This window comes from Eschscholzia californica, unplaced genomic scaffold (assembly GCF_041429995.1).
Source record: "Eschscholzia californica isolate CP2 unplaced genomic scaffold, dmEscCali1.0.p SCAF_1, whole genome shotgun sequence".
In the NCBI taxonomy this organism is placed as follows: domain Eukaryota; kingdom Viridiplantae; phylum Streptophyta; class Magnoliopsida; order Ranunculales; family Papaveraceae; genus Eschscholzia; species Eschscholzia californica.
This window is the reverse complement of record NW_028238198.1, coordinates 7,129,695-7,186,681: the sequence shown is the minus strand read 5'-3', so window position 1 is coordinate 7,186,681 and position 56,987 is coordinate 7,129,695. Positions and strand designations below refer to the sequence as shown.

The following is a 56,987-nucleotide window of genomic DNA, read 5'->3' as shown; positions in this document are numbered from 1 at the left end:
AATGGAGGGTGGACTGGAATAAAGAATCCTCCTCTGCTTACGGGCGAAATGCAGTTAAAGAAGGCAACCCAAAACCAACTCCTACTAAAACCTAATCCTGTATTTTCCATCTTAATTATGGTTATCTTAATAATATTTTAGTTATGGTTATCTTAAATAAGGAGTATTGTGTTGAATGAATTGAGAGAAATTTATTTATTTTATTTTGATACTGTTTTCTCTATTATAATTTAAAGTTTGTTTTAGTATTTGGGTAATACAGTTAAGTTAAAATTTACGGTTATTTCGCGATTGACCTCCTAGAGTGTGAGATATAAAATAGAAAGAGATGAAGATGAGTATGAAGATGGAAACTTAAAAAATAAACTTATAAAGGGCTAAAGCAGAGAAAAGAAAAGAAAAACACAAAAAGAAATTATCTTGGTAGTTATATAAATTTAGGAGGCTACACGTAAAGTTGTTCACACTTCAAAGAATCAATCGAAAAATAACCCTAACATTTATATTTGTCCGTGGAATCTGACAACAAAGTTATTGTATGTTGTATTTTGTTTTCTGGATGGATTTTTCTTTTTTGTTGAGGAGTTTTCTGGATGGATTTGGTAAATGAGAGGATATCTTTAGAAAAGACTGAGAGGTTGTTCTCCCACATGGTAATGACTATTTTGGGCTTTAATAGGATTGCTAGGGTTGGTCTAGCCGGGTTTGGACATGTTGTCTTCTTTGTTGGGGTCCCTCCTTATATAAAAAGGATTCCTAGTTAGAATAGGATTTCCCTTATTCCTTATTTAGGGAAAAATAGAAATTTTTATTTCTAGCCTAAAAAAGAATCCTAATTCTAGTAGAATACCTCCTTATTTATCATTATAAATAGGGAATGAAAGGGAAGAAATTATTCATACTTTCAAGTCAGAAAGTATCCTCCCAGTTTGGAGATTTACCAGTGAATCCTTTCAGATCATGTCTTCTCAGATTAGAGAGAGAGAGATAGAGATCAGAGAGATGAGAACAGAGAGAGGTCAGAGAAAGAGATATTTCTGAAGCGGTTCTTTCAAGAGAGATTGAAAGAGAAGAATATTGGTTTGAAGAAAAGAAGATTATTAATCTTGTGAAGCAATTTAGTTTGTAGTTATCTTCTTCAACCTTTGGTGATCTAGAATTTGTTCAACTTTGCAGAGCCTTGCGAACACCTTGCATGACTTTTGCAAATTCCTTTCACAACTTTGCGAACACCTTGCAGAGCCTTGCAAAGCCTTGCAAACACCTTGCAGAGCCTTGCAAACACCTTGCAATGCCATGCAAATGGTTTGCAAATTAGTTTTTTAATTGATTTAACATTAAATTTGTTACAAATTATTATATATTGTCTAATAGAATGTTGTATCGAAAAACTAGCTAAACCCCCTCCAAATTCATAATAGTCATTTTATAAGCTCTAGCACCATCATTTTACATTTCTTCGAAAAACTTCCAAAGCTTTCATGAAATTCTCAATTTGAACATAAATACCAATCATGATTGTCCAAGAAAAAATATTTCTCACAGACATTTCATCTAACAACTTTATAGCTATTTCAACCAACCTAAGTCTTGTATAACCAACTAACGTTGCATTCCAAGCAACAACATCTCTTTCAAGCATTTTATCAAACACATTGCTTGCATCAACTATACTTTCACAACTTCTATATAAATCCAACAAATAAGTTTGAACATAAAACATCAAAAGTAACAAATTGTCATCCATCATTCATAACTCAATGAAAATAAAGCAATGAAGAAGTTGGATTATACCTTGAAGCACTATCAAATTCTCCTTCCATTGAAAGTATATAAAACTTTCTCTCTCTAGAATTTAGAACCAAAAACTAAATCAAACCCCTTAAAAGCCTCTTCAAACAACAAACAAATAGATTAAATCACCAAAACCTAAAAACATCAACCTATCTTATAGCCAAAATCGATTCAAACCCCAGAAATTCTAATCGGCGTCGACAATCCAACTCGGTTCGTTCATGAGAAAAACTCAAGTTCCTGATTTATTAGTTAGATTATTACTAGGTATTTCTAATTGAATGAAGGGTATTTTTGACTCTTAAAAAGTTGGTGCTTTTAAAAATGTCCTTCAAGCCTATTTTTATAACTTACTTGGGACCTAGCTAGTTAAAAAGATGGGTTGTCTTTTTAACAAAACAATACAAGAAATTGGGCCTCCGACCCAATTTCCTGTTGGAGATATCCGTGGTGATGACGTTTTGGTTTTGGTTAGGATTTTGGTTTCTGATTGATTCGGATAATAGGAAAGAGAAAATTTGATTTCCAAATCTGTTTAGAGGAGAGAGAAATTATGATTTATTTCTATCCATTTTTTTCTAATAAATCTCCATATTTTTGGCTAATAAATCTCCATATTAAATCTGTAAAGAAGAGAGAGAAAATTGATTTGGAAAAGTTTGGGTTTTGTTTCTAAACAGATTATAGAAGAGAGAGAAATTTTTGTGAGAATCTATCCGTTTTTTCCTAAATTTATCCAAAAATCAAGGTACATTAAACCGTTTGAAATTTTTTTCTGGCCCCACATATTAAAATCCCGCGAAAAACGACTGGGACATGGAAGGAATTATGTAATATATATTAAGGGTTTTTAGTCCCAAGAGCAAAAGGACTAAAAATCCATTTTTTGGGAAGATTGGACCCTAAACCCTTTTTGAACATTCTTTTGGGTTATATACCCACGGACTATATTATCTACAAGCTAGGAAAATTCCATAGGCGTCTCATTTTGGCTATAGGACGTCAATTTTCTATCACCTCAGTCACCTCTAACGTCCAAGTAAAGGACCATAATTTGTTTATTAGGACCGATCGTGAATTTTTTGCAACTGAAGCGGGCACCCACCTCACTTGGGTGCCTCATGGTCGAAGTGGAACCTGCCTGGGGTTCCATAAACATATCCGGGGTGTCTAGTTTCCTTACAACACACACCCTGAGTACACACGTAATACACCTAAAGACACTGATAATTTCTTGCTAAAGCTAAATTTCATGAACACTTTAAGGGCGGGCTTCATTAACTGAGATTTTCTTGTGACGCAAATGGGTCTAAGTCTAACTAGGGTCGGGAAAACGGTTCGAGAATCCGAAACCCGACCCTAATCGCCCGATCCGAGGCGACCCGGAGACCGAAGGAGATCAGGTGCGGGTTTACTCGGCCCGAAATTTCGTGCGGGCGTGGGCAGACATCGGGTAGGGGGTCTTACCCGAGGTCCGACCCATACAGACCGCCCGAAATTCAAGCCCGATCCGCCCGACCGAAATTCAAACCTGACCGCCCAAAATTTTTACCCGCCCACGACTTAAACCCGTTACCCGCGACCAATGGCCGCAGCCAATACCCGCGCACGATACTCGCGACCGCTACCCGAGACACATTTCTTTAATCCCTTTATGATCCAACGGTTGAGAATCATCAACCGTTGGATCAAAATATCTAACCTATATATACCCTCTCAAAAGACCACTCTCCCTAAACTTAAACTAAAACCGCCTCACTCACACTGACAGTCACTCACCGCCGACGACCACCACTCCCGAACAACCGATCCACCATATACCACCACCACTACACCTGTAATAGTAACACAACCACTCCATAACCACCAAATATAATAGATGAAATTTAGTTCAATTTTTGATATTTTTTATTTTTTATGTATATTATTTTTAATTTAGTTTAATATAAACGGAACCTGAAGCCCGACCCGCCCGAGCCCGTTAGAGCCCGAACGGGCACTCGGGCATAATCGGGTCGCGGGCTCCCACATGCTCATATTTACCCGCCCGATATCCCGATCGGGTGGCTTGCTATCCCGATCGGGTGGCTTGCTATCCCGCCCGTGCCCGAAAATCGTGAGCCCGAACCCGCCCGATTCCCACCCCTAAGTCTAACTATCCAATAACATGCTTAAATGATTACTCATAAAAACCAGTTTTCTGGGTTGAAACCATAAAACCCAGTTGAAAAAACAAATAAAGAATCTATATATGAGACAAATAATCGAGATAATTATGTTGAATAGTACATGTAGAAACGGTTGTCTCTCTGCAAACATAAACCGTTCACGTGAAAGATAACGAATGTGTTGAGCTGAAACCAACACAATGTTGGAATTTTGGACAAGTTATTAAGTAATATATTCTATAAAATCAGAAATCAATTTTTATAATATTTGAATTTGAAATTTATGTCTAATAGTTATATCTTTTGATAAATTATATGGAGAGATATCTCTTTTTGTGAAAAGATTTTCTACTTGAAAAATGTCTCTTTGTTTTCTATAAATAAAGTTTTCTCTAAACAAACTAAATGTATGATGAACCAACATGTAGAAACAATGTCGGAAAACCTTTGCCATCTTCATTATGTTCTAATGCTCCTTAAGTGAAATCTCCACAAGTTACTTGGTGTAGTTTCACAAAGGCTTGTCATATCTTGGGAAGCAATTTGCCTTGTACCCTTCAAGTAATCTCTTGTGAGAGGGGGCAAATAATGCTTTAAGGAAAGTGTACCTAGTACACGTTTCAAGCCTCTAATCTCCATCCCTCTTCTATCCCTCTTATTTGTGTTTCCAAAGACAAATTGTCTAACAATCTTAAAGCATTATATTATTATATTGTGGAGATTGAGGCTACTATGATAAGAATCAAATTGATTAAGTTTGTGCAATGGGTCAACTTCAGTTTTCTGTGGGGTTCAAAACTTAATCCATGAGATAGATAGCATTGGTTAGTTCCACACGGGAATTGGCATTAAACGATATTTATTGTTTTGGACAAATGAAGTAGTTGATTCTATTCATGCATGAAGGTAACATTGTATAAGAAAAGAAAGAAAGAAAAAATCATAGTTTTAGATTCAGTCATTCAGAGTATTCATGGAAGTGGCTCGTCAACACCAAATTCTTGATGATGATGATGATGATATGATGCAAAGAAGTAAATATTCGAAGTCGTTAAAATTCATCCATTGGGAGCGATTCCTTTGGAATTGTACTAGTCTACTAGATAAAGGACTTACAGACTAAAAGATAGAAGGACAAACATTAATCAGATAAGTTTTATTTTCTCTTTTATTTATCTTTACGAAATTTGTGTTTTATCTAATGTTGGTGGAGGTGACCTTTAGAATCAGAATATGGACAATTTGTCCATGCATAAGTTACATAGTTATGGAAAAAATGGCATCATCCGTTTGAACTTCTTGTTGTTTCTTTACCCTTGACATGGGTCATAAAGGTTGAGGGTAAATTAATGAATATTTGGGGTGTATCAACAAGGAAGGTTCAAACTTTATCTGGAACACAATTTGGAGTGCAAGTACATTTGTTAATGAGAACCGAAAGAGGGCAATGAAATGAGTGTAGTATTATCTAACAATCTAACATGATGCATCTAACTAACCATAATAATTAGAAAGCATCATATGGTTACTATGATTTGAATAGAGGTGACTATTCATAAGGCAACTTGGGTTTTTTCCAATGTCCTTGGAATGATCAATGGTTGTAGGAAATATTGGGCAATAAATGTGAACGACAGAAAATTAATTAATAAATGAAGTAATACAATTTCTCGAATACAAAAGTTTGTATGGACTCAACAACAAGGTATGTGTCAACCCTTCATTAATCTTACTGATTTGTCTAAATAAATTATGACTGTGATGCCACCATATGTTTACATATTAATGAGTTATAAGAGACACTGAACTATAGATTGTATTGAAGTCTTATGACACCAAACAGTGATATATATTCTTTATGACATGGGCACATAATTAGTGTTTTTTGATTTTTTATATTATACACTGATATTGTTAGTCAATGGCAATAATAATACATATTTAAAATAGTGGGGGTGTTGGTGAGAGTTAGATGAAAGAATACCATAGATAAACATTGGAACCTTTCAGGATTGTAATTGTGTGATGAAGACATACTTGCAGGTAAATTGTGAAATTTCAATCTATGCACTCTATTTTGTCTGTTAATAACTTCTACTTACCCGAAAATATAATAATTGTTGTCCTTATACATACTGTACATGCTAAAGATAATTAGTAATGCTAGAGAGATTTTGATAAGTGAGATGGAGTTGAGGACATCAACCCAATATTGATGTTAGTTCATGTGTGTTGCTAAAGTAGTGTGCATAAGATAATATTATGAATAAATGAATTAATATTGATCGTCACAATACCAATGCGAAATGTTGATTAGTTAATGTGGTTTTTGTATACATAATTCTAGTCTCAAAATTTATATACCAATGTTGTTTTCTTTTCAAAAACTGGTTATGCATGAGTTTTATTTCTTATGATGAGAATAAATCCCACTAACCTATGGGAATATTAAGGTATTTTGCATCCTAGGTTCCAAAGACGATGACAGTTTTATCTCTTCAAAAGTGAACTTGGGAATAGTAGGGGAGAGCAAGTAAGGAGCAACTAAAGCTTGATAATTTCTTGATCCCATAAGACATGTTTGTGGCTCGATATGGATCCCATAAGATATATCAATACACAACAGAAATAGTGGGGTAAGCCGATAAGGATGGCATAAAATCAATGAGGGACCCAAATATACCAATTGTGTGGTTATTGATGATTATCGTAATTTTGAGAAGAAATTTCATTATACATTGTAACAATCTTGACACTAAGGCGGCCGACTTATTGTCAAGTGGAGAATGTTACTGTTTTGCTTTAGTATATGATGCTCTCATAAATATGCATGAAATTTACAAGATAATCAATTGTTGGATATTTGAAATTGTGGGGGTTCCCAATGTCAAACTATTGGATTCAAATCTAATATTTATTCAAAGTAAATATTTATTCAAAGTAAATATATGAGAAAGTTAATTCTCTATTTCTTAGTCTTGTTGATCTAAATGTGTATGGGGATATAGTGAACACAGTGAGAAGTTTAGACATGGTCTATACTGAATGTGAAATACAAAATTCATGATGGAATTATAGTTTCTTATATTTGAAAGAATTTAGTACACAAATTTACTAAACCTCTAACGAGAGGTACGTTAAATTCTACATCTAGAGAGATAGGGTTGAAACTCTTTACATAAAAGTCACCATTGACGGCAACCCAATCTAACACTAGGAAACGACTAGTCTTAGATTCAATGGGTAACAACAAGTCATTGATAAGTGGCTAGTTTCAACACTTAAGTTTTATATCTAACCCTATCTAGGATGATAAGTGTTGGTTGCTACGGTTTGAGGTTGAGTTTAAAACTCTTAATGAAGTTCAGTCAAAGACAAGTATCTCTAAAGTAGCAAAGATACTGGAAGAACTTCAACTATGTGAACTTAGAGGTGGTGCCGCCTGTCATTAGATTTAGAGTTTATCTAAGGAGAGTTCATGAAACCAAGAAGCACATGGCCATATAAGTGCTAAGCGAGAAAAGTGTGGAGCAAAAGAACAAATGTATTGTGTGTGTGGTGTTACCGGTTTTATCACAAGGAATAACTGGTTCAAAGCTACAAGCTACCTGGGATTTCGATAAAACTTTGTGCACTTACACTAAGGTATGGTTCAAATCGAAAGATACCATACTTTATGCACTAATACTAATATATTTAGTTTGGCAAAGGAATTTTATTAATAATTGTCCAAGTGGGGGATTGTTGGAATTTTGGACAAGTTATTAAGTAATATATTCTATAAAATCAGAAATCAATTTTTATAATATTTGAATTTGAAATTTATGTCTAATAGTTATATCTTTTGATAAATTATATGGAGAGATATCTCTTTTTGTGAAAAGATTTTCTACTTGAAAAATGTCTCTTTGTTTTTTATAAATAAAGTTTTCTTTAAACAAACTAAATGTATGATGAACCAACATGTAGAAACAATGTCGGAAAACCTTTGCCATCTTCATTATGTTCTAATGCTCCTTAAGTGAAATCTCCACAAGTTACTTGGTGTAGTTTCACAAAGGCTTGTCATATCTTGGGAAGCAATTTGCCTTGTACCCTTCAAGTAATCTCTTGTGAGAGGGGGCAAATAATGCTTTAAGGAAAGTGTACCTAGTACACGTTTCAAGCCTCTAATCTCCATCCCTCTTCTATCCCTCTTATTTGTGTTTCCAAAGACAAATTGTCTAACACACAATACAATCCACACAATCAACTGTTCTGGCTGACATGTAAACATATAATTCACCAACTAATTTTTGGGTTTTTAGTAAAAAAATCTACATCTAAACAAATATTTAGTCCACCCTAATATTAGTATAGGATTTTAAACCAAAATAATAATTATAATAGGTATTTAGTCCAAATTGATCCATCTCTACAGAAAAAATAGGTCTCTTTTGTTTATACTTAATCATAATACCCATTATAACCTTTTGGAGTATAAGAAAAACCCCACTTTTGATCAATCCCCAAAATTCTCTTTCTTGTTTTTCTCAGATTTTTCAGATAGATTTCAAACTTACTATCTGTTTTGCAATACACACGTTATTTAGTAATACAAATTACGTATATTTCTACAACAAAACATATTTAATATAGTTAAATCATGTCTAAATGTTAAAGTTACAGTGTTTTTCTGTTTATTGATTCTTGTTTTTCTTATACATAATGTGTTATTTATTCTTAAAGTTTCATACTTTATTTCATTTTTTTTTTATATGTTTCATACATAACATATTATGTATCTTCAATGTTTCTTCAAAAAAGGAAAAGGACTAAAATCCTTTTTTCTTAGAAGATTGGACCTTAATCTATTTTTTAAGTTTATTTTAGACTTAAAATCCGTGGACCCTTTAGAACATCTCCAATGCAAGACTCAATCTTAAAATCTTAAGTGCCACCTAGGACTTTAGAGTTTTTTTTGATAAAAAACTTCTCTAATGCAAAACTCAATTGAGATTTTAAGATGTGGAAGCATTAAATTTTAAGATGTCTAAACTAGAAACTCTATTTTTGAGATCTCTTTTGAGAGTCTAAAGTGTCATAGTGATCAAATTTAATTTTTGGACCAATAGAAAACCTTTCTTTCTCAACCACTTTTTCCTATTAAATGTATGTGTGACATGTGTATATATTAAAGTTTTTTAGAGTGTTGCATTAGAGAAGGATTTGAAATAGAGACACACAAGTTAGTCACATAGGAAAGGAAATCTGAGACTCAACACATAAGTCAATTAGAAATTTTTTTGAATTTTGCATCAGAGATGCTCTTACCAACAAATATGGTGTCAAAAAAGTTGGTCAAATAATGTAGGAAATATGAAACATCAATCATTTTTGTGGTCATTATTTGCATTTAATAAGTTTCAACTATAAAGATAAGTATTGGGTGGACATAATTGAATGAGTATACTTTTTTTTTGTTGAGAGGTTGAATGAGTGAACCTAGAAATAAATGATGAAGATTTAAAAAACTATTGAAAAATTATATACTCCGTCCATTTTGAGTCATTGACCTGATTATTGTGAGTGTGACCTTCATTGATGGCCAAATACGACATTTACTTGCTTTTTGTTTTAGCCACCACATTTACTTTCTTGTCTCACAAGGACCAAAAGAGGAGGATAATATATATATAGAGAGAGAGTCAAAACTTTATGTCTTACGAAATTTGCAGTGAATCAGTGATATATCGTGGCAAAATAGTTCAGCTAAATTACCATCAACAAAAGAAATTGAACTTTAAGTATTTTATTTTATGATTATTGTGAGTTTTAACAACACACGTGTTACGTTTTTCATAATTAGTTATCTAAAGAAGACCAAAAAAATTTATCTTCTTGAAGCTAAAAAATAGAGATAAACATTGACCAAATAAAATGTTATATCTTCTGTTAGATCTAATATTATGATGTTGTAGTAGTACAGAGAGACAGGAAAGAGGATGGTGGTGTGGGTAACGATTTTCTCGACATTGATCGATCATCAATAATTTTTTCGGCCTTCATCTCTTACCACGACTAGTTTCTTCATCATCAATATCCATAACACTTACAGGGTTCTTCTCGGCTTAAAGATGATGGATTCATCATAACAATTTCATTGTCGGCGTGTTCGTCATCAGAGAGAAGGAGAAATTTGTGCTTGGACTTGATGGTCTGAGACTCATAGAGATCTTTGAAGGATGATGGTCATGTTTGTGCGGTTTCTTAAGAGGGACTAAGAGGAACTTGCCTCGGGGTATCAACTTCTTAAGCACTAACTTACGACATTTGACGTCACATTAGACATCGAGAAGATGAAAAGAAAAGACTGAAATATCTTCGTTCAAGAAGATAAAGTTATGAAATAACTCAATCTCCATCTTTGAAACCAAAGGTCAATGTCTCCGGAGACATTCATGATTCTCCTCCGAAAAATTTGGTGGTGTTCTTGATGTAACCATTATGCGTCTCTACTTGGTTCATTCTTCTTCATTAAGTATAATAACGTTCACGACCCTTAGAGTCCCCTTCGCGATGTTTAAGATTTTTTATTTATAATCTTTAGAGTCTTTTTATTTTTATTTTTGTAATATTGTACTCCTTTCTCTTCATGTTGTCTTTACTTTTGCAAGCTTCATGTTGTTATTTTCTTCAGTAAATTCATGTTGTACTCAAAGGAGTCAAAACTCTAAAAACCATGTAATGTGTTTGATTGTATTCCTAAGGGCAGAGCCAGGATCCACACCTAGCCCTGGCTAGCCTCTAAATGAAAAATCTGGAAAAGAAAGGTAAAAGAAAAGAAAAATAGAGAACAAAATAATGAGGATGGAGAGTTTCGAACTCGTGACCTAGTACACGTGCAACCAAGGCCAATACCAACTGAACCGCACTGCTTACTCTGTCAAATATTGCCTTCTAATATAGTTATTTGAGAACTAACCCTGGTTGTTTCATCCGCAACACTACCTCCTAATATAGATATTCGAAAACTAACCCTGACTGCAGACAGGGTTAGTCTCCATGTAAACGCCTTTGTGTATTCCTTCGTATGAATGAAATTCTTTAAATCAAGAAAAAGTAATTATAATTTTTTTATAATTTAAAAGAAGAAGTTTCATTGTTATTTTGTTGGCGCAACCGGGTTGTATCGGAAACATTTTGTTTTAACATTGTTAAAGGTCTTTCGGGTCCCTTCATACTAAAATGTCTGTTTCTCTTTTTGTTCTTCTTATAAATAGGGTAAAGATAAGAACAATATGTTCAACTTGAGGAGGTGCAGTTCAGGATTTCTAGTGGGGTTCTTATCCAAGATTTCAAGTTTGGTAGACAAATTTCATCAAAAAAAAAAAGTTTGGTAGACAAAAAATGGGTTCTAAGAAGTTCTATGGTTTACTTGTCCTGTTATTTGTTGCCTCTCTTCTCATCATTTCTTCACCTAACATCTCTGCCCAAAATGGTGGTAAGTTTTGCTCCTTCACACAGGGTCCTTTTCTCTCTTTTAGCTCTCTTTAGAAAGCACTACTTATAGATTATATTGTATGTCTAAGTATTATTTATTTATTTTAGGGTTGTTTAGATGAAAAAGGGAGTAATCTTTAGGAGTATCAATATTAAGATTCATAATTCCATGTGATTTTCCATGATTTATTTGACAAACGATAACAAATTCCCACGAATTCTAAGATTTTTGTTGAGGAAATGCTTTTATCATTTATCAATTTATCAAGTTAATATTATTAAAATAAAATTAATAAAAGAAGTGAATGAACAGTGGAACTAAAAGTCTTTTATTTTGTTGAAACATGGAACTCAAAGTTTTAAATTATGTGATCTTGTGAAATTGCATCCAATTAGTAGCTCATACTAATTATTCCTACCTAACGAAACATGATATCTATTATTTCACTTTTAACAAATAATATATTCCTACCTTTTTCTTTCGCAACCCAGAGGGGGACTATAATTTCGTTGTTCTTTACCATACTTGGTAAAATTTTTTTTACGAGTTAGAGCACTAAAATATTTCCAAAATTTCTAAGTACCCAACACGATATACTGGTGCCCTGACTTTTGAGGGATTTTAGGCGAACGTATCGACGAGGGCCCTTACACTTTACGTCGAAAAAATATAAAATTTGATATTTTTTTTATTAAATTTATAGTTGTTAAAATTATACATGAAGCAAATACTACTTAAACACCACTATTGTTGCATTTTCGATGTAAAATCACTAATTACATTTGTGTAGTCAATATTCTAAGGTAATTAATGTTCAATAAATAACAATGCTAATCCATTTACTCTTTCTTGAGACATGGTATAGCGTAAGTAAGACTTGATTAACTTCAACTTTGAAAAACTTCTCTCCGCAGGAGTCATAGTAACCGGAATGGTCAAAAGAATTCTATGAGCGAGTCACGCATTCAGGAACCCTTCCATCAATTTCAAATACTCTAACACTTCAATTGGTCTTTTAGAATTCTCTGGCAAACCCTCTTTAAAACTTTATGTTCCTAATACAAATCATCTCCATGAATGTCCTTGTTGTTCATCCTTAAGAGAGCTTTCTAAATTGGTTCAACAAATCTTTAAACTCTAATTGTCTAACTTCTTTGAATCAAATAAAATCTCAAAACGTTTCTATATACTTGAAACTGTTCAAACCTAATTTTAATAGATGAAATAACTTTATCAACAATATGCATAAAGTAGTTGATTCGAAATAATTCTTCGGGTGTAGATGTGTAATAAACTCTTGTAGAGATTCTAGAGAATGAAATAGAAATGTGGGATTTTATAGAAATTAGAAAAGATATTCTTTTATTAAGGTGTCTTTTAGGCTTCCATGAGTAGTTAATTAAGTTTAAATGTTTTTTTTTTTTGATGAGAAAAGTTTAAATGTTATGTCGTTGTCTTTTAAATTTCATATTAATAGGTTGTTTTTAACAATCTAACTTTAATCAATTTTAGTAAGAAAAATTATCTAAAAAATAATGTTTGTTGTGAGATTCAAATCCTTGGCCTTGGGTTCATTAATCAACTACTCTACCAACTCTACTACCCAAACAAACTTGATGTATATGTGCATAAAATAATACATATAATAATACTATATATATACATTATTTTATGAATTGGAGCCCTCTAAATTTGGAGCCCCTAGGTCGCCTAGGACCAGGGCCGGCCCTGACAACACAAAACCAACGGATGTGAACTATGAAGAGAGATGGACCTTACTCCTTTTTTTTTGTTGAAAGAGGGGCCTTAATCATTAGCTATCCGTTCATATATTTGAGCAGGACAATTATCTTTGTCCATGTTAGATAATTTACAAGATATACGATAATGAACATAAAATTTCGTAGATATTTAGTGACATGAACTGGAGACGGAAAGAAATCAAAGACTTGAAACGTGTATAACAGACTCAGAATTAATGTCCAGTGGAGGCTAAATTAGAAAGAAGATAATGTTTTTACTGTCGTTTGTCGATAACTTGAACTCTTCTATACTGTCTATTTTATATAACTTAGAAACAAACATTTATAGTTGTTATATTTACTTAGGGACAAATATTCAGTAGTTATTTTTAATTAGTAGAACATATTTTTGTCCTTTATAATTTGTAATCTATTTATAACTAGTTTACATCAAACATTAGATAAAACTGTGAGGTTCTTTAAGTGTGGGGAAATGCTAAATGTACAAAGAATCTTTGACAAGATTCTTGACAAAATGTCATTTGAACGGTCCCTATCAAAGTCAAATTTTGAAAAGCTTTGATCAATTTTTATCTTTTAGTGAAAAAGAGTCGTTAAGTCACAAATTTTGTCAAGGATCTTGTACATGTAGCACTCTCAGTAAGTGAGAGAGGAAAGGGGCCGCAGAACAACTTTTCACTTTGGATTTTCTTCCAAATTTTTTGTCACATATCTTACATTCTTTCATGTTTTCTTGAAGTGTATAATTAGTGGTCCTTTCTTTGAATAAAAACTGAAAAAAAAAACTTCAAAAGACCCAAATTTTTACCAAATTAATTTATAGATCTAACTTTTTTATGATGGTATCTTTTAATCTTGCGTTCGAGAAATTTTTGAAGTGGTTAAATAATTCCTTAAAAGATATTTATCATCAATATTAGGTTGTTTTCGAGTGGTTTGTAAGTAGTAATATAGTTTATGAGATCTGAAATATTTTGAATGGTCTCAAATTGGGCAGTCAGAGATCGTAAGAAAACCTTCGAATAGTTCAGTCCAAGACCTTCAAACTAAACAGTCTGGGACCACTTGGATTAGACAGTCTAATATTATCTTGGATGTCTCGTACTCGACAAACCGAAAGAAAAACGCGTACAAAATGCGCATTAATGAATCCAACCATACGCTAGAACCAAAAAGTGGAGCGCCAGCAAATGTATCGAAATTAACCCATTTATTTTTCCTCGGAGAGTCTAATTATTTTCTTTTTCTTATTGTGGCTGCAGGTCCTGGCAATGCATATCCTGGCACTGCATATCCAGACCCGAGCAACGGCAACCCATCATATGAAGGGTGGACTGGAAGAAGGTGTCCCCCTCGTGGTTGCCGGCCAAATGCAGTTAAACAAGGCAACTCGAAACCTACTCCGACTAAAACCTAAACCCATATTCTCCTTAATTATGGTTATCTTTAATAATGTTGTCTTGGTAGTTATAATTCCTCGGGCTTCAATCTACGGGTGAATTAATCGTTTGTCTATCGAACTTGACAACAAAACTATTGTATGTTTTATTTTGTTTTCTGGATGGATTTGATAAATGAGAGTATATCTTTACTTAAGAAAAGACTGATCGGTTGTTCTCCCACACGGTGATGACTTTTTTGGGTTTTAGTGGTACTTTTCCATGTTGGTCTAGCCGAGTTTGGACCTGTTCTCTTCTTTGCCACCGAAAAGACCCGTCCCGTTTTTTAGTTTGTCGTGAAGAGTGCAACACTGTGATGTAGAAGAAAACATCATCAACAACTCAAATCCGTTGTGTATCATTTGGTTCAAACCCGCAATAAACACTAATTAAGTCTTTACTAGTTAGTAATTGTGTTTCTATGACATTATATAGTGATTTTTTTGTTATCCATCATTATGTATGACGTGAGGTCAAATATTTAAAACCTATGGATTATTGGTAAAATAGAAGTAGACGGAAACGGGTTGTTAATCTACAGAAATAATATGGGGGTTAACAAGTTGGTAAGAACAACTCCAATAGAAGAATTTGGGAGCCTATTAACCCTAGGGGAGCCCTCATCTGAAAGTTTTTGTTGGGTTTGCTGTAAGATTTTTCATTAGAGGAGCTCAAGAGGATTGAGCATAGGGGTTCCTATAGGTGTCCCTTAGTACTTTTTTTTTTTTTGGAAATTGGGTACGATCAACCATAGTCATTTCATTTGGCATTGATACATCAAAGAAGTGATAAGCTGGATACCCGCCCATCCAAACCTCTTACAAGACCGGGCCTATAGCCCAACTAAACAATGGCCTAAAACCCAACTACATTATTTATACCTTAATAATCTCAATTCAAATAACCAAAGATTCCACCTTCTCTGCGATTCGAACCTGGGACCTCCAGGACTTTCTAGAGTTTATGTCAACACTTTTGAACCACTTGGGCTACCAACTGTTGACATAGTATCCCTCAGTACTACCAAGGCCTTCTTCTTACAAAACTTTATGTGTTAATGTGGGGAAAGAGCAGTCTTTAGCAAAAATAAAACCCCCCTTAATGCTTGAGGGTGTCTGGCTCTATAACCTTAAGATTGGGCTTTATTTTGGCACTTTACACATCTACGATTATATCATGTGAAAGTCCTAAAGGCACTCACACTTATTTTCTTTTTCACTACTCAATCATTAGGGCAAATCAAATGTATGGGGCTGGGCTCCCAAAATTCAAATTTTGGGAGCCCAGCCCTCATGCTCCAATCCGGGAGCCCCGGAGCTGGGCTCCCGGTGGGACTAGGAGCCCCTAATTTTTTGTTTTTTTTTGTTTATCTTTTTGAAATTATCTCTCTCGAATACTATCACATTTTAATTCATAGTCGAAATCTAATGACTCATAGTCGAAATCTAAAATAAAAATTTCGCACACGTTCTTCGCACACGTACATTATTTTGATTTGGGAGCCCCGGTTGGTAGCCCGACTTTAGAATTGAGAAAGGCTCCGGGACTCCCAAAATCCAGGGGCTCCCAAAATTGGGATCCCGAGCGCCACAGTGGTTTTGCCCTTAACTTCTTTGGCAATTTGAGGTGGGGATCGGTGCAGTTTGAGTGACCGTGGGCTTAGTCACCATCGAATTGCTGGACCATGCTCTGGAATTTTATGTTTATTAGGATTATTAGGCGGACTCGGCTGAGTAATTTTTAAAATCTTATTTTTTTTTTGATGAGATAATTTTTAAAATCTTATTTCAAATGCAGTCAAAGTCTATCAAATTTTTCGGATTTGTCACACCTGGGAGGGTTTGAGCCTCGCAATTCACTATCCAAAAAGAGGGCAACCTTTTATTCTACTCAAAACTGGCCAACTCCCCAGATTGTACTTCCAAACATATATGTGCACATAATAAACATATCCTCTTATAGCTTTAATTTGTTATGACTTTATATTTCAAGACGATATAAAAATAGCTTTAATTTGTTATGACTTTATATTTCAAGACGATATAAAAATATTTATGTGCACGTTTACTATTTTAACATCAACATGTTTATTTCATCGGATTGATTGTTGAACTCACTTTTGGATTCAGGTGTTCATGGACTCTAACGGACTCGTGTGTCCATAATAGGTTTCTGATTCTCTAACTTTTTTTTCAACACTTCAAATTTGGGAGATTTTATAGGCAATGCCCTTTGTTGTTAAAGGCAATGTATTTTGCAAGCTTGACTTGGTCAATTCATAATGACCAATTTTTGTTAAAGGCAATGCTACCTTTCTGGGTTAATTTCAACCACCAAGGCAAAAAATCGTTGGCCATCCAAAAAAAATTTCTTTCCTTTAAAATTCTTCATCATCAGTGTGAAGATTAGTATAGTAATGATACTTGATTTGAGAAGATGATAATAACAGAAGATGATGATTCTCTAATGAAGAAGATGAAGATTATCAGAGTAAGAAGAGAGAGAAATCACTGTTTTATTAAGCTTGAAATTCTATCAAACTTATTACAACTAATCAGCTCTATTTAAAGATTTTCGAGAGAGAAAGAGAAAGTTAGTTAGAGAGTTGTTAATCTTAACAACTTCTTAACTAATGTTTAACAACTTTAAGTATTTAGGCAGACATTACATTTTACTTAGGCACTCATTTGTCTTAGCTAGTCACCCACACTTTTGTTTTAATGATTTGTTATTCTTGCACTTTAAGAACACCACCATCATCACAAGCTCTTCTCTAACATGCCCCCTCAAACTGATGAACTAGGCAGAGACATCAGTTTGTCACGAAGAGGAACAAAGAGAGCTCGAGCTAAACCCTTAGTTAGCAGATCAGCTGGCTGCTCATTAGTAGGGATATGTCTAATGATAATAGAGCCAGAAGATACCAAATCTCGAATAAAGTGATAATCAACCTCTATGTGATTGGTTCGAGCATGGCAAATAGGATTAGCAGCAATATTTTTAACACCAAGATTATCATAGTAGATGACAAAAGGCTTAGCAATGCAGATTTTTAGCTCTGTGAGAACATAGGTAATCCATTGCATTTCAGTAGCAGCAATGGACAGAGCTTTGTATTCAGCCTCAGTTGAGGATTTAGCAAAAGTTGGTTGCTTCTTGGAACACAAAGAGACAAGGGCATTGCCTAGCACAACACAATAGCCAGTGGTGGAGCGTCTAGTATCAGGGCATCCAACCCAATCAGAGTCTGAATAGCCCACCAACTTGGTTAAATTTTCTTTAGTGATAGAGATCCCATACCCAATTGTACCATTTACATATCTCAGGAGTTTCTTAACCCATTGAAGATGAAGAGAGCTAGGATTTTGCATGAATTGGGCAGCATAGTTGACCCCAAAGGAAATATCAGGTCTTGTCATAGTAAGATACTGAAGACCACCAACTAAAATACGATAGAAAGTTGGATCAGAAAGAGGCTCACCATCATATTTGGATAATCTATTGCCCCCTGAAACTGGAGTAATACTAGGATTTGAATCCAACAAGTCTGCCTTTTGTAGTAACTCAAGAGCATACTTTCTTTGAGTGAGAAGAAGCACATTAAGAGAATTGCTAGTAACCTCAATACCCAAGAAAAAATGGAGAGAGCCAAGTGAAGGAGTTGAAGGAGATGTCCTTCGACCAAGGTGACAATGCGAACAATTTTTCGGATAGGACAATTGATGTGGAAGATCATCAAGTCCGATTGATTTAGGGATCGTAGAGTTGTAGCTAGAGACCAACTACGATCGTCGAATTACGGAGTAATTCGCGGCTAACTTCGATCGGATCCTACAACGGGTTACACATAAGAGTGACAAATTGATCTAGGATATGACTAGTGGGAGTGAGATATAATCATGGGAGTGTCCCATAAACATATCTCATAGGCCTAAAAAGGAATTAGGCAAAGATAGTACAAAAGGGCCAAAAACAGGGTTTTTGGGCCTAGACCGGTTCGGGTACTTCTAGGACTCGGATTGGGCTGAATTTTGGAGGGTTAGTTGCTGATATAATAAACATTATATCTGCCAATTTTCGTGGTGTTTGGGCACCTCCTCCTTAGGTAATTGAGAAAATACCAATAGTTGCTATTTTCGACTATTTCCCTAAATTTTATTCTAAAGGGTGTTTTAGGAAACCTAAAAGGAGGTGGATTCTTATTAGGGTTCTATATAAACACTCTTAGGGCAGAGAATAAGGTGTGGAATTTCTCTCTAAGCTTTCTTACTCTACCACATCAAGTAGAGAGGAGAAAGTGAGCTAATTCCCATTAACTATCTATCTAGTCAAGAAGAAAGGAGTTCTTCTTTTCCAACCACCATTGGTGTGCTAGCTATACAACAAGGTGGGAGATCAAATTTGTTTGCTCGTATCCCAAGTAGAGGAGCTACACTTGAAGCTCTTGGTCTTCTCATAAGCAATTGGAAAGGTTCGAGGGAAAACTAGCGAACAAGGTATTTATCTTTCTAGTTTTAATTAATGATTATCATAGGCTTATGCATGTGATCCTGGGAATACTAGTGTAGATATTAGATGTCTTAATTCCGCTATAAACACTAGTAGAAGGGTGTAAAACCCAACAGTGACGTCAGAGCCTCTTGCAATTAGCCTATCTTATCTAAGTTTTGGACCAATTTCATGCTTTCCTAGATAGATTATTGTGTCAAAAGATTTCAAAATTTGTTCTTGAAAAAGTTTCAAAACCTAAAATTTTGATCCTAATTGGTTTGATTAAAAGAGTTATTTTTAAGTTTTTGGAAACTTGTGAAAAACAAAATTTGGAAACTTAGAATTGTTCTAAAAAGAATTTGAAATATTTAGAAGTGTTTCAAATTTTGGAAAAAGCAATTTAAAATTGCAACACAAAAAAAAAAAAGGGAGAGACTATTGAGTTTTTTAGAAACTCAATAGGTCCGGCCAGGAAGCTTCCTGGCCGGACCAGTAGCCTGGAGGACGCGTCTGGTAGACGCGTCCCAGATTACTGTTGGATGCGTCTGAGGACGCGTCCAGCTGCTCCAGGTCGCGTCTTCCAGACGCGACCAGTAGCTTAACCAGGACGCGTCTTCCAGACGCGTCCAGTAGCTACTACCAGACGCGTCTTGCAGACGCGTCTGGGGTCCTGGGTGTCTCGGACTAAGTCCGAGACACCTAGTGCTGGTCCGGTCCAGCACTAGATGCGTCTAGGACGCGTCTGGTGCTTGGACTAGCGTCCTGGCTCCGGCCAGGACGAGATCAGGCCTATTGGCCTCGGCTCGGACATGCCGGCCCTATGGGCCGTGCCATATCCGGACCTTGTCCAAGCCCTTTTGTGGGCTTGGGCCGGGACTTGTCTAGGACTTGTCCCGGGTCTTTTCAAGGCTTTTCGGACCACGAAAAGGGACCACTATTCGAGTGGGAGTTTTATCCAAATTTTCTCCCAAAATTCCAATCCAAATATTTCCGAAATTAACCCGGGCCATTCAAGGCCCAAACGGAATTTCTCTTTAAAATCAAATTTTAAAATCAAACCAAGACACACCATTAGTCTAATCTTTTGATGTAGACTTAAGGTGCGTACATGACATACGGATGTCGACAAAAGTATCTCCCGGATATACATGCATATATAATTGATAGCCTTGAAATATATTATATGATTGCATGTGATGTGAATGCGGAAACTAGTATGGCCATAGAATTTATTTCTTATTCTTGTTTTGAGCACGGATGGGTGCATGTTTTGTAATAATTTTAATTTCAAGTTTACACGATCTGCGAATCGTTTGAGTCTTGTAATTAGAGTTTAGGGTTTATGAGTCCATTGATGAAACTCAAGGAAGAAATCCAAAGGCGAGTGGGAGAAATCAATGGAGGTTCAAAGACGAAGATCTAGACGAACTAAAAGGCGAAACAAGAAGCAAACCAAAGGAGATTAGATCTTCTAGGTTAGGGGCCATACTAGGATCCATATGTGCTTGATTTACTTTCTCGCGCGCATTTACTTACTTATTTACGCTTTATGTCGTGGATGTTAGTTAGGCTAATTAGTTCACTAAAACGAACGCCAGACTAGCGTAAAAGTCCCTAAAAGTAATTTTGAGTACAGTGCCTATCCAAATTAAGACACTCCTTGCGCCCTTGTTCGAGGAAGGTGGGTCGGCCTTCGCAGAGTACCTCCTCTACCTTGGGACATTGCGGGTAGGCCTATAGAAGAGGCCTACATGTCTAAATGGTTCTACTCAACGAGATCAGCAAGAGGGTCTTGGATACTCGAGGCAAAAGGATGGATTTTACACTAAACATGTAATCCATCAACCGAGAATCATATGGTATGATCAGTGAAAGTATTCACTCACCTAAATCAATGGGAATTAAGGGCAGGGCCCTAGTCCGCTTAATCCTTGAGAGATGGGATCTTGGAATCGCATTATTCATCTAGGGACACGTTTTATTTGGAATAATGTGGCAAAAACTTAGGACTTTTTGCAAAAATTATCGAATGTAATACTTAGCAAAATCCTTTTTCTGTTTCATGTAGTTTTACTATGGCAAAAATCAATCTTTTCAACCTATGTTCAATCCTTGATGAGGACAAATTGAACATGGATAACTTCCTTGATTGGGAAAAGAGATTGAGAAGTGTTCTCAAATCTACAAACAAAGAAAGCGTACTGGATACCCCTATTCCAAAAATAACTGCGAACTCAAAGATTGAGGAACAAAAGCAGGCCAAAAGTATCCGGATGAAATCAATTTCAGTAACTTGCCTTATGTTGGCAACCATGGAGCCTAATCTTCAAAAGAGATTCAGGAAAATGGATGCGCATACAATCATCCGTCGATTAAGGGACATGTCCCGAAACAAATCACGGTTGAGGAAGTACGGAACTTCTAAGGCAATCCGGAGAGGCATTGGAATGTCTGAATCAAAGAAAGAACTTCAACTGATTCAGAAGAACAAAAAAAAAAGGAAGGAACTCACGATTCCGACCAAGGTATCTATGTTATCGAAGTTAACTTAGCAAATACATTTGATTCTCAATCCTGGGTATTCAATACCGGATGTGGTGCTCATATCATTTATGATGTGCAGGGCCTTAAGGGAATCAAGTATTTATCTGGAAGGGAGCTTGTCCTACGAGTAGCAAATAGAGCAACGGTTGCTGCGAAAGCTGTAGGAACTTTCAGTCTACCTCTAGAAACTGGTCTATTTTTAGAACTTCATAATTGCTATTATGTACCCTCTATTTCTAGAAACATTATCTCTGTCTCAGAATTAGACAAAGAGGGATATCACCTATTAATAAAAAACCATCGTTGTTCTTTATATAAAGGTGAAATGTTTTATACCAGTGCTAAGCTATACAACGGTCTCTATATTACGAATATTAAGAACAAAGTCTTCAACATAGAAACCAATAGGCTACGGTCAGATGATTCAAATCCAAGTTACCTTTGGCATTGTCGTTTGGGTCACATTAACATGACACGCATGAAGAAGCTCCATGAACATGGACTTCTAGGTTCGTATAATTTAGAATCATATGACACATGCGAATCATGTTTAATGGGTAAAATGACGAGGTCTTCTTTTAAAGGAAAAGGAGACCGAGCCAAAGAACCCTTGGAACTCATACATACGGATGTATGCGGACCAATGAGTACTCCGGCGAGAGGTAACTATGGTTACTTCATCACTTTCACGGATGACTTCACTCGTTATGGTTACATATACTTGATGAGGCATATGTCCGAATCGTTTGACATGTTCAAACAATTTCAGAACGAAGTAGAGAATCAACTTGGCAAGAAAATAAAAGTCATTCGATCCGATCGAGGTGGTGAATATTTGAGTCAAGAATTTGACGATCATCTTAGGAGTTGTGGTATAATATCTCAACTCACTCCGCCAGGAACACCCCAGATGAATGGTGTTTCTGAAAGGAGAAATCGCACCTTGTTAGACATGGTTCGATCTATGATGAGTTTAGCAAATCTTCCAAACACGTTCTGGGGGTATGCTCTAGAAACGGCTGCTTTCACACTTAACCGAGCTCCGTCAAAAGCTGTAGAAAAGACGCCATATGAGTTATGGTTTGGAAAGATTCCAAAGCTGTCTTTTCTCAAAGTCTGGGGATGCGAAGTTTATGTAAAACGCTTACAAGGAGACAAACTCGCACCTAAATCAGACAAATGTCTCTTTGTGGGCTATCCAAAAGAGACAAGGGGTTACTACTTCTACCACGAATCTGAGAACAAAGTGTTTGTTGCTCGAGATGGTGTCTTCCTTGAAAAGGAATTCCTTTCCAAACAGACAAGTGGGAGAAATGTAGATATCGATGAAATTCGATATGAGCAACAAATAAACACAGATATAGAAATATCAAGAGGTTTAGCGGCTCCTATCTATACACAAAGTATGGAAGAGGAGAATGAGGTCGAGAGAGTACCTCCCGCTCAAGTCGAATCAAATTCGCAGGAGACATCTCAACTAGTTGAGAACACTCCAAAAGTTGCTCAGGCCCCTCGTAGATCTCAAAGGCTCCAGGAATTATCTCAGAAAACAGATATCCTACTGTTAGAAGATAATGAGCCGAGTACCTACAACCAAGCTATGACGAGCCCCGACTCCGAAAAATGGCTAAAAGCCATGAGATCGGAAATGGATTCCATGTCAGAAAATCAAGTATGGAACTTGATCGATTTGCCCGATGGAGCAAAACCAATCGGATGCAAATGGGTTTTCAAAGTAAAAAAACTGACAAGGATGGAAACGTTAGCGTTTTCAAAGCTAGACTCGTGGCAAAAGGATACAAACAGATTCATGGCATAGACTATGATGAAACCTTTTCACCTGTCGCAATGCTTAAATCCATTCGGATCATTCTAGCAATTGCAGCTCATTATGATTATGAGATTTGGCAAATGGATGTCAAAACCGCCTTCCTGAACGGACACTTGGAAGAGGATGTGTACATGACACAACCCGAAGGTTTTGTAGATTCCATAAATGCTGGAAAAGTTTGCAAGCTTAAGAAATCCATTTATGGACTCAAGCAAGCAAGCCGGAGTTGGAATCTTCGATTCGACGAGAAAATCAAAGAATTTGGATTTCTCAAGAATGCAGAAGAATCTTGTGTTTACAAGAAGGTTAGTGGGAGCGACCTAGTTTTCTTAGTCCTTTATGTCGATGACATATTAATCATAGGAAACAATATTCCGATGTTGGAATCAGTTAAAGACTGGCTTCGGAAATGCTTCTCTATGAAGGACTTAGGGGAAGCAGAATACATATTGGGAATCAAGCTCTATAGAGATAGATCAAGGAGGATGATCGGACTTAGTCAAGAAACTTATATAGATAAGATTCTTCAACGGTTCGAGATGACAAACTCCAAAAGAGGATTCCTTCCCATGTCACATGGTATGGTGCTTAGCAAAGATCAGTGTCCTAAGAGTCCTGATGAGCTAGCACACATGATGAAAGTACCCTATGCTTCGGCAATAGGATCAACCATGTACGCCATGATCTGCACTCGCCCAGACGTCTCATATGCTTTGAGCATGTGTAGCCGTTACTAATCAAATCCAGGCCAAGCGCACTGGCACGCCGCCAAGAATATCCTAAAGTACCTGAAAAGGACTAAGGATCATTTCCTGGTATATGGCGGGGAAGATACACTAAAAGTTGTAGGCCATGTGGATGCAAGCTTTCAAACGGATAGAGACGACTTCAAATCACAATCTGGGTTCGTCTACTGTCTGAATGGAGGAGTGGTATGTTGGAAAAGTTCCAAGCAGAGCACAGTTGCGGACTCTACCACTGAAGCAGAATACCTAGCGGCCTCAGAAGCTGCAAAGGAAGGAGTTTGGATCAAGAAGTTCCTGATAGAACTTGGTGTCGTACCTGGCATGGAAGAGGGCGTGACTCTCTATTGTGACAACAACGGAGCTATAGCCCAAGCCAAGGAACCAAGAGCGCACCAAAAATCCAAACATATCCAAAGGAAGTACCACTTGATTAGAGAAATCATAGAAAGAAAAGATGTGGTAATTTGCAAGGTTCATACGGATGATAACGTTGCAGATCCGTTAACCAAACCGTTACCTCAGCCCAAACATGATTCACACATGAGGGACATTGGTATAAAGCGCATTGGGGAATGACAACAAATGTAATTTGGATTCATAATAGAGTTTATGTGCCTAATTACTTACATTCGATAAATAAAATAAAAGAAATTTTATTTTGTCCTTAAAATTTGGTTTGGTATTTTAAGAGACAGTCCACACGATAAAGAAAACGCTCCGAGTAGGCTTGTCAGATACGTGATCTGATGAATGAAACCCTACTAAGTGAACTTGGAGTGATTCATTATCAATTCCCTAGTCCAGGTCATTGCATGGACAACAATGACTCACGAAGACTAGTACGGGAGTCGATGGGATAGCGCAGTTTCATGGGCTACAGGAATAGTGTATTCGATTCGACTACGTGAGTGCATAATAGGGATTATACGCTGGAATAACCCTCAACGTGAGAAGTTCATCCAAAGAATGATGAAATCGTCAAACTTCTCACAAAGACAAGATTGAAGAGATTCCTCAAAACATGAGTGCTCAGCTCATCTTATGTAAGGAATGTCTGACTTTAGTTCCGTTAAACGCCGCGCCGTAAAAGGAGGTTATAAAGGCGGATACTGGGAAGGACAGGATAGACATGAAGTTGAGTGGGAGCGCAAGAATGGATTATGTCCTCCTAACCATGTTAGGGTACAGTGTCCTCGGGCCACTTGACGAGCAACAACTGAAAATGCATGGCCGTGCTCAAATGGATTAAAAGTTAATCATTTGTTTTGACAGTTGTACTCGAGATCAAGAAAGTCTGAATGACGTGACGTATCAGATGGGATACTAAGTGACATGGGAATCGAGCATTGTACTTGTTCTAAGTCCAAGTGGGAGTCTGAAGGAGTTGAAGGAGATGTCCTTCGACCAAGGTGACAATGCGAACAATTTGTCGGATAGGACAATTGATGTGGAAGATCATCAAGTCCGATTGATTTAGGGATCGTAGAGTTGTAGCTAGGGACCAACTACGATCGTCGAATTACGGAATAATTCGCGGCTAACTTCGATCGGATCCTACAACGGGTTACACATAAGAGTGACAAATTGATCTAGGATATGACTAGTGGGAGTGAGATATAATCATGGGAGTGTCCCATAAACATATCTCATAGGCCTAAAAAGGAATTAGGCAAAGATAGTACAAAAGGGCCAAAAACAGGGTTTTTGGGCCTAGACCGGTTCGGGTACTTCTAGGACTCGGATTGGGCTGAATTTTGGAGGGTTAGTTGCTGATATAATAAAAACTATATCTGCCAATTTTCGTGGTGTTTGGGAACCTCCTCCTTAGGGAATTGAGAAAATACCAATAGTTGCTATTTTCGACTATTTCCCTAAATCTTATTCTAAAGGGTGTTTTAGGAAACCTAAAAGGAGGTGGATTCTTATTAGGGTTCTATCTAAACACTCTTAGGGCAGAGAATAAGGTGTGGAATTTCTCTCTAAGCTTTCTTACTCTACCACATCAAGTAGAGAGGAGAAAGTGAGCTAATTCCCATTAACTATCTATCTAGTCAAGAAAAAAGGAGTTCTTCTTTTCCAACCACCATTGGTGTGCTAGCTATACAACAAGGTGGGAGATCAAATTTGTTTGCTCGTGTCCCAAGTAGAGGAGCTACACTTGAAGCTCTTGGTCTTCTCATAAGCAATTGGAAAGGTTCGAGGGAAAACTAGCGAACATGGTATTTATCTTTCTAGTTTTAATTAATGATTATCATAGGCTTATGCATGTGATCCTGGGAATACTAGTGTAGATATTAGATGTCTTAATTCCGCTATAAACACTAGTAGAAGGGTGTAAAACCCAACACCAAGTTCCTTCATTGAAAATTCAGACTCTAGTTTTTGAATAAGTAGAGTTAAATCAGAGGAGTGAGTACCTGTAAGCACAATATCATCCACATAGAGTAAAATGATGATAATGGAGTACCCTTGACTCTTCACAAACATAGAGTGATCATGAGAACTCTTTTGAAAATCCAAAGTGAATAAGAATGAGGCAAATCTGGTAAACCAGGCCTTGGGAGCCTGCTTGAGGCCATATAAGCTTTTCTGTAGTTTACAGACATAGGATGGAGAAGAAGCATCAGTGAAGCCAGGGGGTTGAGACATAAAGACATCCTCCTCCAAAAGACCATGAAGGAAAGCATTAGAGACATCCAGTTGAAGAATGCTCCAATGATTTGAAACAACAATTGTTAAAACAAGTCTAATAGTGGTAGCTTTAACCACAGGGCTAAAAGTTTCTGAGTAATCAAGACCATCCATTTGATGAAATCCTTTTGCAACCAGCCTGACTTTATACCTTTCAATAGTTCCATCAACCTTGTATTTTATTCTATAAACCCATTTACACCTTAAAATGTTCAAAGAAGATAAGCTTGGAATCAAAACCCAAGTTTTATTGCTTATTAAAGCATCATATTCTTCCTGCATTGCCTTGCACCAATTTGGGTCTTTTGCTACTTATTTATAAGTAGTAGGCTCCATTGGTTGGTTGAGCAAGGCCACATAAGTAAGAGAAAGAGGATGACAACTACTATAGTGTGCTATATGATCAAGAATAATTTTGGGTTTAGTTATTCCAGCTCTAAGTCTAGTTCTCATAGGATGAACAGACTGTGGATGTTCAGTTTGGTGTTCAAGAGAAGAGGAGCTAGGAATAGGTGATGGGTTAAGAGTAGATGTAGTACTTTGAGCAGGTACAACATGTTGAATAGGTGCAAGACTTTGGGTAGGTGTTTCATGCATATGCTGAGAGCCAAATTGAATATGATGTGATAACTCCAATAGTGTTGAAGGAGTACAAGAAGAAAGCTTGGACTTTGAGACAGATGAGAAAGGAAACACATTTTCATCAAACACCACATGTTTTGAGATGATTATTTTCCCACTTTCAATATCCAAGCATTTATAACCCTTATGGTGAAGACTATAGCCAATAAAGACACAAGCAGCAGATTTGGGACAAAGTTTATTTGGCCTAGTATTATCCAAGAAAGGATAACATAGACTACCAAACACCCTTAACTGAGCATAGTCTGGTTTTTTATGAAATAAAACCTCATGAGGACAAGAACCATTTAGCAGTTTAGTTGGTAATCTATTTATAATAAACACAGCAGAGGAGAAAGCTTCATACCAGTATTCTTTGGGAAGATGAGATTGAAGTAAAGCATTACCAACCTCTGTGATTTGTCTGTTTCTTCTCTCAGCCTTGCCATTTTGTTGTTGAGTATATGGACAAGAGCTCCTAAATAGAATGCCACACTGATCAAGGAATGCTTTGAAATCCCCTTTTGCTAACTCTGGAGCACCATCAGATTGAAAATACTTGATCTTGACATTTAGTAAATTTTCAGAAAGAGCTTTAAAGTGTTTGAAGCAAGAAAGAGTATCAGATCTTGTCTTGAGTGAATAAACCCATAAATGTCTGCTATAGTCATCAAGAAAAAGATATAATATCTTTCTCCCTTGGAAGATGAAGTTGGTGCTGGACCCCAAATGTCTGAGTGAATCAAAGTTGATGTATAGCTTTGAGAGTTAGCAAATGGAAGAGATTTGCTTTTAGATAATTGTCAATAGTGGCATAGACCATGCTGGGGTTCAAATTTCAAGTTTATAGCTTTGTTCCTAGCCAATAGATGAAGCACTGAATCAGAAGTGTGACCCAATCGACTGTGCCAAATAGAAGGAGAAGTATTGACTCCTGAAAAATGAGCCTCATGTGGCTTTTGAACTTGAAATGTGATAGGATATAAGTCATTTATAACTGGTCCTTCACTGAAAGTTTTATCAGACCAAATGTCCAAGACTTTATAACCCCACGGAGAGAATTGAACCAAGCATTGATTGTCCCTTGTAAATTTAGAGCTGGACAGCAAATTTCTTTTGATATTAGGGACTACCAACATATTTTTAAGATCAAATATGTGATCATTTATTGTGAGTTTAGTATCACCTGTGCTAGAAATGGGAATACAGGTTCCACTTCCAACCATAACTGAATTTGAACCTGAGTAGCTTCTTTCATTTTCAATGGTATTTGCATCATAAGTCATATGGCTTGTAGCCCCTGTGTCAGCTAACCAAACAGCTGAAGAATCATTAGTTTTCTCAACCACTGAGACCATTAGAGCTTCTTCATAATCATTGCTATCTGAACAGAAACCAAATTGACCTAATTGAGCATCATAGACATCTTCCTCACTTGGTTTTTCCTCTTCATTGTGAGCATGTGAAGATTCACCTTCTTCATAAAGATGGAGACCAACAAAGTTTGGTCTTTCTTTGTTGTAGAAATTCTTACTTGTACTATTATGAGTATTATCTGGATTATTGCTATTATAGAATTTATAAGAATCATCAGGAGCATACCTGTATCTGCACTTAGAGGCAGCATGGCCCCATTTTCTGCAAATTCCACAAGGAATGCTAGAGAAATCAAAATCATTTGCTCTTTCACCTGATTGGGAGTTCCTTTGAATACTATTATTTGACTTTTGAATGCTATTATGATTGCTATGTTGATTACTGTTATGATTGATATATTGATTGTTGTTATGATTGCTATATTGATTGTTATTTGAAAAACTTTGTTGCTCTTGGTTTGTGTAATACCTTTGTGGTTGAGATTGTGAATACCTCAACTGATTTTGACTTGATTTTACTTGTTGTTTGACTTGTGTTCTTCTGGTTAAGTAAGCAGATTCATTCACTTCATCATTATCTTGAGTGCTTAAACATTGCTCATGATGAATGATTCGAGTTCTTAACTCTGGAAAAGACAATTTGGGTTCTCTTTGATGAGTAGCAATAACAAATTGCTTATACTCTTTTCCTAATCCCTTTAAAGCTATTCGACATAGCTCAGATTCAGGAACTTTATTACTCACAGCAGTCAAGGAATCAGGAATGTTTTTGATCTTTCTTAAGTAGCAACTTACTGTTAAATCTCCTCTTTTAAGATTTTGAAGTTGTTCTTTAAGTGAAGCAATCTTGGCTTCATACTCCTCAATATACATCATTTCAAGAAACTTCCAAATTTCTCTGGCTGAATCAAGCCCTAAAACATCAGATGATACAGTTCGAGTGAAAGTAGCTTTCATACATGCTAACGAAGCTATCAGCCTTTCTCCATGTAAGAAAAGATGGATTTAACACTTCCAGACCATTTTCAACAATATCTTTACTTGGAGATATAATCGATCCACCAATGTAACCTAACAGATCTGTACTTAAGAGAATAGTTTCAAATTGATCTTTCCATAATAGATAATTTGATCCATCTAACTTTCAGATATGAAGTTAGATATATTTGAGATTGTGACATTCGTGCTTGAGTTCGAGTTTTGTGATGAAGAATTTGAGGATTCCATTAAAAAATTGAATGAATTAAAGATAAAAGAGATCGAAATTAGAACTTACTTGATTCGATTTCGTTGAATTGAAGATGGATTTGTCGTTTAAACAAGCTCTGATACCATGTGAAGATTGGTATAGTAATGATACTTGATTAGAGAAGATGATAATAACAGAAGATGATGATTCTCTAATGAAGAAGATGAAGATTATCAGAGTAAGAAGAGAGAGAAATCACTGTTTTATTAAGCTTGAAATTCTATCAAACTTATTACAACTAATCAGCTCTATTTAAAGGGCGAATGGTAAGGGGAGCTAAGGATTGTTGTTGGGGAACTATTATGGTTGGGGAGCTGCCAAGATTAGTAAAGAGAGATGTAAGTTTTGAGTTATTATTTTAAGGCCTATTTTAAAGACCTTCTAAGATTCACAATTTAAGGGACTCAAGTATAATATATGGAAATATACCAAAATTAAAGAAAAGAAAAAAAACGATGCCTTCTTCTTCTACTCGATCTTTCTTCAAATTTTCTCTCCTAATCTCTATCCAACTTCTCTTCAATCTTTTCCGGTCATCAACTACAAAATTTCGGCTAATTCTACCCAACTATTTTCTCTAATGAAGAAGACATCAACCAAAATCTTGTGAGTTTTCTTCCCCTTTCAATTTCTAGGGTTGTTCTAAGTTTTATATCTAGGGTTTTAATGAGTTTCACATCTAGGGTTTTGCCGAGAATTTGTCATAAGATGATATTAGTTGCTTATTTGTTTTCCCCCTTTTGTTATACTTAAGATTGTTGTGTTAGCTTCGAAACTTGTTATTGCAATATGTTCTTTGATTTGGCTCTGGTACTTAGGCATTTGGTAAGTAAATCTTTTATCAACTACTGTAAACAAATGTAGAGTACTACAACATGTTATGCACTTAGAATTTTTATGTTTGTGTTTGCCAGAACAAGCAAATTGGTAAACTTTTAGATAACAGGAAAGCTTATGGTGGCGAAGACACACCACAAACAGATAAGTCCGAAATCGAGGAAGAAAATGCAAGACACCCTCGAAAACATATATCAAGATTCTGCTGAAAAGAGAAATCAAGTCTCAGACGAAGAAGATGAGGGTGATTCAATTGATGGCGGCGATTCAAGCGATGGGGATGAAGATTATGAGTAAAATTGGCAATAGTATAATTTGATGAATCTCTTTGTGACTATTTTGTAAAGAGAATTGATATGTTATATCTCTAATGTAATCATACTATTCACCAAATTTCAGAAATGGGAAGAAACTTTAGTAATGTACCTAGTTTTTCATTTTTTGAGGTTCTGTTATTACAATGACGAAATCATGGATATGTGGTTCCCTAGGTTGTTTTCACTTTTTTTTTAATTTCTCTCAACTTGAGGGAAATTTGTTAAAGAAAATATCATGAAAATGTGGTTCCCTAGGGAAAACTTACTGTTTTCACATTTGTTTGCCTAATTTCCCTTAGCTCGGGGGAAATGTTTCAAAAATTTCCCCAGGGAAATATCTGAACGAACCGAACGGTTCTGCCTATTTTTGTGCACATTTTTAAAGTTGAAGGAAGAAAGAAAAATAAAATTTAACCGAAAATATTTGTCTTCGGAAATTTCTTACATCTTGAGATAGATCTTCATCTATAATAACATTGTTTGCTTGAGCTGGTGGTTGTTGGTTCAATTGAAAAATATGTTATTCCTCCATTAAAGAAGCAACATCATAGATATCGTGAGACATAATAAACGTTAGTATCCAATAGAGAAGAGAGTGAACTAGTTTCTTACCAGTAATGGTTCTTGTATAACTTGATTGTGGGGAAGAAAGAGAGGTATTGTTATTGAAATATTTAGGGTTTAAGGAAGAATAGAAAAGAAAAATTACTATCAAAAATTTTAAAATTTTGAATTATATAGTTTTTTCTAATCCATCTATATTTCATTATTTAGTTTCAGATCCAAAAAATAGCTCCTAATACCAAATTGGTATAGGGAGCTGTGGTACAAAAAATTGATTTTATACTACAGCTCCCCAACAACAATCTCCAGCTCCCCTTACCAATCGCCATTTAAAGAGTTTAGAGAGAGAGAAAAAGGAAGTTAGTTAGAGAGTTGTTAATCTTAACAACTTCTTAACTAACTTTTAACAACTTTAAGTATTTAGGCGGACATTACATTTTACTTAGGCACTCATTTGTCTTAGCTAGGCACCCACACTTTTGTTTTAATGATTTGTTATTCTTACACTTTAAGAACACCACCCTCATCACAAGCTCTTCTCTAACAATCAGTAACTTCTTATGAATACTGAAAAACTTCTTCATCTTTCCCATCTTCACATAAAACATCAATAACTCTACAACAAAATGATGAACTTGGTATAAATTTTCTGTGAAGCATATCTTCTCCATACTTTCTTTCTCTATAATAAGCTTCAAGCATAACATCCATAATCTTTATAGCTTCCATTAATCTTCCTTGTTTACAAAACTCATTGATCAAAACTGTGTAATTAGTTGAATCTAAAGTCCGCATCTAAAATCTCACTAAAAATCTTTCTTGCTTTATCAAAACATAATTAAACACCTGAAATTATAGTATTAGTATCTAAATTAGGAACCAAACCCATTGATGAAATTTCTTCAAAAACTGTAGTTGCGGAATCCAAATCGAACTTCTTAATCAAAGCTTTAATCTAAATTACAAGTGATAACATTAGGGTTTATCCCAAATTTTGTCTTACAATTCTTAAACAACAGATGCTAAATCAAATCTTCTATTTTGAACCAATACATTCAACAATGTATTCAATAATTTATAGAAGGCTCAAACTTGTTTTTTATTTTAACCCTAACAAACATCAATAGAGCTAATTTGGGTTTATTAGCAATACGATAATTTCGAATTACAGTTACGAAATTTTTTTCTCCAAATTTGATTTGGGAATTTTTCAATCGTGAAATCAGGGTTTCCATTTGTTGAAGAAGATGGAAGGAGAAGAAGGAAGGGAGAAAAAAAAATCAGTCAAGGTCCCGGCGGTCGGTGCCGTTAGGTCAAACCTTCGTTGAGGCATTGCCTCTTAAACACACATTGCCTTTAACCAATATTGAAATTGCCTTTAGCGAGATTGCCTATAACAACTTTGGACATTACCTATAAAATCTCCCTTCAAATTTTCTACTAGTCGACCACCAACCAATAATAGAATCGGGGTCATTATAGAATTTCCTAATCTTTTTTAGGGTTGGAAATGAAAGTTTTTTGTTGTGAAGCCTCTATCAGGATGCCACACAAATTTCTAAACAACCCTTATAACCTACTACTATTATCTAGATCTCAAATTGTGTTTATAAAAATCATTAGGAAAAAGGTCTGAAAATTCTAATTAGATTCGTGCGGGAATTCCAAATCAACGGTTGAAGTACCATTATCTCCCAAATCTACATGGTACTTCCCTTATTCTATTACTATTCAAATCAGTAAATCATTTCGTCAACTTCAACCATAATTGATTAATATTTAAGAGTTGGATGAGAATTTAGAAGTCCAGACGACATGATGATGAATTAAAAAGACAAACAAAAAAAAGGAAAGGTAGGGGAAAATGGGGTGTTTAATTAGTCACACTGCACGTTTAAAAATTGTTAGAATTTATTTTGTAATTTAGCAGTTCAAAGTTCAAACACTGCCTGTACCAATATTCTACATTTACAAGTGCCTATGAATATGCATGCATGTGCATACTTTTAATACTTGTTATTATAATATTTTGAGACCTGCATGAATCACTTTTGAATTTTCTTGCACTCATGTTTTTAGTTGATTATTCTACAAAAATTACTATTTTGTTTCTTAGAAAGCCAATGATACAAAAATTTGGATGGAGAAGGGTTTCAGTATCCACATCATTGGTTCATTTGGATTTCTCTAGTTAAAGAGAATGTACATGCACAACATAGAGTTAATTTTTTTTAATCAAGGGCTTCCATTTGGTTGAAGGACTGAATCCATTCAAAGAGAACTAGATTTCCACTATGGACGCCACAAATTCTTCTTGGCTAATGATATTGTAGTTTATTTGATTCTCATTTGAAAAAATAAAACACCAAATTAAAGTGGAAAAACTATAACATGAAGATAAAGACAAAGAGGGAAAAAATGTACATAAACTACACACAATATATTAGATAAGAAACTTAAATTCTAACTTTTTTAACAACCACAAAAATTGCGGGTTGAAAGAAAAAACTAGGGGGAATAGTTATTTTAGGATAACGTAATCGATGGCTGACACATAAACACCAGCAAAAAATTCAAGTAAAAAGTCAAGATCGAAATCTAATAGTTGAGATAATAATGATGAATATTATACGTACATACAATACTGTCTATCTGCTAGAAACTTAGGACTTTAATTTTCGAATGATAAAGGAAAATTAGTTTTACACACAAAAAAGAATTATGAAGATTAAACATGATTTTGATTACTATTCTTAACTTCATGAAAATAAATTACAAAGATTGGTCTATTTATAGACAAAAATCAACCCACTAACTACGACCACTAGTCCACTCCTAGCATGACTCTACTAACTTATTCATTAACCATATTAATTTATCTATTAATTCCACTAAAGAAGATATTTTTTACCACTAACTAATCAATTTGAATGTACAAAAAACTAACACTATCTGCACATATAAACATCTCATATAAAAGACGACGATGGAGTGGAACGAAACTAACTCAATACAGCCCACGCTATCAAAGCCTTTTGACATGAGAGATGTGACCATACAATTTACAAACATAATTTTCAAAAATTTGGTCCAAGAAAGACTGAGAAAATATGAAATATCAACGACTTTCATGGTCCTTATTTGGATTTAAGTTTCAGACGTAAAGATAAGGAACTTACTAAGAATTGGTGAACATTGTTGAATGAGTCAATTGGGGTAGCATATTAATTGAGGCAGACTTCATGAGATATATCGGGTTTCTGGTGTGATTACTATAAGTAGTAATAAGAATTTAAACATAAACAGTAAAATAAAATAAAAAATTGAGAAACATGAAGCTTTGTGTAATTTGGTGATAAACCCTCGTAGACTTTTCAAAAAATAAAATCTCTTAACTAATGGAATAGAAATTTGAGATTGAAGTTTGAAAAGAAATTAGGGTGTGTTTAACACTTCAATTTTAATTGGTTTCACTATTTAGTATGCTTTGAAATTAGAATTCAGATAAACTTTGTTATTCGATGTCTACATTTGTCAGAAGAGTCACTTTAGACCTTAAGTTCTCCAACCAACCACTACTTACCAACTATGTTATCTAAACGGACCTGAGCTACATGTGCATAAAAAAGTACATATAATAAAACTAGCTGTAAATAATGTTATAAAAATTGAGAGGCTCCTAAATTTGAGGACGCTGCCCACCCAGGAAGCCTAGGCCTAGGGTGACCCTAATTAGAAGTAAATCAGTAAAACTTCATTAAATTTAAGCACGTATATTGTGAAGCATCAAACTTATACAACCGATAAGAAAAAAATTAACTCTAAACGATTTCTTTTATGATAGTTGTTAGTTTGATCGACATACCAAATTTATGTTATTGACGGCCAAAATACCACATCATGTTTTTGCAATTAATTTTCCGAAATACCAAATTTATGTTATTGACGGCCAAAAACAAAGATGAGTGGTAAGATATTGACTAAATAAAATATGAGTTAATTCCTATATGGCCCCCTACTTTGTGACCAGCTTCCTTTATGGCTCTATTTTTTTCGTAAATTCAAATATGGCCTCCTATTTTCAAGTAAATGTCATTACTACCCTTCTTAATTCTAAATTTAAAACATTTAAAAAAAGTTATTTCCACCTCACCCCCTCTCTCTCTCCACCTCATCTCTCTCTACAACTCACCCCTCTCTCTCTTTCCAACTCACCTCTCTCTCTTCCCAACTCACCTCTCTCTCTCTCTCTCTCTCTCTCCAACTCACCTTCATCTTCTCCGATTGAAGTCGCCGGTCGAAAAAATTTCCGGCCGGCGACTTCCCAAAAAAAAAAAAAAATATTTCTCATCCGTGAACAGACCGATCTGGTAAACTTAACAAGGAGCAAACAGACATAACATGGCAGACTGAAAAGCTAATAGATAAAGTGCACCAGTTGGTAAACAATCTTCTTTTTAATAGACCATTCGAGAGCTTTGATGATGGCTCTGCATTCACATTCTTCTGCATTTTGACCCCGAAAAGTGAAAGCCGCTGCCGCGAGGAAATTTGTCTGGTCATCGTGCATAATACACCCTATCCCCGCCTCGTCCTGCGCTGCTATAAAGGAAGCATCCACGTTAATTTTAACAAAAGGAGGTGTTGGAGGTGACCAAACGATAACCTTTTCAATCTGCTGTGAAGTACTTTGATGATTCTGGAGGTTAGCAATACATTTGATATTATCTATGATCATCATCGGGACAGGATTCATTGATGCAAAACATTTATCACATCTTGCTTTCCATATATGCCAAAGAATAGTCGCAAAAAAGCTACTAATATGTTCTTCTATATCTTTCCATGAAGTAATCCAGTCGAGAATATTAAGGATATAAACTGAAATAACATTGAAGTGCAGCCAAATTACCTTAGCTAAATCACAGTGTAATAGTACGTGAATCATAGTTTCTTGTTCTTGACAGAAATCGCAATTATAGATATGACCGATATATTTGCCAATTCTATCTCTTACCGGTAGACTATTGGTACAAAGGAATAGTTTGATTTTGGGCAGAATTGGCAAATGCCAAATAAAAGTCCAAGCTTTCGTATCATAATGATAGTGTTCAGTACGCAAGTAGTAGTACATGGATTTTATAGTGAACTTACCCGATTTGGTTAATGACCATCTGGCTATGTCATCCTACTGCTCCTGTATATTAATACTTAAAATAGCATTGCATATATCCCGATTAAAGCATTGAAATAAAGTATTCGTATCCCATTGATTATTCCTAATAAGTTGAGAAACTTTGGTAAGATTGCTATTATTCGTATTGTTTAATGGGGGAGGATAATTGGGTATCCAGTAGTCCTGCCAAATATTTATATTCGTACCTTTATTAATATCCTAATCTTCTTTATTATCTCGGTAGCCATATAGTTTTGGTACATGAATCCTACATGATCCCTTTATATCTAAATCTACTAAATCTCACGGTTCATAACTGTGACATATTTTCTCCATTATTTAAATGGACATGTCCTTAAAAAAATGTGTATCTAACCATTTTTTCTCTCATTGTGCTATGCTCTTTCAATTGGTCTCCATATTTTGTCTTTTATACTTAATAACTCCACATCTCTATATTATAGGGGATTGTTCATGTCTTCACTCATGTTTTTTTTATATTTTGTTGAACATGTCTTCACTCATGTTTGTAAAGAGTTCTAATCCCACTATACATTTGAAATTAGATTTGGACCGTGTCTCCTGAGAGAAGACAAAAGATTATGTTTTTTTCACAAGCATATGGTAATCATACTATAAGTTTGAAACTAGACTTTTACCCTGCCGGACGCACGAGTTATGCCTAGTCTATAAAATGATATAAATACAAAGTGGAGATGAAATAAAGAGGGAAAGAGATCAAAGACTTGAAACGTGTATTTGACACATTTTCTTTAAAATACCATTTGTTTCATCTTAATTGGAATAACAATTCGTAGGATGTGGCAAGCTTTGCTTGAAACTGCATGAAATAACTAATCGTGATTCCACATTAGAAACTCAAAAACATTCAATTTGCATTTCCTAGATTTTTTTTTCTTCTTCCTTTTTTTATTTTGATATTTTTTTTCCAAATTTTATTTATCAAAAATCCTATGTTCTTTCCTATTTTTTGAAGTGTATCATTTGTAGTCCGTTCTTTGAAGGAAAGACTCAAGAAAGACTTCACAAGACAGAAATTTCTTATTAAAAATTTGTTTACAAATATTACTTTTTTCTATGAATGTATCTTAAATCTAGTATTGGAGATATTTTCGTAGTGGTTAAATAAATATTAAAAAAAAAATTTATTATCAATTTTAGATTGATTTCAAGTGGTATGTAAGTAGTAACTAGTGTTGTTATAAAGGCCAGGCCGGCCCGGGTTGGGCCCGGGACCGGCCCGTTCCGTACAGGCCCGGCCCGGCCCATACGGAAAACGGGCCTAGCCAACCCGGGTTCTATTCCGGCCGCGGGCTGGGCCTATGGTTTGGGCCCGACGGGCCCGGCCCGGCCCGGTCCGTCAAAACCTGTTTTTTTTTATTTTATTTTTTATTTTTTATTTGATGCCTTATTTTAAAATTTTCATAGAGAATTTGAAAACATTCCTTTTCGAAAAGATCTATCCAACAAATCGTTCCTAAAATATTCATTTCCATAAAATATTTTCGAAAAATCTTTCCTAACTTGTTAATTTATCTGTTTAAATCATCCTCTATATTATTTCCAAAACGTAACTTCTAAAATCACTCTCACGAAATCTTTTCAAAAATCTTTCTTAAACTTGTTAACCTATTTATGTAAATCATCTTCTATTTATATAAATCATCCTCTACTAATTAGTTTCAAGATATAATTTCTAAAATCATTTCCCAAAAATCTTTTCATAGAATCTTTCCTAAACTTATTAATTTATTTATGTAAGTCACCCTCTATTAATTATTTCCACAAAGTAATTTCTAAAATCAATTCAAAAAACTCTTTCTAAAAATCTTTTCTATACTTATTTATGAAAATTATATCCTATTAACTATTCCTAAAATCTTTCCAAAAGTCATTTTTAAATCATGTCATTATTTATAGAAAATCGTCTCTAAAGTTTTAATTTTTTATATTCAAAATAAACAATAGATTTGTATTTTTTAATTTAAATTTTGGTTTTTCAAATATTTAAAAAATATATATAATATAGAAAATCTAGGCTGACCCGGCCCGGCCAGACCTGGGTCTATACCCAGTCCCGGGCTGGGCCCTTGTATAACCAACCCGGGTTGAGCTCGGCCCGGGAAATTTTCAACCCGGGTTGGCTAGGCCCGGCCTGGACAGGCCCGGGCCGGGCCGGCCCGACCCGGCCTTTTAAGCATCACTAGTAGTAACGTAGTTTTTGAGACCCGAAATATTTTGAATGACCTCAGACTGGACAATATGAGATCGTAAGCAAACTTCCGATAGAAAAACGCCAACAGATAATGCCAGCCAAATTGAATTGATTGTAGTCAATAAATCAAGCCAAACGCTACAACAAAAAAGTATAGCGCCTCTAAAAGTTCCCAAACTAACCCAATTTCTTTTTCCTTGGAGAGTTTAATTATTCTTTGGGTGCTTTTAAAGGCACCGGGCCAAAAGGCTGTTAGCATCCAACTCTATTAGCACCAGGCCTAACTGCTCCTTTCTCTGTTAACACCGTCCAACTATGTAGGCACTGGTCAAAGTACAGTTAACCCTAACCCTAAAAAAAACCTAAATAAACTTTGAGCACCTAATCTTCAAAAATCGGCTTCTTTAAATCTTTACCAACCGTCGATCTTAGCGTGATCGTGTATTGAATCAACGGAAACTTCATCGAGGGCAAAAAGTTTATCATCTTCAAACACTTGGCTGAAGAACTCTCTTCTCTCCCTCTCTTGTTTCTCTCTCTCTAAAAGAGAAAAGGGAAGAAGAAGTGAGGACTGAGGAGGAAAGAGAGAAATGGGTATTCTGTGTCAGGTAGTTCATTACCTTTCCCTAAATGGGCATTCAAGCAAAAGAGCAGTCTTTCAGGTTGTTCTACTATGTCCCTTCCTAATTCTTTGTAAAATGTCATTATTGTGGGATTTCGCTTTTATTCTAGCATAAAAGTAGAGTCCCTTTAATACGTACGGCAATTGACTTTGTTGTTATAGGTAAATAGGAATCATGAGACCATGAATGTGGAAGGGGATTCTAGATTTGTTGATCAAGGGTGTTTTGAAGAATGTATTAATTTCTTGGAATGCTCAGATGATTACGAGGATAATCGGGATGAGGCTTTGATTGATTCGATTATTGTCTTTGAAATGTGGAAAAGACATCACAGGTCGTCTGAGTGTTCTTGGGGACCATGGAATTCAGTGAAGGTATATATACTTCTCTTTTCTAGCAACTCATGTTTTTCATACTTTTTGAAACCTTCAATTTCCCTTATTACTACTGAGATAGTTTCAGTATTCCTAATCATTCGAACTTGGGCTTTAGGGTTAGATTTTTCTAAGATCGAACATCTCTTGTATGTTGGTCACAAAGTAGGGAAGTGAGATGACGTGGAGAGAGATGAGTGGTGGAGAGGGAAGTGAGGTGTAATTCAGGTTTTTGTTTTTTATTTTATTTTGAAAATATATTAATGGGAAGGGTAGTTATGACATTTCCATGAAAATAGGAGGCCATATTTAAATTTACAGAAATTTGGGGGCCATAAAGGAAGCTGGTCACAAAGTAGGGGGCCATATAGGAATTAACTCTTATTTATTTCATATTGGTATTATATTTAACTCTTATTTGTTTTCTCTATTATAATTTAAAGTTTGTTTACAGTAATGGGGTATTATATTTAAGTTGAAATTTACGTCTAAATCGTGATTGACCTCTTAGAATGTGAAGTATAAAAGAGAAAGAGATGAAGATGAAAAATTATAAGATAAAATTATAAAAGACTGAAGCAGAGACAGAAGAAAGAAAAACACAAAAAAAATTATTTTAGTATTTATATAAATTTAGGAGGCTACATGTAAGTATGTAACAGTGATCACACTTTAAGGGAGTCAATTGAAAAATAACCCTAAAATTTACATTTTCCACGGAGTTTAACCTATTGGTGAATTAATAGCTTGTCTATCGAACCTGAACAACAAAGTTATTGTATGTTGTATTTTGTTTTTTGGATGGATTCGATAAATGAGAGGATATCTTTAGAAAAGACTGATAAGTTGTTCTCCCACATCGTAATGACTTTTTTGGGCTTTAATAGGATTGCTAGGGTTGGTCTAGCCGGGTTTGGACATGTTCTCTTCTTTGGTACGGAAAAGACCCGACTAGTTTTTGAGTTTGTCACAAAGAGTGTAACATAGAAGACATAGAAGAAAGTATCATCAATGACTCAAATCCACGTTTCAATGTCCATACCGGCAATACAAAGCTAATTAAGTCTTCACTAGTTTGTGATCGTGTTTTTATGACATTATAGTATGACCTTTCTTTATCCATCATTAAGGTGTTGCTTGTTTTTTTTAAATGTCTGAATCTGAATTAGCTGAATCTGAATTGGCTGAACTGAATTGGCTGAATTATTTCACCAGTTAGACGTTTGTTTTCCAGATCTGAATCATCAAGTCTGAATTAAGAATTTGATTTTTATACCCCTTAATATATTTGGCCAAAAAAATAAGTTGTTTTGCTGAATAAAAAGAGATCTAGGGTTTCTTTTACATTGGCTATATAAAAATAGAAGAATTAGGGTTTCTTTCCTTTCTCCTTCAAAAATGGAAGAATTAGGGTTTTCAAGTCTCCCTCTCTCTCTAACTATTGTTCTGGAGAGGCAAACACGCCGGACTCTCTCTCTCCAACCAAAGTCGTTCTCCAACCAAAGTCGTCGGATTTTTCTCTCTCTCTAACCCTCATCGGATCTTTCTCTAACCATAGTCTGGAAAACTAAACTCGTTGGATCTCTCTCTCTCGAATCGAAGGTGTGGAAGGCTAAACACTCGCCGGATCTATCTCCTCTTTAATCGAAGGTGTGGAAGGTTAAACTTTCTCCGAAGCAGAACTCTCTCAACCCGAAGGCCTGTAAAGCTAACTGTCGCCGGCAAGATGTGTAGAGACCCTCGCCAGATCTTAGGTGGGTTTATGTGGTCGTGTGGGTTGTTGTGTTTGTGGCTGACTGGTTTTGATGATGGTTTGGTCTGTTGTGGTGTTTCCGGTGGTGGTGGTGGTGGTGGTGGTGGTATTGTCGGTGGTGTTGCTGGTGGTGTAAGTTTTGGATAGAAGATGGAAATTTTCAGAAACACGAGGGGCAGAACCGTCATTTGCCTATTTTCAGACATTTGGGCAATATTTCAGACTTGTTTTGAAGTCTGAAATATGTGGGATATTTTTCAGCCTATTCAGACCTCTTTCCATTTTAGCTTAATTTTCAGATTTTTTAAATTAATAAACAAACATCTGAAATCTGAATTGGAACCCAATTCAGATTTCAGATCTGAAAAAATAAAAAAACAAACAGCACCTAAGTATGACAGGAGGTCAAATATTAAAAGCTATTGCTTATTCGTAAAACTGAAGTAGATTGAAACATGTTAGTCTACAAAAGTAGTACTCCTATGTGGTTTAACCGGTTGGTAAGCGCAACCCCAATAAGCACGGGTCTGGGCTCCCAGATAAGGACGTGTCTGGGCTCCCAAATTCAAATTTTTGGGAGCCCAGCCCCAGCCTTATCAACCCAATAGGGGGCCTCTCATTTGGAATTCCCTATTGAACTTTCTCTCGGTGTCTCCCATTATTGTTAAAGGCACTCTCTTAGGAAAACTTTATTGTGGTTTTTTTTTTTTTTTGGCAGTCAATACATGGACAACTAATTTCCTTATATGGACGACTATTTTCGGGTCGGATGCAGGTCAACTATTTTTTATTTAACTGACTTCAATTTAATAAGGGGACAACTCTATAAGGTCTTAAATATTGAAAGTGATTAATCAGAAGATCTTCAACTAATATTAGAAATAGAAACCATAACTTTGATTCATCATCTTCACTGTCATCTTCTTCTTCTTCCTTACTTAAGTGATCTTTTATTCCAATCAGAAGAAGAACACATGAGGTATGAAGAATAAACAGAAATAAAAGTTCACTATGCATTTCACAAAGAAATCAATTGTAGTTAAGATGATAAAGTTAAAATGCCCCTAAAATTTGTAAACCATAAATTTCTTTCATCTCTCTAGTCAAAGAATCATCTCTCTTTAAACAAGTTTTTGTAGTTCCAAGTTCCTAACCGAGGCAGTGAGTTGCACAACGTTTTCCCTCATCTCTCTAGTCAAAGAATCCTTATCTTTGATTTCAACTTCCTTGTCTCGTAATTGGTAGGTACTATTAATTTGATGAAACACATTTCACAGTTGAAACCTGTTCAAGAGGCGTGACATTGCTACTTTTGGGGAAGATTATCTTTTAATACCAAACATCGTTTTAGGTCTAATTTTTTTTTTCAATGGGTTCTAGGGTTTATGAAGATTCAAGCATAGATCCAACAAACTTTATAAAAAAAACATCTCTTTAAAAGATTTTTCATCCGTTTCATTTTCTTGTTACTGCAGTCAACAATGTCTTTTCAAAAATTTCTCTCTCTACAAATTTGTGGGTGAAGAAGAAGAAGAAGTAAAACAAAATCTGGAAAGAGTGAGGACTTAAAATAAAATCTCTAATTCTTGAAGGACCTGAGTGAAAAATAATAGAGTAATGTCCCCTTAAAAACAGTTGTCCATATAAAAAATTTAATTTTTCTTGTTGTCCGCATAAAATAGTTGTCCATATAAAAGAATTGGTTGTCCATATATTGACCACCTTTTTTTTGTTGAAAGGAGAACTTTATTGTGGTTAGTAGCGTCTACAGGATTTATTTTGAACACTAAATATTTTATTGATAAAATTACTATTTCCCTCCCGAAAATTACAATCACATAAATTTAAGTAAATAATAATATTTTATTGATAAAATTAATAAACACATGTAATTGATACCAAGAGATTCAAAAACTTAATATTTTAGACAGGTTTCATACTTTTATAATCCATACATTCATAATTGACTTCTATGAATTTTCATTGCTTAGAAGTTTTTCATAGTTATCTCATTATCAATCTCCATAGATGTATCAATTTCAATGTAGACAAGTGTACGGTAACTCAACCATTCATCACTCATCCGGTTACGCAATTGACTTTTGATAATCATTGTTGAAAATGATCTCTAAATTGTAGCAGTTGCCACAAGTAACACCAGTGCGAAAGTCAATAACAAATAAACTAATTTATATACTTCATGCTGCATCATTAATACATCAACTCGACCAATTTTAAAATGCCGCGACTTTGGGGAATAAAGAAAAGTCTCCGGCGAATAAAGACTTAGTCAATCAAACTTGACTAATGGGGCATAATTATTTTCTAGTCCAAAATTTAATCTAATTGTTTATTCAGCACTTAGTCTTCATCTTCGCCTCACTTCCCCACCCAAATTCTGACCACCAACACAATAATTTTCGGCCAACACCAGCATTTTATTCTATCCCCTCTCTCTCTCTCTCTCTCTCTCTCCCTCATTTCTTCTCCTCCTTGGTCGATCCATTATACTTGCTTCCATCTCCACGGTTCCTTTCTCTGTTAATGTTGATCATCTTCAACCAATTGAATATTGCATCTGTGTCTAGTTGTTTCACCAACATAAATAGAAATTTGGTTTTCATATACATTTTTACATCACCTAAACTAAGAAAGCTAAAAAGAGAAAATGGTAGAGATAGGAGAGAAGGAATATGGGATATGTCTGGAATTCTCTAACATGTACTCTTAGAAATTTAGGATTTTTATTTGCACTTTTGCATCATCTAAATTGAGAAATCTAAAGAGAAAATGGTAGAGGGAATATTGGATGTCTCTAATTCTCTGACCTGTATCCACAGAAATTTAGGGGTTTCAATTACAGTTTTGCATCATCAAAGATTCAAAATTAAGAAAGCAAGAGAGAGAGAAAGACGAGTTCAAAGACATCAATGGCAGGTTGAGAAGAACGAAGAGCATAGATTCTGAGATTAAGAGAGAGAACGAGAAGTTGCTTAGCTTCTATTTGGCGTAGTTTTGGGAGATTGGGGTAAACTCTAGCGCCACCATGGACTGCCATTGCCCAGCCACCCATTTTCTCTTTCTCCAACTTTTCTCTGTTTTTCTCTCTCTAAGATCTGTTTTTCCCTCCCATGGGACATAGTTAAAATTTCTTCCTTATTTATGATGGTGGTGTCAAGAAATTTGTGTATGGAGGGAGGTGTAGATGAAGATGAAGATTAAGGGTTAAAAATGAATCCAGTTTAGTTTTGGTCTAAAAAATAAGTATGCCTAATAAGTCAATCTTGGTTAACCAAGTCTTTATTCCCCAGAGACTTTTCATAATGCCTAAAGTCTTGGCATTTTAGAAACCCAAAAAAAACTAAACTACCACTACAAAAAGTAGTTGTGAAGTTTGAACACACGACCTTCTTAATCCCTCTTAAAATATTTTTGAACTTCAACCAATCTACCGGTTTCAAGTTATGTATTGTCAATGTAATGCACAAAATGCGTTATTTATGCTTCAAAGTTCTAACGGAATAAAGAAAAAAATGAGGAAGGGCAGACTCGAACCCGCGACCACAAAAGTGGTGACACCGCCGCTCAACAATTGACCCCAGCAATTGGTGTTTTTAGAAGCAACCTATAACTACTCAAACTGTTCCGATTTTTTTTTCATATATCGTATATTAAATCGTAAAAGTTGAAGGGGTCAATAGACCCCTCCTAGGCCCTACATAAAGAAAAAATGAGTGAAAAACCCAAAAATCTAGACCCTAATAAGAAAAAAACCCTTTTTGTTATAAGAAAAAAAAATAAATAAATAAATAATAATGTCAAAAAAACCCATTTTTTTAACATTTTTCAAAATGTTCACAACATATGTAATTATGTTGTTAACAAGGCAACATATTTTTTTTATAATTCCATTTTTACCCTTATATGTTGACAACATATATCATTGTGTTGTTATAAAATGTTGACAATATCTATAATAATGTCCCGACTTATTATAAAATGTTGGCGTCATATATAATTATGTTCTTAACAACATATATAATGTATTAATCAAAATATTATTTGTTCGTTAACGGATTTGTTAAATACAAAGGATAATATGCATAACATTTTAATTTTTGTAAAGGACAAATAAAAAATGCTTTAGTCTTTATATTTATGTCGAAAGCAAAACAGAAAATGCGAAAGCCATTTATTTTTTCACAAGACAAATCGAAAAATGTTGTAGCCAAAATGTTTGTGTTTGTTTGTCTATGTAAAATGCAAAAGAAAAAAATGCGAAATATTTTGGCAAAACAATGTCTAAGCAAAAACGAATTTGTTCAAAAATTTACAAATTGTTGAGACAAACTAAGATTTGTTCAGAAATTTACAAAATTGTCGAAAGCAAACCAAGAATTGTTCAGAACGCTGATTTGGGCGGAAATTTTCATTTTGGAGGGTAAAATTGTATTTTTACCTACTGGGTTTTTTTCCTCATTATTATTTAGTATTGGGCCTGATTCTCTTTAACTTCCCCATTTTGGGCCTTATAATTACCGGCCCCTACATAAATCCGTCATTGATTGGGATTGATGCGGGAAAAAAGCCTCTTTTTAGCAAAAATTAGTCCTCTTAAAGGAGGTCAGGCTCGAATAACCTTGAAATGGGCTTTATTATGGGCCTTTAAAAATCTATGAATAAACTTCATTTACAAGTGCTAAAGGCACCACACTTATTTTCATTACTTTCCCAATGAACTCCTTCGACAACTATGGAAAGGAATCAGGATGGGTTGGGCGACTGTGGGCTTACTCCTCGTCGGATGGGGGGATCGGGGTCTGGAATTTTATGTTCATTAGGATTATTAGGCGGACTCAGACGAGTAATTTGTAGTATCTTATTCCAAAACCGGTCCAACAGATTTTTTATCAGACACTGGAGGATTTGAGACTCGAATTACACTATCCGAAAAGAGGACACATTTTCGTTCTACTGAAGACTGGCCAACTCCACACGTTGTACTTTCAAATATATATGTGCACATAATATACATATCCTCCTATGGCTTTAATTTATATGACTTTACATTTTAACAAGACATAAAAAATATTTAATATATTAAAGTATATCAAAACACATTTAGAAAATTAATTTACTATTTTACTGTCATACATCTTTTTACCAAATCATCACCATATTCAAAACCAGACTTTGTTGTTTTGCCTCTTGGACCATCAATTCCTAATGAAATGGATGTAGCAGTGGCTTGGCGGAACCCAGAGTCTTTGGTCATCACCACTATTATACAACCATCACATCCATATTTATTAAAGTAGATTTTTTTTTGTATTACACATATACATGGTAATATATATTATAAGTACATACTATATAGCTTTCAATAAAAAAAAGTACATACTATATAGTTTCGTTTATTGGGCTAATGATATACATTAACGAGTGGGTGAAGTCGAACATATACTAATGGGTCGAGCCGAGGCAGAAGGCTAGGTAGCACTTCAAACCTAAACTCAACCTGTTTATTTGATCGGATCGATTGTTGAACTCGCTTTTGGATTCAGGCGTTCATGGACTCTAACGGACTCAGATGTTCATAACAGGTTTCGGATGCTCTAACTTTTTTCTCAGCACTTCAAATTTTCTGCTAGTCGACCACCAATAATAGAAGCGGGGTGATTATAGAATTTCTTGATCTTTTGTAGGGTTGGAAATGAAAGTCTTTGCCTCTTTGGTTGTGAAACGTCTATCAGGATGTCAAACAAATTTCTTAACAACCCCTACATCTGTGACTATTATCTAGATCTCAAATTGTGTGATCAAAATCATTAGGAAAATGATCTAGCAAGATAAATTCTAAACAAATTCATGGGAGAATTTCAAATCAACGGTTGAGGTTGATTTGGCAACTTCTTGATTTACGTTTTAAATCAAAAAAGAGAATCTTGACTGTGGATAACTGTCCATTCCATTTTATCTCTCAAATCTGCATGGCACTTTCCTTGTTCTATTACCATTGAAGGCAATAATCATTTTGTCAACTTCAACCATATTTGATTAATACAGTATTTAAGAGTTGAATAAGAGTTTAGAAGTCTATAGTCGAGCAGACATGATGATGAATTAAAAAGACAAACACAAAAAAGATAGGGGAAAAATGGGGTATATAATTAGTCATAGTGCACGTGAGTTGAGACCTCTTCAAGAGAAAATGGATATATATATAGGAATCAATCAAGTCCTTTTCGAAGGCTACGCCATTTTACATTCTTCATGCAGATGCAAATATTTGAATGAGTATAGGATGAACATGCATGCATGTGCATACTTTTAGTATGTATCAAAATAAAAGGAAATAGTAAACAATAGTTGCATAGATATTCTATGTCATGATTATGTCCTTAAGTCCTACCATGAATATCAATTCAAAGTTAAAACTTTAATTAACAAAGTTTTGTTAATTAAAGTTTGATAGGATGACAAACAGTCAGGTGCTGTTTTTTTTTTAATGTCTGGATCTGAATTTGATTGAATCTGAATTGGCTTAATTGTTTCACAAGTTAGTATGTTTGTTTTTCTTATCTGAATCATTATGTCTGAATTTGTACTTCGACATTAATACCCTTATCTCATATTTTAAACAAACAGAACCTAAGCTTAAAACCCTATTTCTCTATCCCTCCTTCTCAAAATAAAACCCCAATTCTTTTCTCCCTCTTTCTCTAGGAAACCTTAAGTCCTGCCTCCTCACTCAATCGTTCTACTCCTCTCTCACTCAACCGTTCTCCTTCTCTCTCACTCAATCGTTTTCAAGACAAAGAGTCCAGTCTCTTTCCCTCATAGTAGATCGGCGATGGGTTCAGCTCTCCCTCCCTCCATCTATCTATCTAACAATATATCTGCAAAGGGTTCACCACCATCAAAAGATTTGTGAAAACTGTTTACCGATCTTCCTGATGCGTGGTGGTCTATTTCTGATTGTGTTGGTTGTCTGGGAGGTGGTGGTTCGGTTGGTGGTGGTGTACTCTGAGGTGGTTTGGTTGGTGGTGGTGGTGGTGGTGGACTGGTGGTGGTGGTGATGTATTATGAGGTGGTTCGGCTGGTGGTGGTGATGTAATGTGGTTTGTGGTGGTTTGGTTGTGTTGGGTGGTCTTGGGCCTCTTTCACCCCAAAAGCTAGCTCAAGAGGTAAGGCTTCTCCCACACTTATTAACACACCCCCTGCCCCTTCCACAGCCAATGTGGGATTAACCTAACAATCTCCCCCTCACACATTGGCTCTCAACTTCAATAGTTATTGGGCCGAGACTTGTTATACCTGGGCTCTGATACTAGTGTTGGGTGGTTTTGGGCCTCTCTCCCCCAAAAGCTAGCTCAAGAGGTAAGGCTTCTCTCACACTTATTAACGCACCCCCTGCCCCTTCCACAACCAATGTGGGATTAAACTAACAGGTTGGTGGTGGTGTACTCTGAGGTGGTTTGGTTGGTGGCGGTGTACTCTGAGGTGGTTCGGTTGGTGGTGGTGGTGATGTACTCTGAGGTGGTTCGTTTGGTGGTGGTGATGTACTATGTGGTGGTTCAGTTGGTGGTGGTGATGTACTCTGTGGTGGTGGTGGTGGTGGCGGTGGCGATGATGAGCTTTGTGTCAGTGGTGGTGGTGTATTTGCCGGTGGTGGGTGGTGGTGTCGTCTGTCGATGGTGGCTTTGGTGGGTTGAGAAAAAAAATCTAAAATGAAGGGGCAGAAATGTCATTTAATATATTTCAGAAATTATTCCACTTTTTCAGACTTGTTTTGAAGTTTGAAATATTTGGAGTTTTTTTCAGTCAATTCAGACCTTGGTCAAATTCAGTCTAATTTTCAGATTTTCTTAAATTCAAGCAGCACCTCAGTTTGCTTAATTAGAAATAATTGTGAAAGAGAGAAGGAATATTGGAGTATTTTAAATTGTCTAGTTATTAGACTTAATTTGAGATTTAAGAGTCTCTTGGTTTATAAGAAAATTCAGTAGTTCGAGGAGGCTGGTGCCGGTGGCACCCCCCTCAAACTCTCCCTGTTAAAATTTATTTTGCGAACTAGTGATTCAAACTTGCTTGATTATATTTGAGGGGTCAATTTCATGCTACTCTGACTAGGTGCAAATATTTGAATGGGTATGCATGGGTGCACCAATATTCTACATTAACATGTATGCAAGTGCATACTTTTAATATGTCAATAAACTATTATGAGACATACTCGAATCACTTTCTAGTTTTCATGATATTCTACAAAATGACTATTATGTTTCTTAGAAAGCAGATGATTCCAAAATTTGGAGTGAAAAAGGTTTTCGTATCCACAACATTGGTTCATTTGGGTTTCTCTGCCTATGATAAAAAAAAATATTGTAGCAGCCTCTACAACAAAGCCAACATAAATAGTCTAAAGGAAATAGTAATGAATAGAAAATTTAGATCGATATTCTATGTGAAGCATAATTTCGATTGATATTCTACCTATAGTTGCCTTAAGAGTTAAGTCATACCATGAATATCAAAGTTAAAACCTTTAACAAAGTTTTGTTGCACAAGTTGGCCAACCCTCTCAATTATGAAGCATAATTTTTGTACACAGATACAAATTTTTTGTAACCTACACAATTACTAGCTACTTAGATAACGAGCTAGCTTGCTTATTAGCTCCTCGTCGTCATCGATAATGTGAATCTCAAAATTTATAAGCATAGAAGATTGTCGTAGGTATTATTCTGATAACATGCACAACCCAAAACTATATACATATGTTGCAGTCTTAGGTTCATACTATACACGAGCCAAGCAACCTACTTGGTTGCTTAATATGATATGTTTAAGTGTTTTATAGGATAACAAACAGTCTGTTTGCTTAATAAGAAATAATCGTGAGAGGTAAAGAAAGAGTTCGGTGAAAAAGATACTTCCTTTTTGTGAATATCATCTAGTTAAACTTGATTTTCGTGATTTATATAATTATAATAAAAGGGACCAGACGTGGAAAAAGAAACCAAAGGCGTGAAGTTACAGAATTCGTGAAACTAGAGAAATGTACTCATCTTTCAACCAAAAAAAGAGAAATGTACTCATCAATGTACACGACTTTGGGCACTTAAACTGTCTACCCACTCAACTCTTACTAACTTCTTTTAGGCGGTTCTCCAGGCGTACGTGCGTTTATATATATATACAGGGGCGAACCCACTCAAATGTAAGTTCCATAAGCTCCTGAAGAGGTGCCTTTAATGTCGTTTTTTTAATATTCAAGTCTTTTTCTTATAACGTATGACTTTTTTCATTTGACTTAAATATGCCTCCACAAAAAGAAAAAAGGAAGTTGAAGGCATGAATTTAATTAATTCCAACACGTCACCCTTAGAACGACCTCATGAATTCACGCATATACGAAACTATTTAAAAAAATTGGACTGACTTTTATGTAGTTAAAAAACGAAAATACTTTTCAGAGGCCTTTTTCTTTATCATGTGAAAATAAAAGATAAAGAAAAAGTAGAATAAAATAAAATATTTCATAGATCTGCAATTTAAAATAAGAAACTTCAAATAACTTTTCCCAAAACCTTTGCCTTAACATGGACATCCAAATTGAAATAGTTCAGATTGAATGTTAATGTATATATGTCTCTTCATTTCGAATAATACATAACAAGTAGTTTTTTTTAGTTATCTTACGAAGATAACATAGAATGACTTAATGAGAAATGAAGATGAGAGGAAGAAAGAGGAAGAACATAAGAAATAAATGGGAGATAAACGAAAAGGAAAGAGCAATTTCGATAATAAACGACATGTTTTGTACCATGTTTAGATAATAAACACATCTAAAAAAAAGACATTTAAGAACACAACCACTACTGCCAAGCAAGATATATACAATGTCAGCATCAATAAGGACCTTTAACCCAAACAACTGTGTCATACATCACTTTGTTTAAGAATGAAAAGGCATAAGCTAAGGGTCAAATGATGTGGCATAGCCTAATAAGCTGAAAAGCCCACATCATCTAATGTATCGCATTCTTTTTTTTAAATAGAAATTATTTGTTCTTAATATCTTATAAAGGGATATGTGAATAATGTAACTGACCGAGAAGACGACAATCCGACGATCAATAAAAAATTAAGATATTTGAAGATCGAGAAGATTGAATTTCATGTATCTAGAATACCCTGATTCACTCTCTCTCAATATATAGTATATGAACTGGGTCCTAGTTTTTTTTAACACTGTTATTTATTTTCTTATGTCTTACCAATGTGTGAATAAAATCCACCACTTCGGTGACTATACTAAATCTATTGTTGGATGTAGGTTGTATTCGACCTAACCACGTTAAATTATCGTGTCAATTATTTCAATTTAAGTCTGCGATTACCATCTAATCGTTAATGTCTTACTTTTTCTTGTAATGAATACGTAAGTCAGATGTCTAATTCAATTATTTGTTTATTTTTTTGAGAAATCGACTACGATCTACGTTAGTCGTTACAAGGCATTGATACATCATGAAGATGTGATAAGTACAATAACCACCTAATTTAAACCACTAATGAAAGAGATCTAAAGCTCAACAACATGAAAGATGGTCAAATATGACATTATTTACTTTATTTATTGCCCAAATTACACAGGATAAATTTTGATGGCGAACTGCTTCCATCGAAACTCGATCTCACGACCTCATGACTTTAAGAGGAGTGTTCAACCACTGAATCAAAGAGTGGTGGACATCTTATCTAGTTATCTACCTAATATAAGTACCTAAAATTTTGGTATGTCATGTTCACATGCGTTTGCCCTAATCTTATAAAAGTTGTTATCAATTTAAAGACAGGGATGGTAGTGGGTAGGGGTGGGAATTTTGCCCACGAGCCGAACCCGCCCACGGGCACCCGAGCCCAACGATGACCATGGACGCCCGCCCGTCTCGGGCGCAACCCGCCCAGCCCGCCAAATTTTAGTGGGCGGGCATGGGTTAAAACCTCTACCCACGCACCCGCCCATGCCCGCACCCACTTAACCTCACCCAATGATAACCAACCAAATTACATCAACTTTATGGGTTGATGAAGCCCCAGCTGTCTATATTGCTAGGCTTAGTTGAGATGGTAAACAATATGCTTAAGGGAAATCACACGAACCCAATATATTGCTTTGCAATGGCTCAAGAGAATTATTAGTAGAATACTGAAGTAGTCTTTGGCTTTGAGGGGACAAAGAGTGGGGTAAGTTTATATTATATCTCATGAGAATTCTTCATTAGTTTTCAATGTGAGATTAAATTCCTAAAAGGAACAACACAAATAACGTCTAGTTTTAATCTCACATTGTCTCTTTAGAATCAGGAAAAATGTTTCCAGATTATATAAAAAAAAGGAAAAAATGATATTTTTTTTCAAGTCATGAGATTACCCGCTACCCGCCCGCCCATACCCGAATTACCCGAACTTTTTAATGGGCTTGGGCGGGTAATGAGCAAGGCGAATTTCAAAATTGCCCGCCCAATTAACCCGCTTACCCTAATAGCCATTGAAATTTTGTGCCCGACCTGCCCAGCCCGATGCTTCAAGTGCCCATGGACGCCCATACCCGCCCAATTCCCCCCCCCCCCCCCCCCCCCCCCCCCCTAGTAGTGGGTGTGGCGGTTGAAGTGGTGGGGTCGATGAAAGTTACGGTAATTTTGTCTTTTTTTTGTCTAGTCTCAAATCTGATTTGTCTGCCCCCATCCAAAACTGTATCCCCAGTCCACCCAGGCACCCACCTTATAAAGAGTCCGAAACTACTGAGAAATGTAATAGTAGAACAATCCAAGAAACAACGTACGTAACGAGTAGGTCCCAAGCACACGGTTTCATTGCCTACATCACTTTAGAGAGAGAAAGAGAGAGAGAAATCAATAGTCTTCCATTGTTTTGTTTCTATAAAAGGGGCATTCTCACAGCCGCAATTATATCTAAAGAACTCTTACCATCCATTAATTCCTTCCCCTTCTTTCTCTCTCTAAACACAATATCTCAACAAATTAAAGATAACCCATTTCTTAATTTCGACAAAATCATTCAAATATCTTCTCTTGATTGTGAAAGGAAGGAAAAATCACTTAATTAAAGATAATTTAGAGACCAATAAAGATGGTTTGTTTAGTTTCACGTTCAGGAAGACAATTACAGAGATATAAAGAAGGATTTCGACAAGTAGTTGGGTATGCTTAAATTTTCTCTTTCTCTCTTTAGAAATAAATGATTCAAAACTTCATTTCAACTACACAATTTGGTTTCTTGATTTCTTTGATGTGATTTTGATTTCTTTGTTTTTTTTTTGTTGGATCAATATATAGGTGCATACCATATAGGTATAAAAATGAAAATATTGAAGAAGATTTGGAAGTTCTTGTGATTAGTTCACAGAAAAAGAGACACAGAATGTTGTTCCCCAAGGTAAATTATTTTCAGATACCCAATCTTATGAATAATTCATGCTAAGTTCATTTTTATGGTAATCACGAATTTTCTTTTGCTAGTAGGAAAATTTTTAAAAATAGAATTTGGTCAAAATTCTCTTAAAATTTTTTTATTTCGGTGAAAACTGATCTGTCAATTTTTTTTAATCTTCAGCTACGTAGGTTTTTTTTTAATTTGCAACAACTTGCGACAGCTTTGCAACACTTTGCGACAGTTCTTCAACACTTTGCATCGCTTTGCAACAATTTTGCATAAAGTATTGGATTTTTAACCAAACAAAATAAAAATATTTGGATTTTTAACCAAAAAAATGTAAAATTTTATTTTTAACAAAAAAAAAAAAAGTAAAACTTATCTTTTTTAACTTAAAAAAAGTTTTAAATTGGGTCTTCAGTCATTTAAATACACAATAGTCCTATTAATCCCACGTAATTGCATGGGGTTGGGTAATATGCTTGGTTTAATCAAATTTTAATTTTGAATAGTTTTGCACTAAATCTCTGGATTTCTTCCATTGAAGCACCGACTCATCGAAAATTATTAAGTTGTGTCATAGTTGTACATTTTAGGTCCTCCTAATTAAAGTAGTACAAGTACATGCGAATTATATTGTGACATTATAAACATGTATATTTATATATTCCAAGAAAAATTGTTTAACCTAGATTCCCTTGTTTTAATCAGGGAGGATGGGAGATTGGTGAATCAATGAAAGAGGCAGCCATGAGAGAAACATGGGAGGAAGCCGGAGTGAGAGGAAATATCGAGGTTGGTTAGAAGTGCACATTTTTATAATTTTAATATTGATAATTATTTATTAGCTTATTATGATCTGATAATTAAATAAATTATTAATAATAACGAATGATTATCATTTTATAGGAAAAACTTGGAGAATGGAAGTACAAGAGCAAAAGATATGACACATTTTATAAAGGATACATGTTCCTTTTGCATGTTCAAGAAGAATTAGAATCTTGGCCAGAAGAACACGTTCGAATTAGACGATGGGTACGTATCTTTTTCTTATCATTCTCTTAATAATATATGGCTTTTATTTAAATTAATCTGAGTCCAAATTTAAATTGTACTTATGTCAGATTTGGTTTGAGGTAGTTTTCCAAATGAAAAATATAAAAGTCGCAAACTTTTAGTCGTCTATTTATATATACTCATCGGTCAACAACGTATTTCAAAAGAATGATTAATGAAAACTAGGGCTAATAATTTAGATGAAATTGTTGTAATTTTCAGATGACAGTAAATGAAGCAAGAGAAGTATGCCAAGAAGAGTGGATGAAGGAAGCATTAGATAAATTAACTCTTACGCTAACAACAACTCCACAACAAGAAGAGGAAGAAGACATATCTCCATGTTCACTTAGCCCATTATCAGATTCTGATTATTGACAGAGGAGAAAGATTTTGTAAATAAAAAAAATTGTGTTTGATGTAGGAGAGATAAGGAACGTTTGGTTTCTTTTTTATTTCTTAAATTTCTTTAGGGGGCAGCACTTGTAATATGAACAATTTGATTGACAGGTTTAGAATAACAAACAAGTGAGTTATAAACATGTAGAAGAAATATCATTGACAACAAATCCACCTCCAATTCCTAAAACCAGAGATAGTTTCTTAATTTTGTTATGTTTTCTCTTTTACTTTTTCATATTTAAGAGCAAAAATGAGGGGCTTCCATCCTATTTTAGGAGCGTTAATAAGTGACCTGTCTTTCCACTAAATTTGCCACTAAATTTGCCTTACCACGTAACGGGCAATTATTAGAATAGTGACTTGTCTCAAAGCAACGATAACACTTACCTGGAGGTTGTTTTCTGTAAGGATTTTCAGGAACAATCTTAGCTCCGTCATCTGTTTGTTTCGAAAGATCAGTATCATCTGTAGGTTGTCGAATATAATTAGTACGATTGTAGTTCCCCCTGTAAATAGATCGAGAATCCGATTCAAAAGAACGAGCCACACTAATACATTCCGAGACGGAAGAGAATGGACGGAGGTTGACAAGATCCTTAATGTCACCTCGAAGGCCATCTTTAAATTTTTCCAATTTCATGGATTCAGTATCGGGTAGATTAAGCCTAGTACTTAAACGATGAAATTCAGAGGCATATTCCTCAACTGAACGTCGTCCTTGACGACAACGAAGATATTCCAGACATAACTGATTTTCATAATCGGGAGGGAGGAAACGGGCCATCATAAGTGGCTTAAGTTCAGACCACGAGGATATGGGAGGAAGATTTGATAACCGTCTTTGTTCAGATTCTTGTTTCCACCATGTTAAAGTTGCTTTTGAAAGATATCCGGTGACACATCTAACCTGGTCTTGTCCATATACCTGCATAACATCAAAGAAGATTTCCATTCGAGCTATATAATCCAAAAAGTTTTCAAT

General features: G+C 35.3%; 2 protein-coding genes and 1 long non-coding RNA gene across 3 annotated transcripts; 2 read left to right on the top strand and 1 right to left on the bottom strand.

The window, feature by feature from the left end:
• Nucleotides 1-11,181: 11,181 nt before the first annotated feature.
• Nucleotides 11,182-14,809, top strand: LOC147563690 (uncharacterized). The gene is made up of 2 exons (XR_015225027.1): nt 11,182-11,445; nt 14,471-14,809. It is a non-coding gene; the product is annotated as an uncharacterized LOC147563690 (long non-coding RNA).
• A 12,453-nt stretch (nt 14,810-27,262) lies between these two features.
• LOC147563689 (uncharacterized) lies at nt 27,263-29,904 on the bottom strand. Its single transcript, XM_086657450.1, has 2 exons — nt 28,392-29,904; nt 27,263-28,164 (listed from the first exon to the last, which is right to left on the bottom strand). Exons 1-2 carry the CDS (start codon nt 29,902-29,904, stop codon nt 27,263-27,265), a joined length of 2,415 nt encoding a protein of 804 aa, XP_086513576.1.
• A 24,112-nt stretch (nt 29,905-54,016) lies between these two features.
• Nucleotides 54,017-56,192, top strand: LOC147563688 (nudix hydrolase 18, mitochondrial-like). The gene is made up of 5 exons (XM_086639682.1): nt 54,017-54,312; nt 54,448-54,547; nt 55,256-55,339; nt 55,454-55,582; nt 55,826-56,192. The coding sequence occupies exons 1-5, from the start codon at nt 54,242-54,244 to the stop codon at nt 55,979-55,981; spliced, it is 540 nt and encodes a 179-aa protein (XP_086495808.1). The 5' UTR covers nt 54,017-54,241; the 3' UTR covers nt 55,982-56,192.
• The last annotated feature ends 795 nt before the right edge of the window (nt 56,193-56,987 follow it).

Excerpts from the sequence above, each read along its gene's own strand:
- LOC147563689 (XM_086657450.1), bottom strand. The coding sequence starts at position 29,904 with ATGAAAGCTACTTTCACTCGAACTGTATCATCTGATGTTTTAGGGCTT. Across the intron at positions 28,165-28,391 it reads GAAATTTGAACCCCAGCATG|CTCTTTCTGAAAATTTACTA; the intron begins GTCTATGCCACT and ends AACACTTTAAAG.
- LOC147563688 (XM_086639682.1), top strand. The coding sequence starts at position 54,242 with ATGGTTTGTTTAGTTTCACGTTCAGGAAGACAATTACAGAGATATAAA. Across the intron at positions 54,313-54,447 it reads GGATTTCGACAAGTAGTTGG|GTGCATACCATATAGGTATA; the intron begins GTATGCTTAAAT and ends ATCAATATATAG. Across the intron at positions 55,340-55,453 it reads GAGTGAGAGGAAATATCGAG|GAAAAACTTGGAGAATGGAA; the intron begins GTTGGTTAGAAG and ends ATCATTTTATAG.